Source organism: Salmo salar, chromosome 13, assembly GCF_965601325.2.
Source record: "Salmo salar chromosome 13, fSalSal1, whole genome shotgun sequence".
Classification (NCBI taxonomy): domain Eukaryota; kingdom Metazoa; phylum Chordata; class Actinopteri; order Salmoniformes; family Salmonidae; genus Salmo; species Salmo salar.
In genome coordinates, this window is record NC_138303.1 from 93344654 (window position 1) to 93416742 (window position 72089).

A 72089-nucleotide genomic window follows, 5' to 3' on the forward strand; every position below is an offset into this window, starting at 1 on the left:
ACTTTAGTAAGCTGTGGGTAGACAGAGGCCTTGCTCTTCCACCAGCTCAGAGGATCTGCAGATCTTTGGAGGAGGGGCTCCTCCAAATAGGATCAGACCTCCATTATGGCATCTGCTGAGGAATTCCTTTGTGCTGCATCCCCAGTTGCTCTCTCATCAAACAGCATCCAAACAGCAGACGTATGTGGCACTACTGCTGGTGCTTCTGCTCCGTCTGATCCCTCTTCTTCCTGTTGCCTGAGCCAGCTGACTGCTGGGGCTGTCCCTCCCTGCTGCTGAGGTTATTCTTTGAAGAGCCTCATCAATCGCTCTGGCATCACTGAAAGCTAACTTCTTAAACCTGGGGTCAAGTGCAACGGTTTCTGATAGCACGTGACTATATTCCATTCTGTGGAATTTCTGTCCATCGATGAACATAGGGTGTTTATCAACTCTGTCACATGTCCTGTGGTTACATTTGCTTCTCTCTGGCGGCTGGCTGTGATTCGCTGCAGACCCTTACACAGGAGTATCATTTTTGAGGCTGTCACATAGCTGTAAAGAGAGAACAGTAACGTATTAGTTCAGGTTCATGTTTGGTCTACTGATACTACATTCTAATCTACTGCTCATATACATATATAATATTGGATTAAATAATGATGTAGTAATAACTGCTTACTGTACCTCTCTCCACTGATCTCCACAGTGACCTGCTCAAAGTGTTACAGGACTCTGCACACATCCTCCACCACCTCCCATTCCTCTTGGGTCAGAACCCGTTTAACATATAAAATGTTGAATTCCACCTTGTAGTGCAGTCTTGTTTAGGCCTCAGCTCAGGCATCCCCCATCTGGTGTTGTGTAGACTTTAGTTTTTCAGCACCTACTGTGCTCCTGTAGAAGTATTCCACAGCTGTTTTCACTTTGTCCACAGTGGGCATCATCACCTTCAGAGCATCTCTTACAATCAGGTTGATTGTGTGGGCAAGACATGGATGATGGGTCCATTTAAACATTTTTATGGCTTTGGTTATGTTAGCTGCATTGTCGCTAACACAAAAGACCACTTTTCCATCTACGTGCCATTCTCTGGCCGCTCTCAACAGTTCCTCTGCCAAGTTCTCTGAAGTGTGTCTGTCGCTGAACTCAAAGCAGTCCAGAAGACAGCTAGACATCGAAAATCATCAATGAAGTGACATGTAACCGACATGTAAGAAGTGGTTACCCTTGATGTCCAGCAGTCAGTGGTAAGTCAAACTGCAGTAGCTTTTTGGACTCTTTCCCACACTGAAGCCTGTGTGCTCTCATACAGTTGTGGAATAAGTGATTTTGAAAGGGTTTTCCTGCTTGTAATTGTGTACATTGGATTTAGACTATTGCTATAATTTCTAAAACCTCTGTCATCCACGACCGAAAATGGCTGGAAATCGGTGGCAATCATTTTAGCAAATGCAATATCAATTTGGCCTTCTTTTGCTACAGACATAGACTTTGGCATAAACTGGTCCATAGAAGACTGCGTTGCTGTGGGTCGCGGAGAAGGCCTACTTGAGCTGGCTCCACCACTATCACTAGCAGGCCCGCAAGTTTCTTGAAGCTCCGCTACAGCTAGCTTCACAGTTGGGTGCACAGTTCGCATATGCCGGTGTAGGTTGTGCGTAGAACCGACTTTATATGAGATTTTGTTTTGGCAAATTCTACACTGTGCTCTAACATTGTCTACATTATTAAAATGCATCCAAATGCTACTGTGCTTCCGACTCATTTTCCAGCTGTTGTTTTCACAGCTGTCCTTCCCTCCCTCATGCATCTTTGGTTCATTGGTTGACACTGTGTGTCTGATCAACAGGAACAACAGGTGAGGCTGTTAGTCTGAGCAGACAGTCAGAACGAATGTGTGCGCTTGAGCATTTAGGCCTATATTATTATTATTATTTTTTTTGTTCTTTGAATTAGTTAATTCTATTCATTTAAATCTTTTGATTATTCAGATCTTAATTTATTTTTATTTTTATAAATAGATTTGGCTCTTCTGATATGCGAGCCGGCTCCCAACATTCACCTACAAGAGCCAGCTCTCAGAGCCGACTCATTCACGAATGACCCATCACTACATTCAATGCTATGGGCGGCAACAATGTCATACTCATTTGGACCAGACAGCATCAGATAGATGGCCTACATGTAGAGAGACAGAAGGGCGCCGTTTCACCTGCTCGGATGCTTTCTCCAGTTAGATACATTCAGCCTCTTGCGAATTGAAAGAAATTATGAAACACAGAGAGACGAAAGATACATTATTACATAAAAAAAAATACTTGCTCCAATTTTGGGGGAAGCCGGGCTTCGCATGGCCTCCATGAATACACGCCACTGCACTACTGTGAATGTCCTGAATGAATGCCATTCAGGACATTAATCTTCACCAACTTTGCTCGACACACTGCTTGATTCGAACTAAGTATCCACTTCCACCATCTCTACGATTTCTGGTCTTAGCAGATTACTTTCTTAGAAAAATAATGAGGTACTTGGGCTGTGTTCAGTTCGCAACGCTCACCTTCCCACAATCCCCAGTGCATTGCTCCGCATGCTCCCGTTCTAATTGAATGGGGGCGGGACTTCGTCTGGTGAATTCGGAAGTGGTGGAAACCCTACATAATGAGCGGGCTGGCCGTGGCAGTTTTGCATGGAAAGTCCCAGAACTAACCAGATGTTGATGGAATTACTTCAGAATTTTACAAATTATTTTCTGAACAAGTAGCTCCCTTCCTATTTGAAGTCTTTTTTAGAGAGTATTAAAAACAATGTTCTCCCTCCTACAATGATTCAGGGGTTAATAACACTGATACCTAAGCCTAAAAAAGAAAGGCTGCTCATTGATAACTGGTGCCCAATTTGTCTTCTTAATAATGACTATAAGATATTAGCCTTACTACTTTTGACACAGTAGAGCATCAGTTCCTCTTCCACTCCCTTGAGAAATTTGGCTTTGGGGATTTTTTCTGTAAGGCTATTAAGACTCTCTATACAAATGGTAACAGCTCTATTAAATTTAAATATGGCACCTCACCTAGATTTGAGTTAAAGAGGAATTAGGCAAGGCTGTCCTATCTCTCCATATCTGTTTTTATTAATCACCCAACTTCTTACAAATTCTTTAAATAATAGTCCTGCACAAGGTATTTCCATAGCTGGTAAATAAATTATTATAAGCCAGCTAGCTGACGATACTACACTTTTTCTGAAAGACGCTAACCAAATTCCCATATTGATCAATGTGATACAATCCTTTTCCAAAGTGTCTGGTCTATATTTTAACATTAATAAATGTGAACTCATGCCTGTCAAAGATTGTGTGACACCTGTTACGGATACAAGTGTGTGTTTCTTTTCTCTCCTTCTCCTCCTCACAGGTGACAATCATCACTCCCCAATCAGTCATCAATCAGTCCCCAATCAGAAGACACCTGTTCCTTTTCCCTCAACCTATCACAGCCCCTTTCCCTTGGTTTAAAAACCCAGTCAGTTGTTTTCTCCCCAGATCAATCTTTGTGTTCATTCTCTCAATCGCTCTCTGTGTCCCCCTCGCTATCGCTGTATTGATCTCTTTTGCTTTTTCAACTACATGTCACATTTGTCCGGTAATCCTGTGAGTATTGTTTTGTTGTTTGACTGTTTGTTTGTTTGATGGGAAAAGGGGGTACCAAGACAAGTCGCCCATGGGCATACATTACCCGTAGGAATACTGTGTCTAAGTACCCTAGTTAGAACTGGGCGGACCACCCTCTGTATTTTTGGTTAGTTAGCTAACTGTTCTTGAAATGGGCTAGTCTAGCTTAGGGGTGTTTTTGGCTTATTGTTTCTTTGCTTGGGTCCAGCTCAGCCCCTTTTCTCTCACCCCTTTACCGTGTGTTTAAAATAAACCTTTTGAGTTTGACGGTAGATTTCAGTTGTCTGTGGTTTTTGGTTCTCACTGTTCTTTATCACTATTATAATTTGCATGATTTATGTTACGGGTCTCGTATCCATCCCCCCCTAGACCGCTGGGCCAAAGGGATTCGTAACACACCTTCATATTATGGTATTCCAGTGAAAGAATAACTTACATAAATTTGGCATAACCATTACTAAGGATCAGAAGTCTAGAGGCTTACTAAATTTTAACCCTGTCACATCCTGACCAGTAAAAGAGGTTATTGTAGTTTGGTCAGGATGTGGCAGGGGTGTGTGTGTTGTTGGGGTTTTTGGGTTGTGTTCTATGTTTTGTATTTCTATGATATAGAAAAACTAGAAAATATGTCTAGTTTATTGTTTTGACCTTCAATTGGAGGCAGCTGTTCCTCATTGCCTCTAATTTAAGGTCCTATTTAGTAGGGGTGTTTTCCCTGGGTTTTTTTGTGGGTAGTTGTTCTTGTATAGCCTAGTAGCCTTACAGGACTGTTTTGTCATTGTTTTTGTATATGTGTTCATTTTTGTTTTCCTTCAATAAAAAAGATGAGTATACATATTCCCGCTGCGTTTTGGTCCAATCCCTACGACACCCGTGACAAACCCTCTTATTAAAAAAAAAATAAACCCCAGATGAAGCTAAATCAATGTCTACAGAGGGACGTATCTTTAAAAGGAAGAGACCTTCAGCCTTGGTTATTTGGAATCTCTAGGCTAACATATGGTGCTCTATCTTTATGGTAAAATAAGCAAGGAGATAGACCAGATGCTTCAACTTTCTGTGGAGAAACCGTACCCATTACATTAGGAAAACTGTTGTAATGAACACTTACGAGTATGGTGGGCAGAATTTTCTGGACTTTACTACCTTAAATAATACTTTTAAGATCAATTGGATAAAACAATTCCTAGGAAGACCCACTTCTATGTGGAATTTTATTCCTCGTCATGTCTTCTCTACTTTTGATGGCCTTAACTTCATGTTGCTTTGCAATTATAATATTGACAAAGTTCCAGTGACACTTCCTGCTTTTCATCGGCAGGTTCTCTTGTCATAGATATTATGTGGAATATTCAGGATATATTGTATATTAAAAAAAAAATACTACTTTGTTTTTAGAATATTGGTTCCGAAATAATATCCTATTGGTGAGACAACTTGTAAATGCAGAAGTTTCTTTTTTAACTTAGTTATAAGGAATTCTTATCACTTTACAAGGTCCCTGTAACACCTAAAAATTTTGCAATTGTTTTAGATGCCATTCCCTCAGGTATTGCTTTATTATTCAGGAATGTGCCAAGACCTGACCCTCAGAGCCTAACTTCCATTCACCCTGTTGACTCATCAGTAGGAAAGATTTGTTTATCTTTTGGTCCATTCAACAACAGAACGATATGAACCTTGCTTCAGCAGGATGTCATGCCTTATTGGACTGGTTTGATTGATAATATTTTTTTGAAAAAAGTTTGGATGTTATCACACAAATACCTACTTATTAACAAAATGAAGGAAGTTTCCTTTAAAATTGTTCATCAATATTATCCTGCCAACCACTATATAAAGAAGTTTAAGGAAAACAAACTCAAATTGTACCTTTTGTAATGACCACCCAGAAACGGTGTTGCATCTTTTTTGGCATTGTATTCATGTAAGGAAACTGTGGCAAGACAGTAGATTTATAATTGAACACATTTATGAAGATTTTACACTATTGTGGAGAGATGTACTGCTTGGATTCTTTACCTCCGATAAAAATAAGCTGACACAATTTTATGTAATTCATTTAATTATTATTTTGGCCAACATTTCCAGTATTTACAAACAAAACACCACATTTTCTTACCTTACAAAAAGAAATTGAACTATATTTTAAGACAATTAAATACTCTACTAACAAAAAAGCTGTTAGAATTATACGTGTATGTATGTCCCTTAAGGTCCTTGTGTAATGTGATATTGTACCCCCTAGCCCAATTGTCCTTTGTATATTATTTATATATACTTGTGTTCCCACATGTACTTCACGTATTGATTTGTTCTTAGTAAAATGTTTTAATAAAAATGAAGTCCCAGAACTAGACAGAGGATGGCTTTTTGGGGACCATGGGATGTTCAGCAGTAAACACTTGAGTTAAGGCCCTATCACTGAGTCAATTTATAAGGTCTGCTTCCGGTTTCCTACCCTTCTCCAGAAGTGTGCACTTCCTTAACATTTCGTTCACCTTAATGCATTGTCAATTTTGTATTGCAATGGCTCGCTGCTATGTAGCTGCAACGGCGCCATCTAATGGAGAAGTAGCAACTACACAGCTTGGCAGTGCACCACACAACATGGACTGTCTCAATGATCTTATTGGCCAGAAACAGAATCCATTTATTAGACCTTCTGATTGGCTGCTCACGGGTAACACGTGTTGTGTTGGGTTTTGTAACTCTCTTTCCGATTGATTACAAAATAAATTGTCTTTTCTACTGGTGCAGGCAAGACCGTATAAAAGGTAAGTCTAGTTTTTAAAGCTAGTTTCAAAAGGCACAAAATAGTTATTTGAAAACGGACTGTTGTGCCATTTGTGGCCATTTGTTTACATGAGGAAATTGAAATGTTACAATTTATCAGTTTTATCTCAATTCGTTTACAATAGAAACTATGTAGGCATAATCGAACCCATACAGAGACATTCAGTAGGCTACTTTTGTTAAAATATTTTTAAAGCCTAGATAGGTAACCTATGCTGGACACAGTGTTTACCCTTAAGTCCATTACATCCCATCAAGATATTGAAAGTAACAGAATTAGAGGACTACCAACTGCCATAAATGTCCAGCCAGGCTACACTACTTCCCCTCACTTCAGACCTACTTCTGACAGCCATGTAAGGACTGAGAGGGAACCACTGGAGCAGAGCTTGAACTAACAATCCTGCCTCCTTGATTCGTTTATTCTTAAGGTAGGTCATTAAACAGGCATGGCTCATACCTGCATTCACTGGTTCCGCAAGGGGCTCCGACTGCACGACAATCCAGCACTTGTGGCTGCATTGCGGGACTGCAAGGAGATCTACCCTGTGTTTGTCCTGGACCCCTATTCCCCCAACAACGTCAACATTGGCATCAACCGATGGAAGTTCCTCATAGGAGCCCTTAAAGACTTGGATTGCAGCCTGAGGAAACTCAATTCTAGGTAGGAATAAAAGGACAACTCTAAAGTATGATGTCCAATGCTATTTCAGTTGCTTAGTGGATATGTTGTGTTGATGGGACTGGGTACTGTTGAAGCAAAACAATATTTTCTTTGGTAATGGATCAATAAAGATGCATGTATTGTTTTGGTTAGTTAATGTAAGGGGTGGATAAAGAAATTAGATATGGTGTCTCTTCTTGGCTGTTTGTTGTGTGGCGATCCCAGATGGATGCCTACTGGTATTCTATTGTTGTGTGCTTCTCAAAAATCCACGGTTAGTGAACTAAAAAGTGTTGGTGGGGTCTCCACTCTCCAGGCTGTTTGTGGTGAGAGGTAAGACAGATGAGGTCTTTCCTAAGCTGTTCCAGAAGTGGAAGGTGACGCGGTTGACGTATGAGTATGACACAGAGCCCTTCAGCCTCCGCCGGGACAAGGAGGTGGGCCGGTTAGCTGAAGAGCACGGAGTAGAAATCATCTACAAAGTCTCCCACACACTCTACAACATAGACAGGTGAGCGATCCTTAACGAGTGTATACTCGGTGCAGAGAAAGCTTATTGCTAACTTAGAAATTGATGAAACACAATCAGAATCAAATGAAATGTGATTATTTTTATATGGAGACAGGCATCTTAGAAAAAAAAATGCATGATGACACTGTCTTAATTGAAAAATGTCTGATTACATAAAATGAACACCATCACTCGAGTTGCAAGACTATCTTGGATGCTGCACTAATGATCTGTATCCCTGCCCTGGCATTCTTGTAGGATAATTGAAGAGAACAACGGGAAGGCTCCCCTGACCTACAATCGGCTGCAGACCCTTGTCAGTAGTATCGGTCCCCCCAAAAGGCCTATCCCCGCTCCAACCTGTGATGACATGAAGGGTAAGACCGAAAGGTCTTTTGGAATGGTTCTCCCATGTGAATATATTTGCTGTTTCCCGATTCTCTACCTTTACGACCTAAGCGTGCACTTGTTCACTTCCCTTCGATTTAAAATGTGTAAGAAATATGGTGGAAACTTCCTCTAGCCCATGCTTAGGCCAAAACCAATCCAACGCTTTTAACTTTCTGAGGAAGAGGGTATCAGGGTTGAAAATTGCAGATTTTGGCACTGATAAGCGACAAGAAGTTGCCCCCATCCTTCCCGCTAATTGTGCAACATTTGCAAATTTGTGTTTGTCTGAGGGAAATGCTGTAACTTTAAGAGGACTCTATGTATTTTGAAAGATGACCTTGAGGATTATATTAAATACCGCTTTGATGTCATACAAGCAAGTCCAAATGTGCACTTCACATTTCCATATCATAAAGCTCATGTCATATACAGTGTCAACTTTTATGATCACTGTTTGATGTATAGTTACAAGATGACATGGTGTCATAGCCTAGTGGCTAGAGCGTTGGACTAGTAACCGAAAGGTTGCAAGATCGAATCCCCGAGCTGACAAGGTAAAATCTGTCGTTCTGCTCCTGAACAAGGCAGTTAACCCACTGTTCCTAGGCCGTCATTGAAAATAAGAAGTTGTTCTTAACTGACTTGCCTAGTTAAAGGAAAAAAAAATAAAAAATACCCTGGGTTGTTCTGAACAGAATGAGCCTGTTTGTCTATTGTGAAGAAAATGTGCTGCGGAACATGCACTCGACTCCTTTCAATGCGCACAAATTCTGATCGGTTTCTCTGAATTTCCTTGTAAAAGCCTAACACTAAGATCATATTTTATAACTTAGCTAGTCATGATGGCATTAGAATAAGCTTTCAAATGATGCCCACCTGACTCAGATTGTGATTTATAATGGGCTGTTTCTGGTTTGCGTAAACAACAGTAATTGTGTGATAGCGGGGATACAGGGTTGTGTTAACTACAAGTATACTTGCTCTAGTTACTCAACGGCACAGCTAGGAGAGCTAAAAAACACACACAAAAACACACCTTTATAGTTGAAGACTACTTTGAGTCATAAAAGTGCATTGAAATAACTTAGGAACTGTTTCCACTTTGGAGAGGTGTGTGGCCACTTGGGGACACCAGTTCATCCTCACTCAAACCTGTGTAATTATTTTTGTTATGTTGCACCTACCCCACATTTTCAAGGAATATTTTTATCATGTTACTGAATGTATCCAGAGTATTTCAGATTTCGTTATCAACAAATGTGGCGGAAAGTACATTAAATGTAAAATGCACATAATCAACAGTGTAATGTTTGGATTCAGTCTTGTATTAGTTCAACTGTTGTGATCAACTTTGGTCTAATAATTTCCCCATGATCTCCAAACTCTTCCCTTTTAATTGCTACCATGCTTATTTTCAGATTTCTTCTGTAAGAAACACATTTTTTAGCCCTATACAGGTAACCCTTTACACTTGTGGGAATTGGCCTAACTTTTCTGCCTTTCTTCCTCACATTCAACTAGATGTAAAGACTCCGTGCTCAGAGAAACATGAGGAAAACTATGGCATCTCCACGTTAGAGAAGTTGTATCAGGATCCAGAGTCTTTGACTGAGGAGCTGTTCCCCGGCGGAGAGCAAGAGGCTCTGCGGAGACTGGACCAACACATGGCGAGAAAGGTACTCATGTCTTTTGGCAGCCTTCTTGATTACTGGTACATGAGCAATGATAAGTGGGTGGAAGATGAAAAAACAATTTCCCTTCTAACACACTGGTCAGTATTAAGACTTAAGGTTCACACACTTATCCCAGACTTTCATGTAAATCATTCATTGATGTAAATGAGGGAGTTGGTAAAATGTAATTCCTTGTTCAAATTTTGTGTCGTCATTTGGTGTCACCCAGGAATGGGTGTGTGGCTTTGAGAAACCACAGACGTCCCCAAACTCCCTGAGCCCCAGCACCACCGTCCTCAGCCCTTATATGACATTTGGCTGCCTGTCAGCACGCACCTTCTGGTGGAGTCTAACCGACGTCTACCAAGGGGTGAGTCTCTTCAAGCCTATCAATCAACTTCCATTGATGGGTAAGTGTTTTGCAGAGTTTGGTCATGCACAAGAATGGGAAGTCATATTGTGGAAAATGGAATGTAATGTCTGACGTCTTACCTGTGTGGGATTTGTAGAAGAAGCATTCCCAGCCTCCCGTCTCACTGCATGGCCAGCTGCTGTGGAGAGAGTTCTTCTACACAGCCGGCCTGGGCATCCCCAACTTTGACAAGATGGAGGGAAACCCGGTGTGTACACAGGTGGACTGGGACAGCAACTTTGAGTATCTGGCTGCATGGGCAGAGGTAGGCCTGTAGAGCTCCTAACACATAGGGCCAGTTTTCCAGTCAGAGATTAAGTCTACTCCTGGACTAAAAAGCAAATAATGGAGATTTTCCAGTGATCATGCTTTTTAATCCAGGGGAATAGGTTCAATCTGTGTCTGGGAACCAGACCATAAACCTCTGAAGAATACAATTTCACTTAATCTGATGCTATAGTAAAGCATGACATTGTTGTTTATCAATCCACTCAATGTGTGCGTGTGTTGCTCTGCAGGCCAGGACTGGTTTCCCCTTCATCGATGCCATCATGACCCAGCTGAGGCAAGAGGGCTGGATCCACCACCTGGCCCGGCACGCCGTGGCCTGCTTCCTGACCAGAGGAGACCTGTGGATCAGCTGGGAGGAGGGCCAGAAGGTATGGACTACCATACCTTGTCATTATGGATTATTGTTATTTATTAACCTCTATGGGATATAACCCCAAGTGGGTTTTAGCTGCATTATTCTTTAGCATGGCTTTAGCCATCACAACTGTACTGCAATAATACAATAAATAATAATTGAACCCCCATTATGTATGCTGTAAATACAAGACATCTGATCATTTAAAATGCTTTTCACTGAGGCAAATACAGTACCTCATAAAAAAAATATCTACTCTTATTGCTGTTTGTACATTTACAATGTTCAAGGTGTGCAATGACATTTAAGAAGATTGATCAACAAGTCTGACCCCTTTATTGACAAGGTCCTCACTGCAGAGCAGGATGATCTAGTTGGGTGTCCCAGCCTAGCCCACCAATCATTGCCATTAGTCAAACATGAACATTAAAGCTGGACTCCTTAATGGTGATACCACCACATCCATTCCATCTTTAAATAATATTCATGTTCATGGATATAATCATTCACTTCCTATTTGGTGACATGAATATGGCCTGGCACTGCAGTAAGTGTAATACATATCCAGCTACTGTTAATTGAAATGTATCACCAAGGGCAACACATTCTTCATCCATCTTTAATTCATTCATCGTTACTGTAGGCCATATGAAATATTGATCATATTGTCCACTGTGGTTGTTGAAAACACAGTGTAATGCAACTAATTATTCCAATAATGAGTTAATGGTATCATTTGTCAATCTATGAAATACAGCATTTCTCTCTTCTGGAGTCTAATTTGCATAGAAGAAAGAAACCACAGTGAGTAGGCCTATGTACTGTACAGTTTATCTACAGTTAGGGCCTGATGTTCTGCTCAAACAAGAGCTTTTCAACAATCATGTATTGCTTACATCATAATTATAATTCATGAAACCTTGCAGAAGTTATCCTGTCTCACTAAGAGAGACGATTTGTGCCTAGTCTGTTACGTTTTAGTACTACCACTCCAACTTTTCAAGCTGGGGACTTTTTTCTCTCGTACCGAGTTGAATGGTTTAATGGATGATCGATTTTTAAACCTGGCTCCTGCCCCATCCATTAATCTCAGCACAACCATCCAACTCAAGTACTCGCTCTTTGTTATGCTCTGTAAGGACAAGGTTATTACAGTGAAATCTTAATATAGAAAACCTTTTAATTTGTTTTAAAGTTCACACTGCCTTCTGAAAGCTTTAACTGTAGTTTTTACTGGCACTCAAATCAAATGTATTTGTCACATACACATGGTTAGCAGGTGTTAATGCAAGTGTAGCGAAATGCTTGTGCTTCTAGTTCCAACCATGCAGTAATATAACCTAACAATTTCACAACTACTTTATACACACAAGTGTAAAGGAATGAATATGAATATGTACAGAAAAATATATAAATGACTGATGGCCGAACGGCATAGGCAAGATGCAGTAGATGGTATAGAGTACAGTATATACATATGAGATGAGTAATGTTGGGTATGAAAACATTATATAAAGTGGCATTATTTAAAGTGGCTAGTGATACATTACATCAAAATGGCAAGATGCAGTAGATGGTATAGAGTACAGTATATACATATGAGATGAATAATGTAGGTTATGAAAACATTATATAAAGTGGCATTGTTTAAAGTGGCTAGTGATACATTTAATTACATCAAGATGGCAAGATGCAGTTGATGGTATAGCGTACAGTATATACATATGAGATGAGTAATGTAGGGTAAGTAAACGCACACATATATAAAATAAAGTGGATAGTGATAAATTGATTACATCAATTTGTCCATTATTAAAGTGGCTGTAGTTGAGTCAGTATGTTGGCAGCAGCCACTCAATGTTAGTGATGGCTGTTTAACAGTCTGATGGCCTTGAGATAGAAGCTGTTTTTCAGTCTCTCGGTCCCCGCTTTGATACACCTGTACTGACCTCACCTTCTGGATGATACCGGGGTGAACACCAGTGGCTCGGGTGGTTGTTGTCCTTGATGATCTTTTTGGCCTTCCTGTGACATCGGGTGGTGTAGGTGTCCTGGAGGGCAGGTAGTTTGCACCCGGTGATGCGTTGTGCAGACCTCACTACACTCTGGAGAGCCTTACGGTTATGGGTAGAGCAGCAACATGTTGCTAGTGTGCGTCTCAAATGGTTTTAACTTTCAATTGATAATTGTCATTTCAACAGTTCATATCATTCTCTAATGATCAACACCAGACAATAAGAGATTGTGGTTGAAGTATTTGGCAGACTTGTTTTGTAGAGTTTGAAACTTACTGTAGGCTATGTATGTTAGGTGTAATTCAGTGACAGCAGTGGCTGGGTAAGCACGGGCCACAAGCCAGATTTACACAAATAAACCTTGAAATCCAAGTTCACCATACAACAAATACAGTGCCTTCAAAAAGTATTCATACCCCTTTACTTTTTCCACAGCCTGAATTTTAAATGGATTAAATATTCTCACCCATCTACACACACTATGCCATAATGATAAATAAAATGTATTTTTTGTTTTTTTTTAACATTTATTTAAAAATCTATACAGATATTTAATTTACATAAGTATTCACACTCCTGAATCAATGCTTTGCAGAAGCACATTTGGCAGCAATTACAGCTGTGACTTTCTAGGTAAGTCTAATAGCTTTGCACACCTGGAATGTGCAACATTGTCCCATTATTCTTACAAAAATTTCAAGCTCTGTCAAGTTGGTTGTTGATCATTGCTAGACAACCCTTTTCAGGTGTTACCATAAATGAAGTAGTCTCCTATTCCCTTGCCTAGCGGTTAAGAGCATTGGCCCAGTAACAATGGTTGCCGGTTCATATCCCAGAGCTGACTAGGATAAAAATCTGTTGATGTGCCCTTGAGCAAGGCACTTAACCCTAATTGCTTCTGTAAATCGCTATGGATAAGAGCATCTGCTAAATGACTAAAATGTAAATAGTGCACAACTTTTGACCAGGGCCCATAGTGCACTATTGACCAGAGCCTATGTTGGGTATAGGGTTCCATTTGGGGCGTAATCCCTATCCATGCTCAACCTTTCCTCATAAGTCTAATGGAAAGCACAATAACCAAATCAAAATGGTAATGTTTGGTAAGGAGTCACAGAATGAGGCTAAATGCTGAGATTAGAGCAACGCAACTCAATACTTGAAAGTGGAGTCCTTTTCTCTCATCCTCTTTTGAATGCATTGATCTGAAAATGTTGGACTCAATAGGCCTGATACAAGGTTGACACAATTTCAGAATATTTAGATGAACTTCAAATTCTGACCACTGTATTATTGAGTTGATTTTCATTGGACCTTGCTTGCCTCTCTCACAGGTATTTGAGGAACTCTTATTGGATGGAGACTGGTCCCTGAATGCTGGGAACTGGCAGTGGCTCTCTGCTAGTACTTTCTTTCACCAGTTCTTCAGGGTCTACTCGCCCATCGCCTTTGGGAAGAAAACTGACAAAAATGGAGACTACATCAAGTAAGAACATTAACCCTTACCAAAGCCAGAATGTTAGATTTATTACCTTGTAATACCATAGCATCCAATTGTTTTGCTGTCACACAAATAAATGTGTTGATCTGAATCCTAAACTGTTAACATAGATATTTTTAAATTACTAAAGAGGCTATAAGCCCTCAGTTCTATAATTGAGGCAAAAATAGCAGCCATCTTGGTCAGGGACAAATCCAAAACCAGTCTAATTGGAATGAATGGGAGTAGAGGCATAGGTGATGAATTTCCTCCTTTTACTTATGCAGAAACATCACATGCCTTTCATTTATCAGAAAGTGTAATGGAATTAGTCACCCTAAAAGTCATAAATAATTTACAGATTTTATACCAACCATAACCCTAAAATATGTAAACAGACCATACATTTTGATTTTTTTGAAAGCTGATACAATATCTGTTAACCACAACCAATCATTAACCTGTGTATTGAAGGAAGGACACCCACCCCCCCTCCCCCATTCAAGTTCTAACCAGTCACAATCATCTGTGTTTTAGGAAATACCTGCCCCACTTGAAGAAGTACCCAGCACAGTACATCTACGAGCCGTGGAAGGCTCCCCGCAGCGTCCAGGAGGCAGCAGGGTGCATCGTAGGTAAGGACTACCCGCGGCCCATAGTGGAGCACGAGGTGATCAGCAAGAAGAACATCCAGAGGATGAAGGCAGCCTACGCCAAGAGGTCCCCACATTCCAGTGAGGAGTCACCCGGCAAGAAGGAGAAAGGTTTGTTTCCCCTAGGTACAGCTATAGGATCAGCTTCCCCTCCCCTAACCATAGGATAACACAGAGCGCCATATTCTGACTTTGGATCTGCATGCTAAAACTTGAATGCAAGTCTCCCATTGATATCAATAAATTATGGATCAAGTCAGAATATCACCCTGAATGCCTTAAATTACTATTTATCGCTAGTACCGACAACTAACGTTACAGTTGATGAAAGGACTACTTGTCGGTATTTAGGACAGGGACTGCAGATTAGCTGTTCCTTGTCCAAATAAACATAATAAATATGTGCTGCTATATCCTTGATGGAATGATTCATTGGAGCTCATTGTTTGCAATTAGGGATGTGACAAATGTACACATTTTCTTAGCACTTAAACTGCCATTTATCTAAATGCAGTCCTGGCTACCTACCCGACGGCACTCCCCTTACTGCTGTCCCCCATTCACTCAGTAACGATGGTATAAATGTAGTTTTAGGTTCTTAGTGCCACTCCATGTCACACTTCTCATCAATATGATGACTCGTTGCAATGTGTTCACAGACGTCCAACTATGGTGTTTGAGAGCAATCGTTGTACAATTTCTCCATCAGGTTTGTGGTGGTTTTTCGACATGGCATCTTGTAGTCTGGTTCTAGCTATGCCATTAGGGTATTGAAGCAGACATCCTCTACCATTGACAATGTCTGCAATTATAGATTTTTTTCACACCTTATCCCACTGCTGCCAGCAACGGGATGGGTCTCATGGTGCCTCCCTTTCAGCATTGCACCAGTACTGCTACTGTAGATCAATTCCACCTCACAAAGCTTGCATTTAATCACCTTCTCATTTAACTAAAGTATTGCCATACTTAGCTGCTGTCGCTTTCATGTCTCACTGCCATTTTTCCAACTAATAAATGACAATTAGGTGCGGAGCGCTTTATCGGTTGCCAATCATTTAGAAAGATGCATGTCATCTATTTACAGTATTGTTGTAGCATTATTTGCAACAAAAATTCTAAATGTTGACGATCCCAAATTAATTTAAAACATCACACCCCTATTTGCTATGGTTTGAATTTATAATAATGGTCTAACTCTTTCTCTTGCTTTTGAAGGTAGAAAACACAAAGCACCATCGGTTGTGGACATGCTGATGGAAGAGAGCCCCAAAGTGTATAGAGTTAATGATATTGTTTTGGAGAAGTGTTCATCTACTTCAATTAGCGCTTGAGTAGAAGCTGCCATGTTACATTTTGTCTATCAGTTTACATGTCACTTATACATTATGACTTTCCATGTATGGGAATTGGTGGGCTTTTCCCCCGGTATGTGCTGAAAATAAAAACTATTTTGCTAAACATTCACAACACGGCAGTCATTTTACATATGAAGGAAATAAATTGCAGTGAAATTTGGCCTGTAAAATAAGCAAAGCACATCACATAGATCAACACACTGAAGAAAACAACCATACATGGGACACAGACCGTGGGGGATGATGGGATATTTGTCAAATCCATCATGATTGTGGTTACTAAAATCTGATTTGGATATCATGCAGTGAAAACAGCCAAATATATTTAGAAGTTGTCCTTTTCAGGTTTACAAAAATGTCTGCTAAATGCTATTTCCCGTTCATATAAGCTGGTAGAATAACTAGCATATAGAAATTGGGGGTGATAGTCATTTAACTGTAATGCAGTTGATTGGTGACGATAACATGAACTGGGGTTGACATCTATACAAGCATAACAAATTTTTACCCCAACAGTGTGAAATACAAACAATAGCCTAAATGTAGGCTAATTTTGGTGGGCGGCAATGAGGTAAATTGATGTGCCATTGCACATAGATTTTGTAATTGAAGCCATGGGTGTCTAAACTAGTTCATTTTACTCTTGATCACAAGTGCTACATTTTTTTATACAAACACATGCGATGCGGTAAAGACGTCAATAGATTGACATCTTTACGGCATCACATGTACAGTTTAAGTCGGAAGTTTACATACACTTATGTTGGAGTCCAAACTAATTTTTCAACCACTCCACAAATTTCTTGTTAACAAACTATAGTTTTGGCAAGTCGGTTAGGACATCTACTTTGTGCATAACACAAGTAATTTTTCCAACAATTGTTTAGACAGATTATTTCACTTATTCACTGTATTACAATTCCAGTGGGTCAGAAGTTTACATACACTAAGTTGACTGTGCCTTTAAGCAGCTTGGAAAATTCCAGAAAATGTCATGGCGTTAGAAGCTTCCGATAAGCGATTTGACATCATTTGAGTCAATTGGAGGTGTACCTGTGGATGTATTTCGAGGCCTACTGTCAATCTCAGTGCCTCTTTGCTTGACATCATGGGAAAATCAAAAGAAATCAGCCAAGACCTCAGAAAACAAATTGTAGACCTCCACAAGTCTGGTTCATCCTTGGGAGCAATTTCCACGTTCATCTGTACAAACAATAGTACCCAAGTATAAACACCGTGGGACCACGCAGCCGACATATCGCTCAGGAAGGAGATGCGTTGTCTCCTAGAGATTAACGTACTTTGGTGCGAAAAGTGCAAATCAATCCCAGAACAACAGCAAAGGACCTTGTGAAGATGCTGGAGAAAACAGGTACAGAATTATCTATATCCACAGTAAAATGATTCCTATATAGACGTAACCTAAATGGCCGCTCAGCAAGGAAGAAGCCACTGCTCCAAAACTGCCATAAAAAAGCCAGACTACGGTTTGCAACTGCACATGGGGACAAAGATCATACTTTTTGGAGAAATGTCCTCTGGTCTGATAAAACAAAAATAGAACTGTTTAGCCATAATGACCATCGTTATGTTTGGAGGAAAAAGGGGAGGGGGTGGCTTGCAAGCCGAAGAACACCATCCCAACCGTGAAGCACAGGGGTGGCAGTATGTGGGGGTGCTTTGCTACAGGAGGGACTGGTGCACTTCATAAAATAGATGGCATCATGAGGAGGGGAATTATGTGGATATATTGAAGCAATATCTCAAGACATCAATCAGGAAGTTAAAGCTTGGTCGCAAATGGGTCTTCCAAATGGACAATGACCCAAAGCATACTTCCAAAGTTGTGGCAAAATGGCTTAAGGACAACAAAGTCAAGGTATTGGAGTGGCCATCACAAAGCCCTGACCTCAATCCTGTAGAACATTTGTGGGCAGAACTGAAAAAGCATGTGCGAGCAAGGAGGCCTACAAACCTGACTCAGTTACACCAGCCCTGTCAGGAGGAATGGGCCAACATTCACCCAACTTATTGTGGGAAGCTTGTGGAAGGCTACCCGAAATGTTTGACCCAAGTTAAAAGGCAACGCTACCAAATACTAATTGAGTGCATGTAAACTTCTGACCCACTGGGAATGTGATGAAAGAAATAAAAGCTGAAGTTACTCTCCTATTATTCTGACATTTCACCTTCTTAAAATAAAAGTGGTGATCCTAACTGACCTAAGACAGGGAATTTTTACAAGGATTAAAATGTCAGGAATTGTGAAAAACTTGTTTAAATGTATTTGGCTAAGGGGTATGTAAACTTCCGACTTCACTTTTTTTTTTTTATACAAATACAGTTGAATGCTTACGTGATCAAGAGTAAAATGACATGTCTAGTTAAAATGGTAAAAAAGGAAAAAAAATAAGCATAATCAAGCCATTCAATACAGGTTTACCATTGCAGGAATGGAAATTACTCCAATATCCAACAAAGCCTTTCTAATTGCGCTAATGCATTGTATGTCAGTACCTTATTCTTTGTACAGTAGGTTAGATATTGGGCATCCTAAATTCCATGTTTGCTGTCAGGGCTCTTTCTTCTGCCCTCATCCCACAAAGTCCCTCACTCGTTCCTGAGATGCATTTCTGACGCATCCCATTTTTTCATTCTTGCGGTTGGAGTTCTGAGCACTCCCAAGCGATGGGTGACTGTTAAAGTGCGAGGCCGCTCCCATGTGGTCTCACCGGTAGACCACTGAATTGAGCTTGTGAAATGTGCGGTTACTCCTGTTGTAGCATTTTCCAGTCATCTGGTGATTCTCAGTAACTATACTGTTCTCTTTGAAGTAGAAAGAATAATCAATATAAGTTTAAAATATTAGACATGTGTAAGCAGAATGAAGGCTGAAGCCCATGTGAGTGTACAAAGCTAGATCAACATCGAATTGACCATTAGACATGTAAAAAACAGAACCTAAGCAGAATCTGTGTAGATGAGGCATGGTAAACTAACAAGACGTGACTGGTCTGGGCCATATCTGATCTTGTGAAGGCTACTGGACACGCACATGAGTAATCATACATAGACAACCTCAGCCTGAACTTGTAAAGACCTTTGGACAGGAACATTAGCTAAGGGGTATGCATGTCATGCCACCAATAGAATCTATGCCCCAATGTCTAAGCCAATAAGAGAATGGAAATTATTCTAAGTAAGACATGATTCGTAAAATGGAGTGACGATGTTATGTTAGGGTAAGACTGTATAAAAGCCAAGCACTAATAATGAGTCCGTTTTTTTCCATGGAAAGGTTCGGCTTCTGTTACTTTTGTAATAAAGTCTAATTCAATTTACAAGCTCCGGTATCTAAGAAGTATTTTATTTAATATTTTCCACAACTCTCCCTCATGCACTTTAAGTGAAGAAATTAATAGGACACCATTCACCTTACCAGAAACTTGGGCAAACTCTTATTTCGAGACCATATTTCCCGCAAGACTGTAGAATGGAACAAGGCATTCCTCCTTCCACTCTTTTCTCCCTTCGTAAAAATGTCCAACTCTCCCTCTCAGACAATGTTCCTCTCTAACATGGGTTCCTTGGTCATGATGCGTTTGAAGCTGAAGGCGCTCAGGTCCAGGGTCTTGAAGCCCCCGTCCAGGATGAGTTCGGCCATGGCGCGACCCACTGCCGGCGAGTGCTGCAGCCCGTGCCCGCTGAAGCCTGTGGCAAAGAACATGTTGTTGACCAGCGGGTGCATGCCCACGATGCCGTTCTGGTCAAAGGTGTTGTAGTCGTAGAAGCCGGCCCATGCGCTTGTCACCTGAAAGGAGTGAGAGACGAGTGTTAAAATTTGAGGGATAGACGTTATCGGCAAGGATATGGAGCTAATTCGAAAGCAGCACAAAGGACAAAAGCAGAAACAGTAGCAATAGATTTATCCACTGACTTTCCCAATGAAAAGGGAAAGTTAATTAGAGCATATGGTTTGTCCCACCCTGTTTATAACATTTGGTGCCTACTGAACACAACCTAGTTTTCAAAGGTGAGGAAGGTTGCAACCATTATGACCCATATTACTATGTAATTCTATGGTTGCAATGTCACATCAATTTACCTTGAGGCACTCAAAGGCAGGGACCCGGTGGGCCAAATGAGGCCAGATCTTCTGGAAGAACTGGTGGTCCACCTCCAGGTTATTGGTCTCTGGCTCCTCTTCCTGATGGGGTTGCAAATAATGAAGACCGCTTCCCAGACTCTTGGGGCGAGTTCAGTAGAGCAAAGACGGGAGAAAGGAGAAATCCCTCAACCAAAAACTAAATTGGTTGAGTTCCGACTCAAAACATTTTCTCCCATTTGAGCTTACTGAATGCTGTTTATTTAACCATTATTCGAGGTTACCCTAATTTAGAATCTAGATCATTTTTGGAAAAGCGACCTCATCAGGTGACTCAGGGTTCCAAAATTAAGTTAGAGGAATAGGGCAATCCTCTTCCTCACCTCTTCTGGTGACATCCCAGCAATGTAGTTTCCTCCCAGCCCCTCTCGTCTGAAGTACACTCCAGAGTAATCTACAAGGAAGGGAGTGTCCAGCCCTGGCCCGTTTGGACAGTGGACTACATAGATGAACCTAGACGAAGACCCACAAGAAATACACTGATATATTAGACAGTACCACAAACGCATAATATACAGAGACCTAATACAGTTAGCATTTCTACCCGGAGTAGCCTGTGAATATTATATCAGTGTTATGACCGATACCAATAAGGGCTGAAAGAAAGCTAGCTGTCAGCAACATGGTGTAAATGATTTGTTCTGACAAATGCAGTACATCGGGGGGTGGTCCTCTATTCAACGCACCTTTTCCTGGGCTCCACGGGTAGCGGGATTCCAGCGATGGTGTCTTTTAGGCCGAGCCCGATGCCCATCATCTCTGCCACCTTACCGGAGAAGGCCCCTGCAGCGTTCACCACGATGGCACACTCCACAGGCTGGTACTCCAGACTGTTGGGCATCTGGACCTACTCAAGACACCAGGGACAGACAATTAGGAAGGGACCATAACGGTGGAGAGGTCCTAGCTACTGTGAGCTGGGTCGCGTTCAGTAGGGACATTTTGAAACGGTGCGGAATTACTTGAACCTGTCCAAATTACTGTAAAATGCAGATTGTTGTCCCCTATGATGAAATTGGGGAGGGGACTGTGGATCAGTCTCTGTTTGTCCATTAGTCACAAACTTGGGTGAATGATGTGTCTTGCCACAGAGATCCGGCATCATTCGTGGGGGATGATGTTTACTGTTGTAAAATGTTTTGCCCTGCTCAGTTTTTTTCTCTCAACCCTGTGTTGATTAACTGAAGTGAGGATCTGGGTGTTAATTTTGGATGTTGATTCAACAATTCGTTTGCCCTCAAAACACAGGAAATCAAGGGAAACACAGCAACTGAAAAATGTCCTTGCACAAATCAGGAGTCATACCCACATTAGCATATTTGATTCTCCTGAAATCCACCTTGTCTCCTTCTGCAGTAGTCATTGTGTTTGTGGTGTACTTAAAACCTGAAACACAGCATTGCCAAAATCATCAATATACAGCTTGGATAGATTGGTTTAGCTTGGCTCTGTAGTGTGTACATGGCTTGTTTGTTCCACAATGCTGTGATATTGGCACAAGCACAAACCTGTGACTTCTCCAAAGCACTGGTAGACCCCCATGGAGATGGCCTTCCGTCTGAAAGCGTTCAACAGCATCCAGGGGTCGAACCAGCCCTCGTTCTCCAGCCCTGGGTGGAAAAAGGGCAAAGGGAGGAGGTGACATTGTCAAAGTAGAGGTTTATGGGAGAAGAGACAGTTTATGCTTAACCGAGAAAGGAAGTCATTTAATTGGTTCTAGCCAGCAAAATCATGGGGCATGTCTGTGCAAGGTTGCAATTTATTGATGGATTGCTTTTTTCCACGAGCAGTGTGTGAGGACACCAACAGGATTGTCTTGTTTATCGGTCGGCCCCAGCCTCAAACTCCGGCCCTGTGTGTAGCTAACTGACCCTCTCTGCCCATTCATCGCCATTTACCTGTTGTCTTAGCTCTCCCAATCAACACCTGTAATTGCTTTATGCCTCTCTCTAATGTCAATATGCCTTTTATACGGTTGTTTAGGGTAGCTCTCATTGTTTTATTTTACTGCGGAGCCCCTAGTCCTGCTCAACATGCCTAAGACAGCTCCGTTGTCCCACCACCCACACATGCGGAGACCGCACCTAGCTTAACTGGCGCCTCCAGAGATGCAACCTCTCTCATCGTCACTCAATACCAAGGTTTACCTCCACTGTACTCACAACCTACCATACCCTTGTCTGTACATTATGCCCTGAATCTATCCCACCATGCCCAGAAATCTGCTCCTTTTATTCTCTGTTCCCAACGCACTAGACGACCAGTTATAGCCTTTAGCCGCACCCTCATCCTACTCCTCCTCTGGTGATGTAGAGGTTAACCCAGGCCCTGTGTGTCCCCAGGCGCTCTCATTTGTTGACTTCTGTAACCGTAAAAGCCTTGGGTTCATGCATGTTAACATCAGAAGCCTCCTCCCTAAGTTTGCTTTATTCACTGCTTTAGCACACTCCGCCAACCCTGATGTCCTAGCCGTGTCTGAATCCTGGCTTAGGAAGGCCACCAAAAATTCCCATCCCCAATAACAACATTTTCCATCAAGATAGAACTGCTAAAGGGGGCGGAGTTGCAATCTACTGTAGCGATAGCTTGCAGAGTTCTTTCATAATAGCCAGGTCTATGTCCAAACAGTTCGAATTTATACTTTTAAAAATCCATCTTGCCAGAAATAAGTCCCTCACTGCTGCCGGTTGTTATAGACCCCCCTCAGCTCCCAGCTGTGCCCTGGACACCATATGTGAATTGATTTGTACTGATAGGTGACCTAAACTGGGATATGCTTAACACCCCAGCCGTCCTACAATCTAACCCAAATCCGTTAACATGGGCACTCTCATAGATATCATCTTGACCAACTTGCCCTCTAAACACATCTCTGCTGTTTTCAACCAGGATCACAGCGATCACTGCCTGCGTCCGTTATGGGTCCGCGGTCAAACGACCACCCCTCATCACTGTCAAACGCTCCCAAAAACACTTCTGCGAGCAGGCCTTTCTAATCGACCTGGCCCGGGTATCCTGAAAGGATATTGACCTCATCCCATCAGTAGAGGATGCCTGGTTGTCCTTTAAGTGCCTTCCTCACCATCTTAAATAAGCATGCCCCTTTCAAAAAATGTAGAACTAAGAACAGATATAGCCCTTGGTTCACTCCAGACTTGACTGCCCTTGATCAGCACAAAAACATCCTGTGGCGTACTGCACTAGCAACGAATAGTCCCCGCGATATGCAACTTTTCAGGGAAGTCAGGAACCAATATACACAGTCAGATTGAAAAAGCTAGCCTTTGCTTTCCTAAACAGAAATTTGCATCCCGCAGCACTAATTCGAAAAAGTTATGGGACACTGTAAAGTCCATGGAGAATAAGAGCACCTCCTCCCAGCTGCCCACTGCACTGAGGCTAGGAAACACTGTCACCACCGATAAATCCACGATAATCGAGAATTTCAATATGCATCTCTCTACGGCTGGCCATGCTTTCCACCTGACTACCCCAACCCCGGCCAACAGCGCTGCACCCCCCGCAGCAACTGGCCCAAGTCCCCTCACTTCTCCTTCACCCAAATCCAGACAGCTGATATTCTGATAGAGCTGCAAAATCTGGATCCCTACAAATCAGCTGGGCTAGACAATCTGGACCCTCTCTTCCGAAAATTCTCCGCTGCCATTGTTGCAACCCCTATTACTAGTCTGTTCAACCTCTCTTTCGTATTGTCTGAGATTCCTAAAGATTGGAAAGCGCTCTTCAAAAAGGGGAAGACACTCTAGACCCAAACTGTTAGACATATATCCATCCTGCCATGCCTTTCTAAAGTCTTCGAAAGCCAAGTGAACAAACAGATCACCGACCATTTTGAATCCCACCGTACCTTCTCCGCTATGCAATCTGGTTTCCGAGCTGGTCACGGGTGCACCTCAGCCACGCTCAAGGTCCTAAATGATATCATAACCGCCATCGATAAAAGACAGTACTGTGCAGCCGTCTTCATCGACCTGGCCAAGGCTTTCGACTCTGTCAATCACCGCATTCTTATTGGCAGACTCAACAGCCTTGCTTTCTCAAATGACTGCCTCGCCTGGTTCACCAACTACTTCTCAGATAGTGTTCAGTGTGTCAAATCGGAGGGCCTGTTGTCAGGACCTCTGGCAGTCTATGGGGGTGCCACAGGGTTCAATTCTCGGGCCGACTCTTTTCTCTGTATATATCAATGATGTCGCTCTTGCTGTGGGTAATTCTTTGATCCACCTCTACGCAGACGACACTATTCTGTATACATCTGGCCCTTCTTTGGACACTGTTAACAAACCTCCAAACGAGCTTCAATGCCATACAACACTCCTTCTGTGGCCTCTAACTGCTCTTAAATGCTAGTAAAACGAAATGCATGCTCTTTAACCGATCGCTGCCTGCACCCGCCCGTTCAGCATCACTACTCTGGACGGTTCTGACTTAGAATATGTGGACAACTGTAAATACCTAGGTGTCTGGCTAGACTGTAAACTCTCCTTCCAGACTCATATTAAGCATCTCCAATCCAAAATTAAATCTAGAATCTGCTTCCTATTTTGCAACAAAGCCTCCTTCACTCACGCTGCCAAACATACCCTCAAAACTGACCTACCCATCCTTGACTTCGGCAATGTCATTTACAAAATAGCCTCCAACACGCTACTCAGCAAATTGGATGCCTTCTATCACAGTGCCATCCGTTTTGTCACCAAAGCCCCATATTCTACCCACCATTGCGACCTGTATGCTCTCGTTGGCTGGCCCTCGCTACATATTCGTCGCCAAACCCACTGGCTCCAGGTCACCTATAAGTCTTTGCTAGGTAAAGCTCCGCCTTATCTCAGCTCACTGGTCACCATAGCAACACCCACCCGTAGCATGCGCTCCAGCAGGTATATTTCACTGGTCATCCACAAAGCCAACACTACCTTTGGCCACCTTTCCTCCCAGTTCTCTGCTGCCAATGACTGGAACGGATTGCAATAAAAAAAAAAAATAATAATGTAATCACTGAAGTTGGACACATCTTCCTAACTTTAAGCACACAGCCCATCTGTAAATAGCCCAACCAACTACCTACCTCATCCCATATTTGTTTTTCCTGTTCTTTTGCACACCAGCATTTCTACTTGCACATCCTCATCTGCACATCTATCACTGCAGTGTTAATTGCTAAATTGCAATTATTTCGCCACTATGGCCTATTTATTGCATTACCTCCTTACTTAAATCTGTATACAGTGTGTGCAAATTTTCTATTGTGTTAATGACTGTACGTTTGTTTATTCCATGTGTAACTGTGTTGTTGTCGTCGCACTGCTTTACTTCATCTTGGCCAGGTCGCAGTTGTAAATAAGAACTTGTTCTCAACTGGCCTACCTGGTTAAATAAAATGTAAAAAAATTATATTACTCCACTGATAACGTCAACATACTGGAAAAGTTATGCAAGACATACTCCCTAGTGTTCCAGTAGCTTACCCCCTTACACTCGTGGGAATTGACCTATATGGATAGAGATACATTGAAATGTTTCTTGCATTAGAAATATGGAAAGCATATGCATAACCATATTAGCAATTTAAAGGGAACAGTTAGACTAAAAGTGAGGACAACAGTTGACAAGTCTGAATCCAAACATTACACTTGATTTGATGTGCATTTTACATTTACTGTACTTTTCGCAGCAAACTATTAGGTTTTTTTTGTTGGTCTCCTAGCTGTGCCATTGTGGTTGTTTTGTTTGGAACACAGTTCTGCATCCCCGCCTTTACACAATTACGGTTGGTTTTTTTATTTTTTATTACGCAATCCAAAAACAGCCCATTATAAATCCCAATCTGAGTCAGGTGGGCATCATTTGAAAGCTTCTTCTATTGTCAACATGACTAGCTAAATACAATCTTAGTGTTAGGCTTTCACAAGGAAATTCAGTTAATTTTGGTGCGCATAGAAAGGAGTCATGAGTGTATTCCAATACGTGGTCCGCAGCAAATTTTCTTCACAATACAACAGGCTCATTATGTTCAGGATAACGCCATGTCATCTTGTAACTGAACATCAAACATAGTGATCATAAACATTGACACTATATTACATGAGTTTTATGATATGGAAATGTGTCATTTGGGCTGGGGTGTTTGTCTTGCTTGTATGACATCAAACTGGTATTTAATAATCCTCAACGTCTCATCTTTCAAAATACATATAGTCCTCTTAATTTACAGCATTTCCTCACTCAGACAAAACATTTGCATGGGGGAAACTTCTTGTTGCTAGCAGTGCTCAAGTTCAGAATGACTGTCAGTCAAAACCCATACAGAGCTGTGAAGCAGAGACCCTAAGCTCTGCCCACTGCGTTCCAATTTAGGCACAGTGTCCAAATCTGACATTTTCAACACGTATACAGGTATGAGTGTAAAAGGTTAATCAGTGAATTATTTAACAGACATGTGTCTGAACTGCTGCACTGAAAGCATGCTTAACTGGGTAACAGTACTACATTTAGAGATACATTGACGAAGACAGGGCATACAACACACTGGCTATACACTCAGTGGACAGTTTATTAGGTACACCACCCCGTTAACAAATGGTTCGCTCCTACAGACTGAGTCACATGGCCGTGGTTTGCTATATAAAGCAGACGGAGGCATTCAGTTACTGTTTGATTGAACGTTAGAATGGGCAAAACGAGTGACCTAAGCAACTTTGAGCATGGCGTGATCGTCGTGACATGTGCACCTGTTCCAGTATCTCAAACAGCCGGGCCTCCTGGGCTTCTCATGCACGACAGTGTCCAGGGTTTACCAAGAATTCCGCGACAAACAATTAACATCCAGTCAGCGGCAGTCCTGTGGGGGCAAAAACAGCTTGTTGATGAGAGGTCGAAGGAGAATGGCAAGAATCGTGCAGGTTAACAGGGAAATAACAGCTAAGTACAACAGTGGTGTGCAGAACGGCATCTCTGGAACGCACAACTTGTCGGTCCTTGTCACAGATGGGCCACAGCAGCAGACAACCAACACCCAGGATAAACTCCTATCAGCTAAAAACAAGAAGCAGCTCCACCAACACTGGACAATTGAGGAGTGGAAAAACATTGCCTGGTCTGACGAACCCCGGTCCCTGTAGCGTCATGCTGATGGCTGGTGGAGGTGGTATAATGGTGTGGGGAATGTTTTCCTGGCACACGTTAGGTCATTTGATAACAACTGAGCAAAGTTTGAACGTTTCCGACACCTAGAATCCATGCCCCGAAGAATTCCGGCTGTTCTGGAGGCAAAGGGGGATCCGACCTAGTACTAGTTGGGTGTACCTATTAAGCTGGCCACTGCGTGTATATTACAACTGTTCAGAAATGTTGAATATATTGCTTATTGGATCTCAGTCATTGTACAAAGACTGCATATGCTCTATTTACTTTAAAGGAGACAATATTCATTGTCTTATTGTTGCATGGACCCAGATTATGCCACCTTAATCGTTTCAGGTAATACTATCTCGTCTGTCACTCATAATAACGAAGATCTGTACTCACCATATGAAGCCAGCACTACTCCATCAGTGTTGATCCATGGACATTTCTCCTTTAGTTGTGTGGGTGAAAGAAGAGCGACTTTTGCTCCAGCATATCTGATTTGGAATTAAAATGAATAGTGATTGTCAAAAAACGGCATCAGGGTCTATTTAAATATTTGCATGATGGGAGATGTGTGTGTATGGTGCATAAGTGTAGGGTACAGGTGTTTACCTTTGGGTGCTGTAGTTTTCTTCCATGATATGAGCCACTTTTTCACTGGCCAGAAAGAGATATCCGGAGTGGTTAAACTGCAGGTCCACGGGGTCGTCATTCAGCACACTCAAGTGTTCCTGAGAAGGCACAACAAACTGTCAATCACTTTACACTGAAACAATAAAAAAACACTTCAACATGTCTATGGAATGCCATAAACAAATGTATAGTTGTGACTATCATGCCGAGCTGCGAACACAGAAGTACCACAATATCGCCCTAAAACAATGTTTGACTATCCCCTATTCAGGAAGCAGCTAATGGGGATCCAATAATAGATACAAATAGTACATTTTGACTACAGCTTGGCCATATATTCACAGGGAAATGGTCAACTGCATTATGAGTAAATAACCTGACACTAGCTGGTGGTCACAGTGACCCAATGGCTGACACTAGCTGGTGGTCACAGTGACCCAATGGCTGACACTAGCTGGTGGTCACAGTGACCCAATGGCTGACACTAGCTGGTGGTCACAGTGACCCAATGGCTGACACTAGCTGGTGGTCACAGTGACCCAATGGCTGACACTAGCTGGTGGTCACAGTGACCCAATGGCTGACACTAGCTGGTGGTCACAGTGACCCAATGGCTGACACTAGCTGGTGGTCACAGTGACCCAATGGCTGACACTAGCTGGTGGTCACAGTGACCTAATGGCTGATACTAGCTGGCGGTCAGTGTCAGTGACCTACATTGATGTTCCTCATGAAGTCAGCCGAGGCCATAGACAGGTAGATGTTCTCTGGCAAGGAGAACTGCTGTCGAATCCCCCCAGCAGACAGCACCGTGGAGGCCTGGGAGTACTGGAGACAGAAGATACAGATTAACACCTAGATTCAGTCTGTGCACTACTGTGTTGGTGTAGCAGTCCTTTAATGATTTGACTAGCATCTGATCTAAGATGACTTAAGAGTCCAGTCTCTTCATTTATACTTGGTCATCAAGGAAAGGTGATATGGTCTCTGAAACTTTCCTTTCCATTAGGACAGCCCCAAGCCTGAGGGTGCATCCCAATAATGTCATCTTCTACTGAAATGTGCACTTGTTTACTACTTCCCACAAATCTAAAAGCATTGGATTGATAGAGGCATGGGTACAGGGAGTTTCCACTATATTCTTATACCAGTCATTTCCTTTCAAACCAGTGAAGGGAAGTGAACAAGTACACACAGAGACAGGAGAGATTAATGGAACATTGCTTGAGCTTCAAATATGTTCAGTGGACGTGAGTGAGGTCACGTGACACAGCCTAGGCCACTCACAGTGGGGTCCCTCTCAACCACCAGCACCCGCACCCCGTCCCGAATCATCTCTTTCTGCTTCAGCCAATAGGCGATGGACCAGCCCACCACGCCACCTCCTACGATCACGATGTCTGCCCTCTCAGGGGGGAGTGAGCGGTTCTTCTCAAACGGAGTCCAGTCACTGCCAGGCATGGCGTCTGCCGCTTTCTCCCTGAACGCTTTTAACTGGTTCTCCAGATCTGTGTTGAGAAATAGATTGTTATTTCTATTAGGAAATAAGGCACTCTAAATGTGTCATTCTAGTTATCTGGTTGTAACTACGAAAGTGACTTAATTCTCATATCTGGCCGCAGAGGTACTTTATGATAATACATGACATTCACACCAACTACAAGAAGAATTTCAACATTTTACAGACAGTTATTTTTACCTTTCAGATATAATTTCAAATACAGGGTTTACCATACAAAAATGATGTAAGGGAGTCACTTCAACAAAAAGTATATTATTGCAAACGGCACAAAATTTCAACAATCAAAATGCATGTAGTAGTTTATCATCAATTTCTATAGAGGAATATGAAATGTCATAAACTACTTTGGTAAGTTAGCTAACTTGGTAGGACCCGTGGTGAGTCCCACCTGTTTTGAGCCCTATATAAATTGTATTAATTTTTGGGGCCTTGCCTGTTTTGCATTAATACGGGTCACATCAGTTTGAAAACAATGTAAAAAATATATATCATTCAGTTAATAAAGCTGCATACACACATGGTCTCTTTTTTTGTTTTCTTGAGTAAAGCAGCTCCAAAACGCAGGTGTTTCAGCCTAGCTCAGTGATTTCTGTGGTGGTTGGGCAAGCCAGCAGAAAATAGGAGCATTGCGCCGTGATTGGCTCAGTGTCCTGTCACTCATGGGGACTGTACGTCATTGCCAAGTTAAAGTCCTTAGTAAGAGTAGACATCCAAAATGTCAGCCCTTTGGGTCCAGAGTTATATTACAAGTGCCCTTCCAAGAAGGCTCAAGGTCATTGGCCACAGATAAAATGACACCAAATCACATTATATGTACAGTAGTTTTGATTGGACTGATATCAACATCTTACTTTCAAAGTCTTAGCTAACAGTCATCATGAATCAAGTCAACAATCTACTGGCAAATACTTTTCAATCCTTGTCATATGAAGAGAAATTATAGATAAAATGTATCGATGCTCATCGGCCATTGGACATAAAGATTACACAACAAGTTGTAAATCGCAAATTCAACAATGTTAGCCTGCTATTCAATGGAGTGGCTTTTTTCCCCCTCCGAGTTCCCACCATAAATCCAGAGAATGCCAAACTGATGACAAAATTTGCCCACAATGGACCGCCACGCCACCTTCACAAGGTGAGTCCAAAAATGTCTATGCAAGGGAGATATGTATACTGTAGCTAAGAAGGTAATACTAAGTGTATGTTGTGTAGTAAGCTGTGAGTAGCCCATGTGCCTCACTAATAATTTAGTTTATTTTCACCAACGCAGTATTGTAAACATCTTTCATGGCAGGTGTGTGCTTGTTTGGCAACTTTTTTTGTACAGTTTTGACAGTGCTACTGATAGTAGTGCTGGTACTTGGCTTGCACATGCAAATTCATCATACACAACATTCTATAATGGAATAGTGTTATTTGACGTGTCAAATTAAAAGTTTATTTAATGCGTCAAAGTGTTACATGACATCTTTTTTGACACACAAAGACCCAAACTGCGTTCAATGTGCCTTTGGGTCTATTTTCACCTACTGTTCAATCAAATGTATTTATAAAGCCCTTCTTACATCAGCTGATGTCACAAAATGCAGTACAGAAACCCAGCCTAAAACCCTAAACAGCAAGCAATGCAGGTGTTCTAACTTGGTGGTGCACATGGTGGTTCTGACTTATTGTACAGGGAGTACACTAAGAACGGCCCATGTTCTGAATTCTATCGCTGTACAAAGTTATATTGACTACGTCTGTAGTCGCTCACTCATTAATGTCTTAATCGAAATTACGGATTGCCTCTTATGTGTCATATGTCATCGTTTCTACATCTTGATTGTCAGTAGAAACCACATTTGTTTTAGCCAGTCAGCTATGATTTTTTAAAGGCAGTAAATTAGTCTGAATGAACTGTTTCGCTGAAAGCCAGGTGTAGCAGTGGTAAGATGTTGGGACAGCTTTATATAGGCCCAACAGTTTGTGGGCACCGTCTGTCACCGTTATAGTGCAATTCATGTATTGTTTAGTGTTGTGGCTTTGCTGGCATGCATCCAACCAAAAAAAGTTGATTATCTCACCTTTGAAGAAATCATTTTGCACGAGTCTACCAGTGCTGATGTTTCGGAACGAAAGGGTGCAGAGTCGCGTGTGTTTATGGATAAATCGCGAGGAAACATGAATTCCATGAGTGGCATGCGCTGTCATGTGCAGTCCCTTCCACATTGACATTGCTGGAGCTTGATTTCTTCTCTCTAGCAGCACTAATCGCACACTGGAAATGCTAAGGTAAGCTAGCTAGCTAGCTGGCTTCTGAGCACAGATTCAAAATGGTGTGTTGGCTAACCCTGAAATTAATATTCACTGTCTGGTGCAGCACTTCGATTCTACACGTGTCGACGTAACAATACCACGTGATGACGTATGAAGCTTCGGACGTGACACAACCATATAATGCCGCGCTCATGTGCTAGTCGGATTTAGAAAACTTGAAGATGTCTTACTTGCTAACTGCTTGTCGTTATACACGTGCGGCGTTCAATTATTCAGCAATTTGGAAATGTCCGAGTTTCAACTAGCAAGTGGAAGCCTACTGTTCAATCAAATGTATTTATAAAGCCCTTCTTACGTCAGCTGATGTCACAAAACCAGAACCACAGGATATGACCACCGACCTTCATTTTTTTTTAATTCTAGGGTTGAGTTCTTAAATTCGTTGTGGAAATCTACTTCGGTTGCGTTCGTAAATTCACTCTTGCTATCTACTACGATTTCAGACCGCTCGTCTGTGTGCCAGACAGGGGCGGAAATCCCGGGGGGACGGAGGACACACGACCCCCCCCCCCCATCCTGTGAAAAATATGATTTGTCCCCCCCAATATATCACTGAAACATAACTATGTAATTTAAATAATATTAATAATACGCAATGAAAGCAATTGTGCTGATGATAGACACTTAATAGCGCGTTTTTAAGTTTCAAAAGATTGCGACCCCCCCACCCTTTGCTTCACAATGGTTTGATCCACTGCCAGTTCCATAGCTTGCTAGTGTAACCGATGTGAAATGGCTAGTTAGTTAGCGGTGGTGCGCGCTAATAGCATTTCAATCAGTGACGTCACTCGCTCTGAGACTTGAAGTAGGGTTTCCCCTTGCGTTGCAAGGGCCGTGGCTTTTGTGGCGCGATGGGTAACGATGCTTCGTGGGTGTCAGTTGTTGATGTGTGCAAGGGTCCCTGGTTCGAGCCCGGGTTGGGGCGAAGAGAGGGACGGAACCTACACTGTTACATTGATGCTGTTGACCCGGATGATTGGTTGCTGCGGAAAAGGAGGAGGTCAAAAGGGGGGTGAGTGTAACCGATGTGAAATGGCTAGTTAGTTAGCGGTGGTGCGCGCTAATAGCATTTCAATCAGTAACGTCTCTCGCTCTGAGACTTGAAGTAGGGTTTCCCCTTGCGTTGCACGGGCCGCTGCTTTTGTGGCGCGATGGGTAACGATGCTTTGTGGGGTGTCAGTTGTTGATTTGTGCAAGGGTCCCTGGTTCGAGCCCGGGTTGGGGCGAAGAGAGGGACGGAACCTACACTGTTACACTAGGTAACAGAGAGGTCGTATCTACTGTCTGAAAGGCACTCAATGCACGTAACTGACGTGAGGTTAATCCAGTCAATCGCGCACACACACTAGCTGAATATGCAGAGCTAGCGCGCAAATATTAACTATTAAGCTAGCTAGTACCTATTCCATTTATGTGGCGTCGTCAAAGATGGAATCAGCATGCAGATGATGTAAGTTAGTGCTTCAAAGTCCCTGTGATAAGGTTAGCGATAAACTGAAATCCAAACTTAACAGAACTACACTCTCTTCTACCATTGTCTTAAATATATTTAAGGGTCTCGTTGCAAAAGCTAAATTGTCGCAAGTGAACTTTTATTTATTTATTTTATTTCACCTTTATTTAACCCGGGTAGCAAAGATTATAGCAAACACCACTGAAACTGAATTGGTGCTCGCTAGCTTTGCAAATTCAGCTATTGTTGGAAGCCAGCCAATATGAAACAAACTATTAAAATTACAAAAGGTTGCAGCATATGTTGTGTAAATGGTGAACTCATACAGCTGTCAACTCTTGTCATTTTAATCCGTTTCACATTTGCTAGCTACCTTTTAGATCGAAGCCCAAATAGAATGATTGAAGATGATAGAAGCCCATCTCCTACTGTAAATAACCTACACACTGTGTGTGTAGCCAGCCAGCCAGCCAGGTAGAAAAATGGCAGAAAAATAAAAGACGGACATCAGAGTATTTTTCAATACACCAAAACGCATAGTAATAACCCTAGTAGCCTAATATCTCAAAGACTAGTTGATACAATGTTCATAAGAAAGAAATTAAATTCTAATGGAAATGTTTCACAATGATGTCATTAGGCAGAGCAGGCAACAGATGGCACACAGACAGCAGAGTTGGGGACAGATATGCAGGGACAGACTGGCAGAGACAGGGAGTCTCAGGTAAGTTTGTTGAGTCTTTGTTTGGCAACATTATGAAAGGTTCTCCATTTTTTTGACTTGTAAAATAGGAACATAATTGGAAAATGCCATGGATACCCCCACTCTCAACTTAAACTGGTGACTGAACTAAGATTTGTTAAAGGCAATGGTATTGCTGTTGTGATTAGTTGTGTAGTTTTGGGTACCGGTAGTTAGGAGTACGGCAAACACCTTATTTCTTTGGTTCCTCAATATACATTTACCATATTGCAATGTAGGCTATGTGTTACAGCACTACTTTTGGTGTCCCCCTCAGGAATTGCTCTTGAGAACATTTCATGTAATTGTCCCCTCCAAAGTTGATATCAGATTTTCGCCCCTGGTGCCAGAGCGCAGAATAAGGAATTTACGAACGTGCAACACCCGTTGAATATGACGTGTTAGTCACCAACGATCTAGATAATATGAAAACAGCCTAACCAGCTCTGCTAGGGCGAGTAAAATGGTCAGAGTGAAGAGTTCTCTCACTTGTGTCTGGAAGTAGCTAGCAAACTAGCCAACTTTTGCCACTTAGCTTGGGTGCTTGATTGCCTTTGAGAGGTCAGAACGCTCCGAGAGCCGAAACGCTATGAATTTACGAACACCCCGAGCGCACTCCAGCGCTCCAGAGTGAATTTACGAACACACCCCTAGGTATGTCTCCTTAGCAACAAGCGGAAAGATGGCTCGGGGCGTAGAGCCACACGGTAGAGGAATGTGCAGCTCACTAGTATCGATGGTTGAGAGAGCCTAGTTAGTAGTGATGGGGAAACCGAGGCTTTCTGAAGGCTTCGGTCGCTTTCACCAAATTGTGGCAAAAAACGGTTCATTACTAGAACACAGAGTATTAATTAACGACTCAGTACTAAAAAAAAGGTGTGCATTGTTCAATTAAACGGAAACGGTACTGTTCTGAACGACTAGGAATAGCTGCGTTCAGTACGTTTTTTACGTTCTGTGACGACCCCCAATTAAACGTAAACCGTACAGAATGACCTGTTGAGAAACGCTGCTGTCAGCATGGCCACTGCCCTTTAAATACGTCACTGAATCATATTTTATTACAGAGTTTAAGGCATTTTTCTCTATTAACTCTCAATCAACAGATAACCCCTCACTCCTTTGGGAAACCTGTAAAGCGTACGCCAGGGGTCTGATTATGTCATACGCAGCCACTAAGAGGCGGAAAAAGCGTGAAAAGCAAAAAACACTAGAGGGTGAATTAGGAACTAAAGAGAAGGACTACATTGAAACTCCCACTCCTGCCCTATTAAAGGAAATATCAGTCATTAGATCAACGTTGGACTCCCTCCTAACACAGGACGCTGAAAAGAAAATGAGATTTGTCAAGCAAAAGCTATATGAACATGGCGATAAGCCAGGAAAGTACTTGGCGTACCTAGCTAAAAAGAGAGCTGACTCACAGTCAATTGCGGCTATTACTGATTCTGATGGCAATCATTTATATGAAAATAAATTGATAAATGACTCATTTAAGAAATTCTATGCAAATCTTTATGCCTCAGAACTGCCAAATGACGCACCCAAGTTAATGGAGAACTTATTTTCTAAGATTGAGCTCCCTACTATCTCCGAAGAACAAAGGTCTCTCCTTAATGCTCCTATTATTGAGGAAGAGATAATGTCCGCAATTAAGAATCTGCAAAATGGTAAGGCCCCAGGACCGGACGGGTTTTGTAGTGAGTTCTATAAAGAATTCCATGGCCTGATCCTTGAGCCATTGCGTGATATGTTTAACCACTCATTTTCAAATGACCAGCTCCCCCAAACGCTGCGAGAAGCCAACATATCACTTATTCTCAAAAAGGGAAAATGCCCGGAGTCTTGTTCCTCGTACAGACCAATTTCCCTTCTGAATGTGGATAGAAAATTGCTTTCTAAAATTCTAGCCACAAGATTAGAGGACTCACTGCCGCTAATTGTGAAAGGAGACCAAACTGGCTTCATTAAGGGACGTAGGTCATGTAACAATGTCAGACGGCTTCTTAATGTAATTGAAGTCTACCAACGAAGTGCTATGGATGGTCTTGTGCTCTCCCTAGATGCTGAGAAACCATTTGATCGTGTGGAGTGGTCTTACCTATTCTTTGCTCTAAATAAATTCGGACTGGGGGACAACTTTATAAAATGGGTGAAAGTTTTATATGATGACCCTCAGGCTGCTGTCCTTACTAATGGACTACGGTCAAATAGCTTCCCTATACACAGAGGTACCAGACAGGGCTGTCCTTTGTCCCCCCTCCTATTCGCACTTGTTATGGAACCACTGGCCGAGGCCATCAGGGCAACGCCTGCTATACAGGGGCTGCTCATTGGCGATGTTCACCATAAAATAAGCTTGTATGCTGATGATGTCCTGATATTCATTTCTAATCCCGAGACTTCAATCACATCTCTTATTAATATTATTGAGTTATTCAGCGAATTCTCAGGCTACAAGATTAACCTAACTAAATCGGAGGCTATGCCACTTGGTAACCTTCACTCTGTACCTAATACTTCTCCCCCCTTCCCTTTTAAATGGTCTCCCTCAGGTTTTACATATCTGGGTATATCTGTAACTCCTAAATTCCAACAAATGTACAAAGCCAATTTTGTTCCCTTGTTCGACACAATAAGACAGGATCTGGAGCGCTGGAACTCTCTTCCGATTTCATGGTTGGGTAGAATATCCCTCTTGAAAATGAACATTTTACCTAGGCTACTCTACCCAATCCAAATGATCCCAGTATTACTCTCCAATAAGGTAATAAAGGATGTAAATGGATGGCTAAGTTCCTTTTATATGGAGTAAACGCAAGCCAAGACTTCAGATGGCAATATTGCAGCTGCCAAATTCTATGGGTGGCTTGGATCTGCCCAATATCAGGTTCTATCAGTGTTGTGCCCACCTATGTTATATTTCAGACTGGATCACAAACGATGACTCCTCTATTTGGTTAGACATTGAGACTTCTCTTTCAAAATAGCCTTTACAGGATCTTCTGTTTTTCACAAGTTTCAAGTCTGTAAAAGATCATTGTAACAACCCCATTACACTTAACACACTCAAAGTATGGAAGTCAGTTCAACGTTTCCTGGGAAGGTCCAAACTAACCTCTGCTCTTACCCCAATTCTTAACAACCCAGATTTTGCCCCAGGATTGCTGGATGCTGGCTTTAACGTTTGGCTTAATAAGGGCATACGCAGACTAAATGACTTATTTGCGGATAAGATTTTATTGTCATTTGAAAAGATGGTCGAGAAATATCAACTCCCAAAGCAGGACTTTTTCCGTTTCCTACAAGTAAGGCATTATATTCTGAAGAGCACCACCTTAATTGGCAACCCTGATATGTCTGTCATTGAAAGAATGCTTTTTTTCCCACAAAGGAAAATGTCTGTAAGTCTGCTTTATGATGCTTTAAGGTCCTTTTCCGCTGTCGATACACAGAGGGTGAAACAAGTGTGGGAGAAAGAACTGTCTGTTACTATTGATGAAGAGATGTGGGAGGACATTTGGAAATATGCAAAAACAATATCTATATGTAATCGTACTAGAGCAATTCAATTAAGAATAATACACAGATTGCATATATCCCCAAATCGCAGACATGCTTTTAGCCCCTCTTCCTCCTCTCCTCAGTGTCTCAAATGTAAAACTGATACAGGCACCCTAACACATTGTTTATGGTCATGTACCAAAATACAAAGACATTGGTCTGGTGTTCGGCAAGAAATTGAAAAGATCCTAGGGGTCGATCTAGAATTGGACCCAGTCTCTCTACTGTTAGGTCTACCTAGTAGGCATGTAACTTCTGTGGGTAAGAGGAGGCTTTACAACATCCTCACCTTCGCAGCAAGGAAAAACATACTTTTACAGTGGATTAGTGATAAGGTTCCCTCTATTAAAGATTGGCATAAGATACTATTTGAATGGGTACCGCTGGAATATCTGACATGTACATTGCATTCTAAGACAGATCAGTTCTACAAAGTATGGGAACCTTACCTAAATTACCTAGAACCTGAAGTATCAGCTATTATGCTGCAAGGATTCTCTTAGAATGGTGATCTATGCATTTCAGAATTACACTGTACGTTCCATGTGGGGAACTCAACTTCTTGGTTTAAACTGAGCTTTTTATTTTCATTTTTTTTTTTTGTATTCTATTTTATTATTATTATTATTATTATTATTATTTTTCTGTTCATGTTTGATTAAATGTATGTATTGAGAGACGCAATGGGGGGGATGGGGTGAGAGAAGCGCTGAGCGGGGAGAGGAAAATGGTGTGTGTGTGTGTGTGTGTGGGTGGGTGTGTGTGTGTGTGTGTGTGTGGGTGCATGCATACATACGGATATGTGTAAGTGAGTGCGTTTTTTTTTTGCCTTGTCCTTGTTGTTGTATCTCTTAATATCGGTGAAAATTGTGAAACTCCAATAAAAATACTGTTACAAAAAAAAATACGTCACTGATTGCTTCAAGCTACAACCACCAAACGGGAGCAAACGTAATTATACTGTAGTTATAGCACAGCTAGAACAATTGAGCGTTAGTTATACATATATTTTGTTATAGTGTTAAAAAAAACATTTTCTAAATAATTGTTGTTGCATTTAACTGCCAACAATTCTGTTATAATTTCCTTAGAAGGTCATGTCAGAGGTCAGTATGTGTAAACTCAGGATGTTATGCCCAGTTCAAGACAACTGGGAACTCAGAATAAAACTTTGAACGGTCATCCAACTCAGAATTCCAACTCCGGAACTTGGGCCTCTTTCTAGAGCATGCTTCATCAAACCATTTGTCATTGTTGTTCATTTTCTTCGATTTTCCATTTGAGATTTCTAGAGCTCCGACTTTGCGACCTGGAGATCACTGACGTCATTATTTGTCTTCATATTTTTTAGATTTCCCAGTTGTCTTGAACGCACCATTATGCCGTGTTCACATGCTAGTCGGAACTAGGAAACTCCACAATTTCCGACTTGCTAGCTGGTTTTAGTTATACACGTGCCGCATTTAACCATATAACAAGTCGGAAATGTCACATTTTCCTAGTCAAATACTTACGGGCCCTAACAATGCAGAGATACAAAAAAAGATAAATAATAGAACAGTTATAACACGAGGAATAAATACACAATGAGTAACGATATTGTGGCTATATACACAGGGTACCAGTACAAGGTAATTGAGGTAGACATGTATACAGTTCATTCGGGAAAGTATTCAGACCCCTTGACTTTTTCCACATTTTGTTACGTTACACCCTTATTCTAAAATGGATTAAATAAAATATTTTCCTCATCAACCAACACACAATACTGCATAATGACAAAGCGAAAACCGTTTTTTAGAAATTGTTGCAAATGTATTAAACATTCAAAAGAGAAATACCTTATTTATATAAGTATTTAGACACTTTGCTATGAGACTCGAAATTGAACTCCGGTGCATCCTGTTTCCATTGATCATCCTTTAGATGTTTCTACAACTTGATTGGAGTCCACCTGTGGTAAATTTAATTGATTGTAGAATAAAAAACATGGGCTGGTGCACACCCAGAAAAAGTATTTTGTGTGGAGTTGCTGACTAACGGCAAATAAACTATCAAAATAAAGAGAGTCGCACACTCCATATATAAACTCCCAATAATTTATTGGGTATTTACCAACGTTTCGGCATCAAACGTTGGTTTTATTTTAATAAATTCAATTGATTGGACAGGATTTGGAAAGGCACACTCCTGTCTATATAAGATCCCACAGTTGACAGTGCATGTCAGAGCAAAAACCAAGCCATGAGGTCGAAGGACTTGTCCGTAGAGCGCCGAGACCGGATTGTGTCGAGGCACAGATCTGGGGAAGGGTACCAACATATTTCAGCATTGAAGGTCCCCTAGAACACAGTGGCTTCCATCATTCTTAAATGGTAGACGTATGGAACCACCAAGACTCTTCCTAGAGCTGGCTGCCCGGCCAAACTGAACTATCAGGGGAGGAGGGCCTTGGTCAGGGAGGTGACCAAGAACCCGATGGCCACTCTGACAGAGCTCTAGAGTTCCTCTGTGGAGATGGGAGAACCTGCCAGAAGGACAACCATCTCTGCAGAACTCTACCAATCAGGCCTTTATGGTAGAGTGGCCAGATGGAAGCCATTCCTCAGTAAAAGCACATCAGCCCGCTTGGAGTTTTCCAAAAAGTGCCTAAAGGACTCGCAGACCATGAGAAACAAGATTCTCTGGTCTGATGAAACCAAGATTGAACTCTTTGGCCTGAATGCCAAGCGTCACATCTGGAGGAAACATGGCACCATCCCTACGGTGAAGCATGGTGGTGGTAGCATCATGCTGTGGGGATGTTTTTCAGCGGCAAGGACTGGGAGACTCATCAGGATCGAGGGAAAGATGAACGGAGCAAAGTAAAGAGAGATCCTTTGATGAAAACCTGCTCCAGAGCGCTCAGGACCTCAGACTGGAGGCGAAGGATCACCTTACAACCGGACAACGACCCTAAGCACACAGCCAAGACAACACAGGAGTGGCTTCGGGACAAGTCTCTGAATGTCCTTGAGTGGCCCAGCCAGAGCTCTAACATATCTGGAGAAACCTGAAAAAGCTGTGCAGTAACGCTGCCCATCCAACCTGACAGAGCTTGAGAGGATTTGCAGAGAAGAATGGGAGAAACTCCCCAAATACAGGTGTGCCAAGCTTGTCGCGTCATTCCCAAGAAGACTTGGGGCTGTAATCACTGCCAAAGCTGCTTCAACAAAACACTGAGTAAAGGGTCTGAATACTTATGTAAATTTGATATTTCAGTTTTATTTATTTTTATACATTTGCAAAAATGTCTAAACCTGTTTTTGCTTTGTCTTTTTGGGGTATTGTGTGTATCATGGCGCCAGAGAAGATGGCTGACGTTTTACGTGCTCCTAACCTAATGTGTTTTTTTGTTCGTTTTTTTTGCGTTGTTTGTAACTTATTTTTGAACTTATTCTGTACACAATGTTGCTGCTACTGTCTTCTATGACCCAAAATATTTTCTGGACATCAGAACAGCGATTACTCACCACGAACTGGGAGAAGCTTTTTTTTTTCCTTTAACGAGTACGAAGAGCCCGACGTGAAGGGCATACTGCTTTCCCGGGAACAGGCCCAAATCCCTGTCATTTTCGTGAAGAGAAGACAGAGAAAAAGAGGACGGAGGTCGGCCTTCTGAAAATGTGTAGGCGATCGAATAAATACCCACTGCCTTCCATTCTACTAGCTAACATGCAATCATTGGAAAATAAAATCGACGACCTACGAGGAAGATTAAACTATCAACGGGACATTAAAAACATTTATACTTCACGGAGTCGTGGCTGAACGACGACATTATCAACATACAGCTGGCTGGTTATACGCTGTATCGACAGGATAGAACAGTGGCATCTGGTAAGACGAGGGGGTTGGACTATGTATATTTGTAAACAACAGCTGGTGCACGATTCCAGCTGGTGCACTACAGACCCATTCTCATTGATGGGTCTGTAGTGGATACGGTTGAGAGCTTCAAGTTCCTTGGTGTCCACATCTCCAAGAAACTAACATGGTCCAAGCACACCAAGACAGTCGTGAAGAGGGCACAAGAAACCAAAAAGATTTGGCATGGGTCCTCAGATCCTCAAAAGGTTCTACAGCTGCACCATCGAGAGCATCCTGACTGGTTGCATCACTGCCTGGTATGGCAACTGCTTGGCCTCCAACCACAAGGCACTACAGAGGGTAGAGCGTACGGCCCAGTACATCACTGGGGCCATGCTTCCTGCCATCCAGGACCTCTATACCAGGCGGTATCAGAGGAAGGCCCTAATAATTGTCAAAGACTCCACCACCCTAGTCATAGACTGTTCTCTCTGCTACCACACGGCAAGCGGTACCGGAGCGCCAAGTCTAGGTCCAAGAGGCTTCTAAACAGCTTCTACCCCCAAGCCATAAGACTCCTGAACATCTAGTCAAATGGCTACCCAGACTATTTGCATTGCCCCCCCTCCCCACCACTGCCAACTCTCTGTTGTCATCTATGCATAGTCACTTTAATAACTCTACCTACATGTACATATTAATCGGTGCCCCTGCACATTGTCTGTGTACCGATACCCCCTGTATATAGCCTCGTTATTGTTATTTTACTGCTGCTCTTTAATTATTTGTTCCTTTTATTTCTTATTCTTATTCATATTTTTTTTAATGCATTGTTGGTTAGGGGCTTGTAAGTAAGCATTTCACTGTAAGGTCTACACCTGTTGTATTCGGCTCATGTGACTAATCTTATTTAATTTGAGATTGATGAGGGGGAGAAAAACAATTTAATCCATTTTAGAATAAGGCTGTAAGGCAACAAAATGTGGAAAAAGTCAAGGGGTGTGAATACTTTCCGAATGCGCTGTATATAGGTAGGGATAAAGTGAGTAAGAAACATCATATGTGATGAATCAAAGTGCAAAAAGGTTTAATGCAGATAGTCCGGGCAGCTATTGGTTAACTATTTAGCTAACTATTTAGCAGTGTTATGGCTTTGGGGTAGAAGCTGTTCAGGGTCCTGTTGGTTCCAGACTTGGTGCATCGGAACCGCTTGCTGTGCAGTAGCAGAGAGAACAGTCTATGACTTGGGTAGCTGGAGTCTTTTTAGGGCCTTCCTCTGACACTGCCTGGTATAAAGTTCCTGGATGGCAGGAAGCTACTGTATGTACTGTGCGCCATGCACTACCCTCTGTAGCGTCTAGCTGTCGGATGCCAAGCAGTTTCACAGGTGACATGCTGTTAGAAATAAGTTCCTACTAGCACGTGAACGCAGCAATAGACAAGTTTACCACTAGTAATTACCAGTTGGCTGTTCAACTGGATTGTTTCAAGTCGATGTGGTAAATTCCCACTTACAAACACAGCATAAAGGGCACACTCTTGTGCCCAGGCTTTGCTGACGCATGCCAGGTCTTGCAATGCCTGGATAGGTATTTTATGTAACATATGCTGTGGTCCACATCATGTTATAGCAATCTGCCAGTCGATGACGTGGTACAAAACCATTGGCTGATGCATGCAACGTCTGAGCAGGGGAACCTGACAAGTCTGTTCAAGAATGTTTAAGATATTTTGGGGAAACGTGTCGCTCAGTACAAACCTTCATGCAACATACAAATGTTTAATCGAACTGAACACACCTCTGGTCACATACACATACAAGTATTATTATAGACAATAAAAAAAATAACTGACCCCCTTGATAAAGATGAGAAACAATTACTGTAATAAATAAATAATTAAAATACTAGACTATATTGCATGCTTAAACACAATGGAAGTTATATTATTTTATACTAATAAAGTCAGCAAAAAAAGAAACGTCCTCACTGTCAACTGCCTTTATTTTCAGCAAACTTAACATGTGTAAATATTTGTATGAACATAAGATTCAACAACTGAGACAAACTGAACAAGTTCCACAGACATTTGACTAACAGGAATTGAATAATGTGTCCCTGAACAAAGGGGTGTCAAAATCAAAAGTAACAGTCAGTATCTGGTGTGGCCACCAGCTGCATTAAGTACTGCAGTGCATTTCCTCCTCATGGACTGCACCAGATTTGCCAGTTCTTGCTGTGAGATGTTACCGCACTCATCCACCAAGGTACCTGCAACTTCCCGGACATTTCTGGGGGGAATGGGCCTAGCCCTCACCCTCCGATTCAACAGGTCCCAGACGTGCTCAATGGGATTGAGATCCGGGCTCTTCGCGGGCCATGGCAGAACACTAACATTCCTGTCTTGCAGGAAATCACACACAGAACGAGCAGTATGGCTGGTGGCATTGTCATTCTGGAGGGTCATGTCAGGATGAGCCTGCAAGAAGGGTACCACATGAGGGAGGAGGATGTCTTCCCTGTAACGCACAGCATTGAGATTGCCTGCAATGACAACAAGCTCAGTCCAATGATGCTGTGACACACTGCCCCAGACCAAGACAGACCCTCCACCTCCAAATCGATCCCACTCCAGAGTACAGGCCTCGGTGTAATGCTCATTCCTTAGACAATAAACGCAAATCCGACCATCACCCCTGGTGAGACAAAACCGCGACTCGTCAGTGAAGAGCACTTTTTGCCAGTCCTGTCTGGTCCAGCGACGGTGGGTTTGTGCCCATAGGCGACGTTGTTGCCAGTGATGTCTGGTGAGGACCTGCCTTACAACAGGCCTACAAGCCCTCAGTCCAGCCTCTCTCAGCCTATTGCGGACAGTCTGAGCACTGAGGGAGAGATTGTGCGTTCCTGGTGTAACTCGGGCAGTTGTTGTTGCCATTCTGTGTCTGTCCCGCAGGTGTGATGTTCGGATGTACCGATCCTGTGTAGGTGTTGTTACACGTGGTCTGCCACTGCGAGGACAATCAGCTGTCCGTCCTGTCTCCCTGTAGCGCTGTCTTAGGCGTCTCACAGTACGGACATTGCAAGTTATTGCCCTGGCCACATCTGCAGTCCTCATGCCTCCTTGCAGCATCCCTAAGGCACGTTCACGTAGATGAACAGGGACCCTGGGCATCTTTCTTTTGGTGTTTTTCAGTCAGTAGAAAGGCCTCTTTAGTGTCCTAAGTTTAATAACTGGGACCTTAATTGCCTACCATCTGTAAACTGTTAGTGTCTTAACGACTGTTCCACAGGTGCATGTTCATTAATTGTTTATGGTTCATTGAACAAGCATGGGAAACAGTGTTTAAACCCTTTACAATGAAGATCTGTGAAGTTATTTGGATTTTTACGAATTATCTTTGAAAGGCAGGGTCCTGAAAAAGGGACGTTTTTTTTTTGCTGAGTTGATAATTGCTCAGAGAAAGAGATTTTGTTTAACAAGGAATATGTTATTTTCTCAAAAAGGTAGGTCAAAATGATTGACACATGTTTTTAATACCTCACCTTGCGAGGATAATGGCACTGAGCTTTTTTCAGTTTAGAAAAAAAAATTACGAGTTGAGGAACACATTGAGAGGGTTCTTAGACCAATCCTCCATACAGAATCCTTACCGATCCTTGATATCCTTCGTCTGCGCCTATGGACTGCCCATTTTAAGGCCAGGCTAATATGGATTTGTTTTCTTCTTTACTCACATCAGACTGAAACTTTACCAGTTGCAAGTATACATAAATACAATATATTATTGTATTACAAGTTTTATGTATTTTAAAATTAAAATATGCAAATGAGACAAACAGTCCTTAAATATGTGCTAATTTGAATATTACGAGAATCTGCTTTTCAACACATTGCTTCAAGGCAGAACGTTTTTTTTGTTTTATTGTGATAAGACACTTAATGGTCAGCCTTTAACAGATCAGTTTATCAAAAATATTGTAATTTCATGGAATTATTTAAAAAACACTTCACATGTATGACTGATGGATATTTTGCATGTATTTACACATAAAATGCCACATAAAATCAAAACAACACAAGATATTTAAAAAAGCCTCTGTAACAGTCTGACTATAAGATCTAAGACCCTGTGTGTGGAATAATGGGAATGTACATCCTTTGAAGACTGAGAAAATGAATTGGCCCACCGGGAACATGTCATTTTGAGAAAATGGCCGATAAAGATAGGCTAATGCAATTCAAATGTACTTTCCATAAATATGATAATTTATGTCAAATTAATTAAACTCTTAATCATATATCACTTCTAAACTGACAAATAAACATCAAATATACCTTTTACAAATACATTAGCACATGTAATACTTTTGTTTCAAGCAATGAAGCATATGCTTTGAATACTGGTCTGTTGGGCAAATATACAGTTTTGGGAAAATTCTCATCAAATCAAATCAAATTTATTTATATAGCCCTTCTTACATCAGCTGATATCTCAAAGTGCTGTACAGAAACCCAGCCTAAAACCCCAAACAGCAAGCAATGCAGGTGTAGACACGGTGGATAGGAAAAACTCCCTAGAAAGGCCAAAACCTAGGAAGAAACCTAGAGAGGAACCAGGCTATGAGGGGTGGCCAGTCCTCTTCTGGCTGTGCCGGGTGGAGATTATAACAGCACATGGCCAAGATGTTAAAATGTTCATAAATGACCAGCATGGTCAAATAATAATAATCATAGTAGTTGTCGAGGGTGCAACAAGTCAGTAACACAAGAGTAAGTGTCAGTTGGCTTTTTCATAGCCGATCTTTGAGAGTATCTCTACCGCTCCTGCTGTCTCTAGAGAGTTGAAAACAGCAGGTCTGGGACAGGTAGCACGTCCGGTGAACAGGTCAGGGTTCCAGCAGGTCTGGGACAGGTAGAATGTCCGGTGAACAGGTCAGGGTTCCATAGCTGCAGGCAGAACAGTTGGAACTGGAGCAGCAGCACAGCCAGGTGAACTGGGGACAGCAAGGAATCATCAAGCCAGGTAGTCCTGAGGCATGGTCCTAGGGCTCAGGTCCTCCGAGAGAGAGAAAGAAAGAAAGAGAAAGAGAGAATTAGAGAGAGCATATTTAAATTCACACAGGATACCCGAAAAGACAAGAGGAATACTCCAGATGTGACAGACTAACCCTAGCCCCCCGACACATAAACTACTGCAGCATAAATACTGGAGGCTGAGACAGGAGGGGTCTGGAGACACTGTGGCCCCATCCGATGAAACCCCCGGACAGGGCCAAACAGGTAGGATATAACCCCACCCACTTTGCCAAAGCACAGCCCCCACACCACTGGAGGGATATCTCCAACCACCAACATACCATCCCGGGACAAGGCCGAGTATAGCCCACAAAGATCTCCGCCACGGCACAACTCAAGGGGGGGCGCCAACCCAGACAGGAAGACCACGTCAGTGACTCAACCCACTCAAGTGACGCACCCTTCTCAGGGACTGCATGGAAGAACACCAGTAAGCCAGTGACTCAGCCCCTGTAATAGGGGTAGAGGCAGAGAATCCCAGTGGAAAGAGGGGAACCGGCCAGGCAGAGACAGCAAGGGCGGTTCGTTGCTCCAGCCTTTCCGTTCACCTTCACACCCCTGGGCCAGACTACACTTAATCATAGGACCTACTGAAGAGATATGTCTTCAGTAAAGACTTAAAGGTTGAGACTGAGTCTGCGTCTCTCACATAGGTAGGCAGACTATTCCATAAAAATTGAGCTCTATAGGAGAAAGCCCTGCCTCCAGCTGTTTGCTTAGAAATTCTAAGAACAATTAGGAGGCCCGTGTCTTGTGACCGTAGCGTACGTGTAGGTATGTACGGCAGGACCAAATCGGAAAGATAGGTAGGAGCAAGCCCATGTAATGCTTTGTAGGTTAGCAGTAAAACCTTGAAATCAGCCCTTGCCTTAACAGGAAGCCAGTGTAGGGAGGCTAGCACTGGAGTAATATGATCAAATGTTTTGGTTCTAGTCAGGATTCTAGCAGCCGTATTTAGCACTAACTGAAGTTTATTTAGTGCTTTATCCGGGTAGCCAGAAAGTAGAGCATTGCAGTAGTCCAACCTAGAAGTAACAAAGGCATGGATTAATTTTTCTGCGTCATTTTTGGACAGAAAGTTTCTGATTTTTGCAATGTTACGTAGATGGAAAAAAGCTGTCCTTGAAACAGTCTTGATATGTTCTTCATATCACATTGCTCAATTTGTCACATACAAGGATTTTGTATGGCTGTTGAAATGTGCAGAACATTAATCAACTATGCCTGCCACATATGTAAGGCCCTCTTTGAGTTGTTGCTGGTGACGCTTTACTTTCTTGACTGTGTCATGGAACACTGCGCCTACGCTTGGCACACTCCACTGAAGCAGCATCAGCTCTCACAACTCCTCTCTGATTGCTCCAGTGTCACTGAAGTGCTGTCAAGCCAGGGAAAGAAATCCCGGGGGGGACGGGGGACACACGACCCCCCCATCCTGGGAAAAATATGATTTGTCCCCCCCAATATATCACTGAAACATAACTATGTCATTTAAATAATATTAATAATACGCAATGAAAGCAATTGTGCTGATTATAGACACTTAATAGCGCGTTTTTAAGTTTCAAAAGATTGCGACCCCCCCACCCTTTGCCTCACAATGGTTTGATCCACTGCCAGTTCCTTAGCTTGCTAGGTAACAGAGAGGTCGTATCTACTGTCTGAAAGGCACTCAATGCACGTAACTGACGTGAGTTTAATCCAGTCAATCGCGCACACACACTAGCTGAATATGCAGAGCTAGCGCACAAATATTAACTATTAAGCTAGCTAGTACCTATTCCATTTATGTGGCGTCGTCAAAGATGGAATCTTTGCTATCGTCAATTTATTCCAAGATCAGCATGCAGATGATGTAAGTTAGTGCTTCAAAGTCCCTGTGATAAGGTTACCGATAAACTGAAATCCAAACTGAACAGAACTACACTCTCTTCTACCATTGTCTTAAATATATTTAATGGTCTCGTTGCAAAAGCTAAATTGTCGCAAGGGAACTTTTGTTTATTTATATTATTTCACCTTTATTTAACCCGGGTAGCAAAGATTATAGCAAACACCACTGAAACGGAATTGGTGCTCGCTAGCTTTGCAAATTCAGCTATTGTTGGAAGCCAGCCAATATGAAACAAACTATTAAAATTACAAAAGGTTGCAGCATATGTTGTGTAAATGGTGAACTCATACAGCTGTCAACTCTTGTCATTTTAATCTGTTTCACATTTGCTAGCTACCTTTTAGATCGAAGCCCAAATAGAATGATTGAAGATGATAGAAGCCCATCTCCTACTGTAAATAACCTACACACTGTGTGTGTAGCCAGCCAGCCAGGTAGAAAAATGGCAGAAAAATAAAAGACGGACATCAGAGTATTTTTTTAATACACCAAAACGCATAGTAAGAACCCTAGTAGCCTAATATCTCAAAGACTAGTTGATAAAATGTTCATAAGAAAGAAATGAAATTCTAATGGAAATGTTTCACAATGATGTCATTAGGCAGAGCAGGCAACAGATGGCACACAGACAGCAGAGTTGGGGACAGATATGCAGGGACAGACTGGCAGAGACAGGGAGTCTCAGGTAAGTTTGTTGAGTCTTTGTTTGGCAACATTATGAAAGGTTCTCAATTTTTTTGACTTGTAAAATAAGAACATAATTGGAAAATGCCATGGATACCCCCACTCTCAACTTAAACTGGTGACTGAACTAAGATTTGTTAAAGGCAATGGTATTGCTGTTGTGATTAGTTGTGTAGTTTTGGGTACGGCAAACACCTTATTTCTTTGGTTCCTCAATATACATTTACCATATTACAATGTAGGCTATGTGTTACAGCACTACTTTTGGTGTCCCCCTCAGGAATTGCTCTTGAGAAAATTTCATGTAATTGTCCCCTCCAAAGTTGATATTAGATTTTCGCCCCTGTGTCAAGCCATAATTTGTTCATTACATTTGTTATAGCAGTGGCTCCCTCATTGAACGTCGCTACTGCCCTACTGGCTGCTCCGTCAATGCGGCTTTTGCCCACGAAGACGGTTTTGGGGCATCGCGACCATATTACGGAGTTCAGACATTCATTTGCATTCTGGGTTCCTCCGTGCTACATTCTATTGAGGACTTTATCATTTGACATCCTATGATATACAGGTACCATTTTCTGTGCAACCTCTCTATTAAAAAATGTATGGTGTCGAAGGTTTTTGTGACAGGGTGGATCTTCACCATTTTCTATAGCTCACTGGTACCACCACCAATGCACACACCTATTCCGTAGTTGGAAGTGAATCCTCTCTTGTGCCAAGTGCCATCGAAGGATACATTAATGTCTATGATGGCATCCTCATCCTCCTTCCGCAACTCTGCTCTGTCTGGGTCTATATCTGCGTATGCTCTTCTAATAATCTTTTCAGCACTTTCCATTGACTGCAGCCCTCTCTGAATCTCTGCAACTAAAGTGGGGGGGAAAAGTACTTAGGTATGTCTGTTGACATTAAAGCAGACTAAACTGCAGGACTAAATATCAGCATGTTACCCTATGTAAATATTAGCATATAAGCATGTATTTCTTTATGCCAAGCTAATTTCTTACTAATCACATTATGCTACAGCCCTATGACACTGTAGGCCTATGTTACAGTCTCATTGTAGTTATGATTTCCTATCACTCTGTTTTATTCACTTTGAATACATTTGCTGGAGCAAGGAAATAAATATTATTTACACACAGAAAGTCACCTGACAATAATGGGCTACTCTGCCTTTTTATTTACCTGTCATGTCTCTGATATGAGCTGAGAAGCAACGAAGGAATCCCTAGGACTTTGCTTATTTTCTTTAGAGCTGCATAACCAAATCCAAGTTCGTAGGCTAGAAGAATCGTTTATATCAAATGCCACATCTCCCCTGGAGCATTCCTGCAGCCTGGAGGAAGTGTAAACAGTCCCCCTAAATGCATCACGATCACTTTCACAGTCTGCACATTCTTTCATGACATAATTACAGAATCACTGGTTGGTGAAATGGTGATTTTCAGTCCAGTGTTTAGACTCTTAGGGCAAATCAAATCATGTACAAGTTGGTTTATTTGAGACGTGGAATAAAAGCCACTGTTGGCTGGCTGCTGTCTGGTTGATCGCTGCGAGTTGTCTTCATCTCAACCAAATTGCGTCTCAAAGCGCTGCTGCGGGCTACCTCCTTTTCCTCCTCTACCTGTACTGCCACTGCCTCGATCGCGGAACAGGCATTTTTTTTATTTCATTCACTGCTTTTCTCGCATTGGCTAACTGAGATCGCCTATTTTATTCACACACTATTTTATTCTTCGAGATTTTCTCATTTTGTCTCTCTTTACGTTGACTCTTCGCGGGAGATATTTTCAAACGGCACGTGAGGCATTTTAACCAATCAGGTTGCCGGAAAGGGCCTTTAAATGCCAGTAACCAATCGGATGTCAGGAAATTACTGCTATTTTAGCACGAAGCCCTACGTCTACAAAGGATATAGCCATGTATGGACTAGCTAACGATATGCCCCGGAAAACAAGCTTTTGAATGATATATGATTCAACATGGAAAGTTTTAAAAATAGCGGTTGAAGTTCTACATTAAACATGCTATCAAGAACGACATTTACGGTAGGTGTTGACGGAGTTATTTATATACATTATTGCCGATGTATTTGTACATTTTATGAAAGTATGGAAGTTATAGTAGCAAAACATCCCAAAATATGAAAATTGACAGATGGAAGCAAAATCAAAATTTTTGTCTGTGGTGCCTGGCCTTAATTAAAACTATTTTCAATGTGTTTCAAGTCTGGAGATTGAGATGGCCGTCTACTTGTGGCCAAGTTTCAGCCTCCTGGCAGAGGCAACCATGTTTTTGGCTAAAATGTCCAGGTACTGGGTAAAGTTTATGACGCAGTTGGCCTTAACAATGACCCCAGGACAGTGGAAGCAAAAATGCCCCATAAAATCAAAGATCCACCACTTTATTTTGCAGTAGGTATGGGGTTCTTTTCTGTTCATGCATTCTCATTTCGGCGCCAAACCCTCCACTGGTGTGCATGGCCAAAGAGCTCTATTTTCATGTCGCCCAACAAATGTAAATGCCTGGAGTTTGCTAAACGGCATTGGCACTTGGATTGGAACCCGTGTTTTGGTCAGATGCCATGAAAATGGAGCACTTTGGCCACGCACACCATTGGTGAGTTTGGCGTAGAAATTAGAATGCATAAGCAGAAAAGAACTCCATACCTAAATATCAATTAATATTTATTTTATACAGTCATTTTTGCTCATCTTTATCAAGGGTGTCAATAAATTCGAACCCCATTGTACATACAAGCCCATGCTATGATAAATTATACTATAATACAAAAAAATGGAACAATTATGATAATTTAAGATTACAAGGAGTACTGCAAATGCAAGTGAAAATAAGACAATGAATTGTCAAGTAATTACATTTTTGTTTAAATAGACATTCTTTATAGAAACAAATGACAGGTTATGTGAATATTTCCACAAAGGGAAAGTCAAACATTTTCAGGTAAGAAACATAGTTACCTTAACCTAAAAACTATCAATCAAGAGGAGAACATATTTTTTCAGTTTTACCTATCGATAAATAATGTGTAATAAATGTGTATTAACCAAAGGTAATGCATTAATTACACAAATGTACAAATTCATAAAATCTATTTCTGTACAAGAAAGGGAATATAAATCTTACAAAATACTCATATATATTACTATCAAATAACATTATCCAACAATAGTTATCCAACTTATTCAACAGTTTCTATGCAGACTCACTACTTAAACTTTTTATTTATTAACATATAATCTACAATATACTATTTTTACTTAAAGTCGTCAAGTTGAGTGTGTACTGTATAGAGTCTTGTCTCTTATATCTGAGAGACTTCCATGCTACTGTGCCTCCACCTCTTTAGGATTGCAGGATGGGGTTGGGTCCCCAGAGGGTGGGGCACTGGTGGGTGTGGTCTTTCGAGGAGTGGAAGGTATGCCAGGAGATGTGGTGGAGGTGGGCACCAGAGGGGGTGGGGCACTGAGAGTGGCAGTGGGAGGAGTCCTGTTCAGATGGCCACTGTGTGGAGCTGAGGGGCTGAGCCTGGGGTACATCACCCCACCCAGGGAGGACGTAAAGGTGGGTGTGTGGGCTAGGTGGCCCTCCATGGGAGAGCCCTGGAGCTGGTGCAGCCTGGCCCTCTCCTCTGCCTGCCGGTGACTGTCCTGTTGGTGCTGCTGCGGCTGTGGGTGGGGGTGTTGCTCCCGCTGTCTGTGGCCTCTCTCAGGGTCATAGGTCGTATGTACCTGCTGGCTCTGCAGGTACAGCCCTCTGTAGGGGTCTCGTAGTGGATCCCAGGCGCCCGAGAGGTGAAGGGGCACACGGTGGTCTCGACCTGTGGCTAGTGGACTCACCCCCATGAAGGGCTGGACACGGGCTCGCTCCATTGCACTGAGGCTGCTCACTGGGTGCATGGGGCTCATGGAGAGGGGTAGAGAGTGAGGTAGATGGCTGCTCTGAAGCATGCCTGCGGTGGGGAAGTGGCTGCGCCTTGATGAGGGGTGTGGAGCCTGAGAGTGGCCTGGTGGGAGTAAGAGGGTAATTTCCGGTGGCCCAGCCATAACCTCGGGCTCATCTCTGTGCTCCTGCTTTATGTTTAAAGGTCCCTTCAGGGTTTGTGTGCTCTCGCTGGATTGGTGATTCTTCACTGTGTTATAAGGGTTTGAGGATCCCTTATCCTGCACCTCCAGCGCTGGAGAGGAGCTTTGCTTCACCTGGACTCTCCCCAGCGAGGTGCCGTCCCTCTCAGCCTGATGACCCTGATCTGGGCTACTCCTCTTCCTTTCTGGGCTGCTGCTGCCAATCAGATTACTAATCTGAAAGCCTGAGGATGTGTGGGTGGATTGATGGCTTCTTTCCAGAGAATTTCTATGGAGAGGACAGAGGTGGGGAGGTTAACAGCTCGGAAATATTATGATATCTAGCCTCTATGTGGTTAGAAAAATAGGCAATTCTTTGAATATTAGATGTTGTTTCAAAATATAAAATCACAACTTTTGGAGGCCTTTCAGGATGGGAAATGCCATCTCTGCACTAGGGCTGTCACTGACCCGTCTCTCTCTGACTCCTCCTTGGTAGCAGAGTGATCCCTTTTCTTAGCTTCCCTTTCCCTTTCCCTCTCACTGCTCTGGACTGTGGGCTTGCGGGCCACATCAGCAGGCCTGGACTGTGCTGGAGGCGTGGGGAAGGAGGGGGGCATTCGTTGCAGGCGGTTCCAGGCTTCCTGAGGGTGGCTGACAAAACCTGGCAACCCATGGCTCTGCCTGTCACCAAACGGGCTGCCTGGGCCTAAAAGATGAAGGATTTATGTAATTTCAATAAAATCAATCAGTTCACCAATTGAGTTGAAACAGTAGGTTGCATTATGTTGAGGTCAACTATTTGAGAGCGAAAACCTACCAAGAGATGGGGTACCCAGGCCGCCAAATGCATTAGTTGCCAGTTGTCCAAGGTTTCCATAGTGACTGGCTCGACCAAATGGATCTGAGGAGCATCACAAGAGGAGCACCTCTTAATGGCTGTTGTCTTAATGGCTGTTGTCTTGTACTTCAAACATCATTATTTTGACGTTGCACCAGCAGCCTATGGCTCTTACCAGTAAGGTGGCTAGCAGGTAGATAGTGGCTGTGATGCGTGGGGGCACTGAATGGTGATGCAGACAAATGACCTGTAGAGGGAGAAGGTAGAGTAAGTAGTGAGCAAATCAACCACACTAACATGGGCATACAGGGACATAAAGGAGCTAAGGAACCAATAAAAGCCATTGTTACCATGACCGTAACAATATCATCATCACTGTACAATATCACCATAATTGTACAATATAATAACCGTACAATATCACCATAACCGTACAATAGCATCATAACCGTACAATATCATCATAACCGTACAATATCACCATAACCATACAATAGCATCATAACCGTACAATATCACCATAACCGTACAATATCACCATAACCGTACAATAGCATCATAACCGTACAATATCACCATAACCGTACAATATCACCATAACCGTACAATATCACCATAATTGTACAATATAATAACCGTACAATATCATCATAACCGTACAATAGCATCATAACCGTACAATATCACCATAACCGTACAATAGCATCATAACCGTACAATATCATCATAACCGTACAATATCACCATAACCGTACAATAGCATCATAACCGTACAATATCATCATAACCGTACAATATCACCATAACCGTACAATAGCATCATAACCGTACAATATCACCATAACCGTACAATATCACCATAACCGTACAATATCACCATAATTGTACAATATAATAACCGTACAATATCATCATAACCGTACAATATCACCATAACCGTACAATAGCATCATAACCGTACAATATCATCATAACCGTACAATATCACCATAACCGTACAATAGCATCATAACCGTACAATATCACCATAACCGTACAATATCACCATAATTGTACAATATAATAACCGTACAATATCACCATAACCGTACAATATCATCATAACCGTACAATATCACCATAACCGTACAATATCACCATAACCGTACAATAGCATCATAACCGTACAATATCACCATAACCGTACATAGCATCATAACCGTACAATATCACCATAACCGTACAATATCACCATAACCGTACAATATCACCATAACCGTACAATATCACCATAACCGTACAATATCACCATAACCGTACAATATCACCATAACCGCACGTACATCCTCATTTAACATCCACAGTAATGAATAGGACATGGAGTGGGCTGGCTACCTGAGGAGGACAGGAAAGGTCGGGCCAGGTCATGGCCATAGGATAGTCCAGGAGGAAGACCTGGTGCGGCTGGCCGACTAAACAGGTCCAGCTTCACCCTGCTCATATTCAGCTGATGTGAATCAAAGTGCATGTTCTGTTAAAGATAGATAGATAAAGTGGGGAGGAGAGTGATGGACAGAGAGAGGGATTAAAAGCTTAATAGAGATTGAGAGGTGAAGGGGTTGCTGAGACGGGGGGACACAGAAAGCATTACTTCACTGATTACCGGTTTTGGAAATTAATTAATGCATTTTGTAAATTAATGAATGTATCTTGTGCACCTTCATTCTCTGCTGGTGGTGATGAATCTGCCATGCGATCTGGCCATGCATTAGACACCATTTGCCAGCCTTCTGCAAGAATAGAAGGACAATCATTTGATTAGTCTTAAACCCAAGGGCTAGAATTCTGTCGACAAGCTTACAGAATGACGGTGAATGGCATATTCTTACCCTAGCTGATGATCTGAATGGATCAGTTATCTGTGAACAGAGGGAGAACAGAGGAGGGTTAATATCTGAACCTTTACCACTGTGTTTTATTCATAACTTAATGGATAGAGAAGAGGCCTACCCGTGGGTCCTTTGGTAGTAGATTGTGAGGGACTTCTGGCCGTGTCACTACATCCATAGACTAGGGAGGGATGGTAAGTCACATGATTAGATTGACAATTATGTGTGTGGGGTGGTTAACACAAGGTCATAAAGGAGACAGACAGTCAGACAGACACACAGACAGAGGAAGTGATGTGGTATGGACCTTAGGCTGGAAGGCTCCTTGCAGAGAGCTGAAAGGTCCTGGGGGTCCTGAGTGGGGGTGCAGGGCTGGCATGCCTGGCATCGCTGGGGGGTAGGAGGGGTAGAACTGGGCAAGACCACACACAGGTTAAGATGAGAATGAATGAAGTGGAACACCAGGGGAAACAAAAGATTAAACAAGCACTTCGTACGCCCAGAGTAGATCTGTGAGTAAATGGCATATAACTTCATTTCTTTGAGAACCATAATATGATACAGAATAATGCCTTTGATGGTAATCCAAAGGAACATATTGCCATCTTTCTGGAAACAGTACTTTAACTTACATGTTGATGTCTTAGGTAAGGGTTTTCCAGTTTTGCTGAGTACTTTTCCAACTGAAAGACAATTTTGTGAGAACACGTCAGTAATATGACCAATATTAGACAATAATATAAGCATACACAAAGAAGAAACAAATGTAAAAATGCTACAAATGATTATAAAAAATAAAAAAAATTAACCATGACCGTCCTGTTCTACAGCTCACATTACACAAAGTGCCAGGAAGCAATGCATGCCAACGACTATGCACAGCATGGTGCATTCATCTCAGCTCATTGACTGTTTAACAGATGCATGTACACACTTCAGATGGCTATGTTCAGAGTTTCCATATCTCAGCTGCTTAAGCCTTAACTGAAGCCCTGCCAATGCCGGCACAAGCATCCATGAGCAAGTACCCACGATCAAAAGCACTCTAATGACCTCATTCCTTCTGCTGCGGCACAGTCATTTGTCCTGACAGCAGGGCTTTGGTGTGTCAAAACAGCCATGAGATCCATTTACACTGCCTTTACCAACTGCCAGTGGAACAGCCAACCATTTCAGGGATCATACATCTTTTTTTTTTCTATGCTGAAATATTTCAAAATGTTCCCTGGTGGGTGTAAAAAAGTTTAAAACGGCTGAAAGCAAAAATGTATCTCTTGGGGACGGTATCTGATATTTCTGTTTGATATTTGAGATGTGAAACTAACACACACACAGGGTTTTCCCCAGAGTACAGGAGGCAGATGCTGAGCCTGAGGCTACACTATTAAGAAGGTGAGTTTGGAAAACAGCAAAAACAAAGCACTCTGTAAACTCTGGTTTCTGGGTGACCTAAAATGTTCTTTACAATGAATGTGGGATTTGATAATAACATTAACTCATATGAAGCGGTTTGTAGTGGCCATGTGCTGGACTTACATTTAGGGCAGCTGTGCGACCCATATTTGGGGGTGTAGAGACGATGCCTGGTGGAGGAGGCAACCCGTTGGGGTAGGGTGAGAAGGTGAGCTGGTGTTGATGCTGATGTTGGTGCTGGTGTGTGTGCTGGTGGAACTCTGCCCTCAGTAGAGGTGGCTCAGAGCCTGCCCCTCTAACTGCAGTCTGTGCCAGGAAACGGTTGTTGAGTTCCTGGCGAAGCAGGTCGTGCTCTGTTGTGGGGGGAGAGATGCGAGGTTAAAGGTCATACTCTATGATGACTACCGCTCTTTTCTCACCCTCTACACCTGTTGTACATTAAATCTAATTTACTGTTCATGCCTCTTACCTGAGCAGTCTGCTCGAGTGGACCGTCCTACAATACTGCTGGTTGCTAATCCCGAAGGACTAGTGAACATGGTAGGGCGGCGATGCCCGTGACCTGGCAGGAAGAAGTGGGGTGCGGATAGCTCTGAGACGGACAGGGGGAGGGCCGGCAAGGGAGAAGAATGGCGCCCGAAGTGGGGGGATGGGGGGAGGGTTCGCTTGTGGGACCCCTCTATGCTGCTGTGGAGAGGAGAAAGGAATAGTTGTAAATAAATATCAACCTCCTCTAGGATATAGTATTATTAAATGGTTTGAACAAGTTCGGTCAATGCCTTGTCCTACCTGTTGTGGAGACCAATGTACAGGGGATGGCCCTGGTGATGTGACAATGGTTCTCTCTTGACCTGGGATAGGCCTGGCCCTGGCAGAGTTGGCATGGTCGGGTTGTGAGGTGACGTCCTCTCCTTCTTTACACACACAGCAGGAGGTGGGGTGGTGGTGAGAGGGGCTGCAGGGACAGGGCTGGCAGCGGGCAGAGCGCCAGGGGCGGAGCTGGCAGCGGGCAGATCGAGGGGCGTGTCGCTGCTCTGCTCTTGGCTGCGTTGTAGACCTGACACTCTGGCAAAGCTGCACACCTTCGCTTCATCCGTCTGATCAACACCTATGTATATTATCAACCAGAGAACATAGGCTACCAACCACAGTTTGACAGAACTTAGTCATTTAATGTTCTTTCCCACTTCAGATAAATACTGACATTGATGTGTCCATACTTAGCTGAAACAACCTTCAGTCAGAGTGGTGAATAGCTTCTAATCTCTGCTGTACTAGGCCTACATCTAGAAACAACAATGAGGCAACAACGAGCAGCTTCGTATCAGCCAGTGTGTCTTGGAAAAATTAGCATGTTCATACTACAAAGTGCTTAGTCGCACCAATAGATCTTCCATTCACTGCCAGAAAATGATAATTAAATTCAACAAACGGCATATTTTCCCAGCCCCAAACACAACCTTAGTCTCTATTCCCTGCAGTCTTTGAGCTCTGACAAGAGCGGAGGGCCCTGGGGAGAGACTAGTGGTGTGTTTACCATTATTTGTAATCATAACGTTCAATAGGCTGAACTCCAGACGGCTTATTGGGAGACTGAAGAGACCTCCAAAGCAAACAACAAATGCCCTCTCTAAAGCCCACCACAAGCAGCTTGGAGGTAGTGAGAGTTAAATGGGGAGCTCCTAATCGCGTTCACACAAGACATATTAAACCCCTGGCTCAGCTCTAAAAGGTTCTCACCGCCAGCCAGCCAGTGGGATTAGAGCAGGCTTTATGCTGCCTGGCCCTGGATGTGCGTCTCCACTTGGCTTTTACGGGCCAAATGAGTTTTAGTTTGAGAAATCGTGGGTTTTGAAGGGAACACAATCTATCAAGCTGCCTCTATACGGCCAAACACCTCAGTCGGGTAAAGATTGCTGAATGGGAACAATACCATTCAGTGATGTTGCTTTCAGCACCATTCTTTTGGGTGAAAATTGCATTTCATTGTTGAATTTCAGCACAGGAGGCTGCAGAGGGGAGAACGGCTCATAATAATGGCCGGAACGGAGAAAATGGAATGGCATCAAACACCTGGAAACCATGTGTTTGATTTATTTGATACCATTCCACTAATTCCAGTCATTACCACATCCCGTTCTCCCCAATTAAGGTGCCACCAACCTCTTGTGAATTTCAGCTATAGTTAGATCACAATATGGAGTTGATGGCGATGGTAAGGATGATAATAGGGAACATTGCAGTAGATTACAAAAATGCTTTAGCCAATAGTCTCATTGAGCATGAAGTGTGACTAACCCGCTCCTAGCCTCAACAAAGCATCTAAGCCACTGGGAGTAGAGGTTCAATCCAATTCATAGCTAAAATGTTTTGTAGAAAACATTTATCAGCTCTTTCAAATCACTCAACTCAATTGCACAAATATATCTGACAAAACATTGCATCATTATTCGGTTTCACTTTAAATATAATAAATCCCTCTAGCACAGAGACGTTCCACAGGGTGGAAACATTCGATGTCATACCCACATTGTGTAATTAAGAGCAAGTGTGTGAGGATCCTAAAATGACAAAGGCCATAACACTTTGCCAACAACTTGACCACTGTGTGGCTTGAAAGAGGATGTTTTCCTTATTTGAGTGAACAGAAATGGAATGCCATAAAAAGCATGTCAAAATCATGTCACTAAGTGAGAGACATATCTATTCTGTAAATAACAACAGCTAAACGAGGACAGAGAGTCAAAAGCATACATGCTAAATACCCCAAAACCCAGAGGAAATATTCTTACCAGTAGTTTTCCTTAGTGTGAAGAGTTTATCAGACACAATCCCTGAAACCTGAGTTAAAATGAGAAAAGAAAGAAAATAACAAATATGTTAGCCTAGCTAGAGGCTAAATTAGGATTTTGTAGGTGACGGTAGTGGAACTGTCCAGAAAAGTGGTTGCTTTTCCATCTTTATCAGCACTCTATCAACAGGACTGTTCTGTATACTGGTTCTTGTTCCACTCCCAGACTCGATGTGCGCTTTGTCACTCAAGTGGGTGTGTTCAAGTTCCCAATGAATGTAAATGAGATCAGAGGGACAAAAGGTGAGACATAAATCTTGGTGAACCCAGTCCAATGACATGAGGGAAAGTTTCGAAATGAAACTGAATGAGATTCAATCTAAACCATTCTTAAATAATTGAATGTAGTACGTGACAGCTCAATGCAAGTATATTTTTGACAGGATAATAAAAAGCATCTCAACATAGATTACATATTAAGAGGTAATTCATGTAATCAGTCATATCTTCCCTGTAAGAGCACTCACTAGAAATATACATAAATGCCCATGACATTTACCTTGTGAAAAACTAATTAGAAAATGGATGAGACAAATTAAGTTAGTGAGTATCTTATTACAATCAATAAATTACATTACCAACAGTATGTTTCTGATTAAATTGCTGAATATTGGCCAGATTCTTATAACAGGCAGCAAAGGACACACACACATACATACGCGCACAAGCACACACAAACTAGACTAATCAGCCATTTTCATTTAAATAATATATGTGGTGAGATTGATGTTCTGTGTATTTCGCATCTTTAAACTTTATGTTCTTTGTAAAGTCATACGGACGCTGTGAAACCACCTGATTATAAACTAATGGCATCAAATAAAGACAAATCAAACCGAGCAGACTCAATTGCTACATCAAATTGTTGATTTACTGGGTCTGAACTCAGCTGAAATTCAGCTGTGGTAAACCGTTCCTTTGGTGTTGCAAATGTAAGGACCTTATTTACAGATATTCCTGGAATCCTTCAGTCGATTAACAACCTAGAAAAATGCCACAATACTGTAATCTGGTTCATATGACCTCTATCATGAGTTCAATTTCAGTTTTGGAGCCTCCAGATTTAATTTGAGGTTGCTGACAAAGTAAATAGATCATATGGAGGAAATAACAGAGACTAGTTGTTATTATCAGAACATCTTGACTTTCGTAAAAAGGCCTAATGATATTCACAGTGTTAATCTGTAATCTGTAATCAAGTTAACTTCCGCAAATTCCTTAGATCAAATCCAATAATGAAATCAACGAGTGCTGGTATTATTAACATGTATATATATTTATAACAAGTTTAAATTAGTATAATGTCCTCGGACACACAGACTGAACCTAACACTCACAAACCAGTAACAAAACACAAGACTAAAGAGATCACACACACTGTTTACGCTGCCCTGATGTAAATAAAAAGGTCAGCCAAAAGACCTGACTCCCATCACAACCCTGTCTGGCATTTGGAGGACCCCCTTCCTCTCAGTACAATAAAGCCTGGCCAGCTGACAGCGCAGATGGGAATACAGTGTAACCGGTGTGAAATGGCTAGCTAGTAAGCGGTGCGCGCTAGTAGCGTTTCAATCGGGGACGTCGCTCGCTTTGAGACCTTGAAGTAGCTGTATCCATTGCTCTGCAAGGGACGCGGCTTTTGTGGAGCGATAGGTAACGATGCTTCAGGGTGACTGTTGTCGATGTGCAGAGGATTTCTGGTTCAAGCCCAGGTTGGGGTGAGGAAAGGGACAGAAGCTGTTACACATGGCTGAATGACAGAATAGTAGAGCAGTGATACCTTATTATCAGTGATAACAGTTGTGAAAAGTGAGAATGTTTATCTTGCCTTGTCATCGATGTCACTCTCACTGTCACACTGCGAGAGAAAGGATGTAAAACACTGCATTAATTCATGAGAATGTATCAACACCTTCATCAATCACAAACACTCAAACTGGAAGTGAGTTGTTTACATTTCTGCTTTCTGCCTCCACAGTCATATCAATATTACCCACAGGAACAAAAAGTGTTATTATCTGTCTAGAGATTATAAGGAGACCTTGATTCAAGGTCATGACCTGTGTTTTGAGTGACACCTCCGTGTTTACTCCTACTCTATTGGCAGGGAGAGAACAGCAGAGGATACCGCGAGACTAGAGGCAGTAGTCATAAGAGTGACTGATGGGTGTTTACAGTAAGCTTCCACAGCAGTATTTATCTTCATTAACTAAGCTTTCATTACAATATCCTGTTCAATGAAAACAAGATTGTTGATTAAGAAACTTGACTCCAATCATTTAATTTAGTATGTTCAATGAAATCTTGATAAATATATGCTGTATTTACAAATAATGCATAAAGAAACATTGAGATCCATTGAGATCAACTAATAATCCTGGTTAGATTAGGACTAAAAACTGTGATTATGTCTAGTAGTAATATCACAAAAACAGTCTGTTTACAAATCGAGAGAGAGAGAGAGAGGACCTTATTATACATTGTCTGTTACCTCGTTCCTAGTGACAGACATGTGTTTAACTGCTGTGTGAACTGATCTGTCTGCTCTAAGGGATTCATCATGCCAGACGACACAGCAGCACAACTGTGAGCTACTATATCAGCCAGTCAATTTATACTGAAACCACTGATAACACATGTCTCTCTGCCTCACTCCCCTAATGACTCAAGTCCTGCTCACTGTCAACATGTCAAGGTTACTCAGATCCACAAATCACTAATCCATGTTGACATGACACCTGTTTAGCTACATTACTAAATATCAGCCTGTTAGCTTTTGAGAACATTTTGTCACAGACTGTTCTTGTAATCACTGACCTGGTTTTGCCCTCATACTCTGAGAATGACTATAGGCAGATCCTGGACATTAATTCTGTCAGAAAGAATTGAAGTCACTCACCGAATATCCCCGACCAGAGAATGAACTCTGTGGAAAGGAAGGATAATGTTAATGAGCAAGGGCTTATGATAGGTTCTGACAAATGTCCTCTGTAATCACTCAATAGGATGTTGTTGCACACAAACATGTCTTTATCCAGACAACACTGCTCATACCTCTCTATTGTGTCCTTTGGAGTTGCTTCTCTGATGCGTGCCCTGTGTTTTGGTGACTTCAGCTCTGTCTTGCCTTCCTAGAAGCCCCTTCACCTGAGGGACATGATAGACTAATTATCTTCCGTTCTTTGAGTCCAGGGTTTTCTACATTACATTGAATTGGTAGACAGTGAATTTATCAGCCCAGAAGAGAATCTGGACCACCAGAGGGCACTATCGTATTACAGACATCAGTGAGTGATTACACGTCAGTGAGGACATCCATTTCAATGACACATAACCTGATTTAAAACAAGCAGAGTTGATGCCCAGACTCATTGACTGCCCGTGATGGGCAATTAGCACTAGGCCATGCTCTGGCCCATCTGAAAGCCGGCGGCAACATGAGTGCAGGTACACAGCGCATGCATAAATGGGCGCACGCACACATAAACACATGCATACACACACGGATAAACGCACACGCACACACGTACGCACACACACACACGTACGGACACACACACATGCACACACACACACACACACACACACACCATTGTGTTGCAATGGAAACCTTAAATGACAGATCCATGCAGCATAATGCATATTCAAATATTGATTCAGGAAAGAACAAATTGTTTCTGGATAAAACAAGAGAGAAATGATATTGAATGAAAGCTTAGCCCGTAGAGATGATGACACAGGAACAGTATAATAATGTGGTTTGATGGTTTAAAGCAGGGCTGCCCAACCCTCTTCCTGGAGATCTACTGTCCTGTAGGTTTTCAGTCCAACCCTAATTTAGCATATCTGATTCAGCTAGTTAAGGTATTGTTGAGCAGCTAATAAGTAGAACCAGGTGTGTTAAATTAGGGTTGGACTGAAAACCCACAGGACGGTAGATCTCCAGGAAGAGGGTTGGGCAGCCCTGGTTTAAAGCTACTGTCCCATAGCATTCAGCCCGTTCCTGTAGTGTTCTGTTGGCTGCTACACTTCCCTGCTTTGACAGTCCAGCCCAGGACACTGTCTAGTTCTGTGTGTGGGTGTTCGTGTGAAACCGATTTATTTAAATAGCATAGATGGTGTTTCACAGTGGCTGTGAACATGTCAAACTAGCATCCTCCAGCAAAAGTCATTACTTGACACAGCCAGTGTGCTCTTTGAAACAAACATGATCATAGCTCTCTCCTCTATTGCATAGGAGGCTACTATCCAACATACTGTTTTGCATACTGTTCAGTAGAGGAAACATCCACAAGCCAGGGGCCATCTAGGCAATACCTTACAGGGCGATACCTTACAACAAGTAGTATCTGGTCTACACACACAGATAAGGGTAGGGGAATTGGCTAGGCCAGAGACTGATATGTAAGCGAGCCTAAGTGTGTGTGTACCTGGTGTGCTCTCTGTTACAAACACAGACACATCCTGGGCTGAGGAGGAAGCTCTTCACAAAGCACCTTATCTCATCATAGCTCTTTATTGGCCCTCGTTTCCTGTGTGGCTCCCTCCTGACTTCCTGCACAACAGACAGGCTTGTGCGAGGCAATTACTAGACCAAGATGGGAAGCTTTGGGAATAACTGACTGGCTGGTGCCAACAATGAACACCTAATGATGGAGACAGTTTGTTTACAACTGATAGAAACAGGATCACCATTAGAAAAATAGAATTGTGGGATTGAAAATGGATGACTTGAAACAGAAAGAAAGAACTCTAAATAAACAAGCCTAGACTCTAAGCTACACAAACAACCAAAAATAATACCTCAACTGTAAGACCTCATCACTTCACTGGGCAAAACCCCTACACATGTGGACACACACATTACCAGGTAGACAGGTTTTGGTTTGTAGGAGAGCATATTCATTTGAAATATAATGAAGGTTAATACCACAGATCCATAGGCTACCTGCTTGTTCTTCTTTGAGTTGTTTTTCACCTTCCCCCGCTCCTTCTCTCCATCCTGCTCATGTTCAAAGTCAGCTCCATTGTCAGTGAATACATTCACAGGGATCTCAGCCCTTTCAGAAGCCTTTCGTTTCTTCAGCATCTGACTCTCCCACTTCTCCTTACCCTCCTGCAACCTCAGGCTCTTTGAGGTCTTCCTCAGAGCCACCTATGAGATAACAAACACAAAAGAGGCTTAATATCTACAGCACAGAAAGAAAGAGATGTTGGTGTGGATGATGATAATGCTTAGACTGAGTCAATATGACAAGGCGGCAGGGGAATCCTTGCTAAAACCTCTAAAAATTAAATAAAAACCAATCTTAAAGACAAAGAGAAATTAAATAAAACCATACTCATGATGCTTCTGGGCATGGCTCTGTGTATTGAGGTCATATCCAACCTGGTCTCAGAGCATTTCGTATTATGTTGTACTTAAATCCGAGACACTCCATTTAGTATTATATGTTAAGTTTTGTATGGAATGTATTAATTTGTGGATTTCCATCACCCATTTCGTATGACATGTTAAGAATTACAATATGTATTATACATTACGATTCGCAAAACATACAATATGTTACGCATTTGCAAATCATACTATATGTTACGAATTTGCGAAACGTATGATATGTTTGCGAATTCTAGCTACAGTAGGTGGCTAGGTGGCTAATGTTAGCTAGCTGGCTAATGTTACCTAGGCTAGGGGTTAGGGTTAAGTTTAGGAGTTAGGTTAAAGGGTTAAGGTTAGGATAAGGGTTAGCTAAAAGGGTTTAATGTTTGGGGAAGGGTTAGCTAACATGCTAAGTAGTTGCAAAGTAGCTCAAAAGTAGTAGGTAGTTGAAAAGGTAGCTAAAATTATAAAGTTGTCGATGATAAAATTCAAACTCGCAACCTTTAGGTTGCTAGACATACGTGTTATACGCCCACCCCTCCACCCCGACTAACCATCCTATTTTCATTTTTGCTTTAAGTAACCATCTGTCTTATGTAACCATACCAAATGTAACATATCCTACTAATTTGAGTGTCCCAGATTTATGTTTACTATGTTATGTCTACTATGTTATGTCTAGTATATGAGAGCAGGCTTTCATATCCTATGAGGCAGGCCTGTGAGACTAGAATGTGGGCGGCCAGGTGCTGCCCATTGTCAGGCTGTGGATGTGGGGTTTGGCAATCTGAGCTAAATGCCCCGTGCCCGGAATAACACCAGTGACCTGTGGGGGGTTTACCACTGGTGTTGATACACATGCCATCAAGCACAGTGGAGGCAAGCAATAAACACGAACAAAAATCAGTTACAGGCAACCTAAGACACAGATGTCTATTACTCTGTATACATCAATGATGTCGCTCTTGCTGCGGGTGATTCTCTGATCCACCTCTACGCAGACGACACCATTCTGTATACATCTGGCCCTTCTTTGGACACTGTGTTAACTAACCTCCAAACGAGCTTCAACACAATACAACACTCCTTCCGTGGCCTCCAACTGCTTTTAAATGCTAGTAAAACTAAATGCATGCTCTTCAACCAATCTCTGCCCGCACCTGCCCGCCCGTCCAGCATCACTACTCTGGACGGTTCTGACTTAGAATATGTGGATAACTACAAATACCTAGGTGTCTGGTTAGACTGTAAACTCTCCTTCCAGACTCACATTAAGCATCTCCAATCCAAAATTAAATCTAGAATCGGCTTTCTATTTCACAACAAAGCATCCTTCACTCATGCTGCCAAACATACCCTCGTAAAACTGACTATCCTACCGATCCTTGATTTCTGCGATGTCATTTACAAAATAGCCTCCAACACTCTACTCAGCAAATTGGATGCAGTCTATCACAGTGCCATCCGTTTTGTCACCAAAGCCCCATATACTACCCACCACTGCGACCTGTATGCTCTCGTTGGCTAGCCCTCGCTTCATATTCGTCACCAAACCCACTGGCTCCAGGTCATCTATAAGTCTTTGCTAGGTAAAGCCCCGCCTTATCTCAGCTCACTGGTCACCATAGCAGCACCCACCTGTAGCACGCGCTCCAGCAGGTATATTTCACTGGTCACCCCCAAAGCCAATTCCTCCTTTGGCCACCTTTCCTTCCAGTTCTCTGCTGCAAATGACTGGAACTAATTGCAAAAATCACTGAAGCTGGAGACTCATATCTCCCTCACTAACTTTAAGCACAAGCTGTCAGAGCAGCTCACAGATCACTGCACCTGTACATAGCCCATCCAACTACCTCATCCCCATACTGTTATTTATTTATTTGCTCCTTTGCACCCCAGTATCTCTACTTGCACATTAATCTTCTGCATATCTATCACTCCAGTGTTTAATTGATCCATTTTAATTATTTCGCCACAATGGCCTATTTATTGCCTTACCTACCTTATCTTACCTCATTTGCACCCACTGTATATAGACTTTTTCTATTGTGTTACTGACTGTATGTTTGTTTATTCCATGTGTAACTCTGTGTTGTTGTATGTGTCGAACTGCTTTGCTTTATCTTGGCCAGGTCGCAGTTGTAAATAACAACTTGTTCTCAACTTGCCTACCTGGTTAAATAAAGTTGAAATAAAAAAATAAAAAACTTTGAAAGGAGCGATGCAATAAATTAACCCCTAAAATTAACCCCTATGCTGGTGGCTTTTTAGGTATTATTGTTCAATGGAAACTAACTAATCATCAAGTGTGAACTGTGAGCATTCCCTGCTGAGCGTCCCCCCTGCCTGCAGCTTCAGCTATCCATGAAAACAACTGATCTAATGGTACAAGTGTAAAGCCCTACCTTGAGCTAATCTCCAGAACCATTGCCATAGTGATATTAATATTCATGGTGCTGCTGAAAGACTAGCGGCGTGAGGTAAATTATGTCTTATTCTGTTTCGCCACCTCCCTGGACTGTTACCAAGACTCTGATCAAAACAATCACTGCTAGCTTGACTCTGAATTAGCATCAGGTGTACATATCTGTGGAGAGGCATGGGGAAAGGGGGAGAATGGAGGGAGAGAGAAATATCCAAAACCAAATACCAAACAAGGGGAGGATGAGAGAGTGTGGGTGAAAATAATCTGGGGTAGATACGTTTTGCCAGCTACACTGAATACAATAGGGTGAATCCAGCTAAATCCAGGTTAGGGTTTGCGGTGTGAATGGCTTTGAGAATGAACACTGGATCTAAGTCCCAGGTAAAGCCCAGTGGCTTACAAAGGATTCATTGGATGGAAGGCTCTCATCAAGTTTCACTATCACAGCTGTTCCTCCATCCAGTCACTCTCACCATGCATGAAGCCACCAGTGAATATAGCAGTAACATGCATGTTATAACACAGTCTATCCTCAATTAACAGAATACATGAGAATCAAGCTGTTAACAGCTCATGTTCCACAGCCTCTGCAGTCAGACCTTACATATGAGCTCTCACTAGGCATCTGAACATACCCTGGGCCTGGCCTGCAAATGTTCTACAGCCTCTGCAGTCAGACCTTACATATGAGCTCTCACTAGGCATCTGAACATACCCTGGGCCTGGCCTGCAAATGTTCCACAAAGGACATGAGATACAAGAGGCCAGAGAAACAAGGGGGGATGTTATGCTATTAAAATCCAATTTGTGTCTGCGGGAAGACAGTGCAAAGGGCATACAATCAGCTAATGCCACAATAAGTGCTGCTTCAGCCTCCATTAACTGCTCTGCAAAGGTGCAACACATGCAGGGGTACAACAGACAGTTAATTGTATAAAGCTAATAGCATCGGCTAACATGCCTTTATCAGAGTAATAGATATGTTATAGTGAAATATATTCCTTCCTATGTTCATTTATTAAAGCACTACAGTGTATGAATGTGGACCCAGCAGATCTGATGTTCATGGGCGTTCCTCCATTAGATACAGTACCTGATCGATTCCTAAGCTGTGTGTAAAGCTACAGGTCAACAGATAACACAGGTGCTGCTTAGCTGTTAAACAGCGTAAGTCCTATAGAGGCCTGAGGAGATACAGTCATGGCTGTAGATAATCTGAATTGATATTCATGATTATTTATGTCTTTATCCTCCTGACCACGACAGAGATAATACTGCAAACAGCCTATCCATAGATCAAGCACTCCATCCATTCCCAGCTAGACCGCTTTCTGTCATTCTGAACTGTTCGATCACAAGCAACTATAGGCCACCATCTTCTGGTCCACGATTCACCTTAAATGGGCCTGACTTCTGTAGAGAGGTTGCAGATAGAATAGGTTCATAATGACTGGATTATTTGAATGCTGAAATGGAGTTGGCGTGTCATTTCCCACAATGTGTGTGACACACAAATAAGTGGTAGAGGTAATTAGACACTTAACACTCTATTCCCATGACAGGTTCTGCCTGTCCAACAGCCTGAAGTCACTTCAGGTCCTGCCACTGAATTACGGGAATCGGGCAATCTATTTACCGGTAATGGACTTAAGTCATGAATAAATTCACACTGCCATGGCTCTGCCGTACAAGTCTAAATGTGTACTTTGTCACATAAATGTCAAACATATTTAAAGGACGTATTGGTTGCCAAAAATATAAACATTATGAAATTGTAATAGAACATCAATGTCACTTTTCTTGTCTCAACCTACAGTAATGATAAAGACGAGGGGGCTGAAAATGGATCCAGTTCATTATCACCTAGATTCATTTGTAAACACTAGAGTACATTATGTCCACATAGCACAGTATTTAGACTATCTGGACAGCTGTTGGGTTCCATTCTCGGAGGAAGAAATTCCCCACATACCTGTGTGAAACGATTAGTGATTTCATCGTGGAGCTTCTCTTTCTCTGTGCAGTACAGCACAGCTACAACTCTTCAACCCAGTATAGACCCATTCAAGGACATTCACTGATTTTTATAGACTGATGTTGCCATTCATAACAGTGAGGTACGTTAAATCGGTCAATATCATCTGTCATCAAAATCCTGTCTGACTTACTGTTCATCAACTCAATATGTTATTTGCACTGGCAGCCCAGGAAAATCAGATGGAGACAGTCTGACAAGTGATTATGATCAGAAGCGTGACTAGATGTTCAGCTGACAAAAGCTGATCTAGACAACGACATAACATCAGCAATTCTTGAGAGCCTCATTACACTCACTCTTCAGACAAGATTATTGAGAAAAATGTATTTTCATATCTTACCTCAAAGTACTTATCACATGCTACTGTGGTAGAGGGTAAATCTTGGCAACAACATACACAGAGTGTACAAAACATTAGGAACAGATCTTTCCATGACATACTGTAGATTGACCAGGTGAATCCAGGTGAAACCTTTTGATGTCACAAATCCACTTCAATCAGTGTAGATGAAGGGGAGGAGACAGGTTAAATAAGAATTGTTAAGCCTTGAGACAACTGAGACATGGATTGTGTATGTGTGCCATTCAGAGGGTGAGTGGGCAAGACAAAATATCTAAGTGCCTTTGAATGGGGCATAGTAGTAGGTGCAAGGGGCACTGGTTTGAGTGTGCCAAGAACTGTAACACTGCTGGGTTTTTCCAGTGTGTATTAAGAAGGGTCCATCACCCAAAGGACATCCAGCCAACTTGACACAAATGTGGGATGCATTGGCGTCAACGTTGGCCAACCTTCCTGTAGAACGCTTTTGACACCTTGTAGTCCATGCCCCGACGAACTGAGGCTGTTCTTAGGGCAAAAGGGGTGAAACTCAATATTAGGAAGGTGTTCCTAATGTTTTGTACACTCAGTGTATATTTGGGTAAAAACAACATGTAATAAAACATGACTGTACTATCCTTGACAGCTGTATATAGTAGCTTGATTAATGCCTCTGCTCTCCTCGCCTGCCAGGTACTAAGACAATTAGATTACACACCATCAGTAACTAATCAGGCCTTTTCCTCAGAGAGCCTATTCACAGTGGCCTCCAGACATTATACTGGGATAATCTCCTCAGCTATGGGCATTGTAGTGGAACCCTAACGTAACTACAAAGCAGTAGAGCTCAACATCCAACAGACACAAAGGGGAGGCCAAAAACAGAGGGACAGAGATAGAAAGACAGTGTAAAACAAAAGAGTGTTGTTTGTACTGCCCCTGAATTAGAACTAAACTACATTGGGAACTGTACCATATTCAGCAGATAGCCCTACTTATCAGGGCTAAATAGTATCTATCCACAAAATGGGGCCAACAGTCATTATTTAGCCAGTGGATTGAGGTCATGCAGTAGCAGCACATTCTACATCAGGGCCGGCCCTAGCCTTTTGGGGACCCTAAGTGAGATTTGGTTCGGGTGCCCCCCACCTCGCGGCAAAACATTTTAGTGGCCCCCCTTTTGACAGCGGTGCGAACATTTTTAAGTTAATTTCCTGCAATTCTACACATTTTGCCATGGGGTGGAGAGAAAATGTAAAAATTGTATAACAAATTTCATACAATTCGACTCATTTTGCCATATGGTGGAGACATTTTGCTGTTTTAAAGCTAATTCATGCACTTCTACATATTTTGCCATGGGGCATAGAGAAAATGTTGCAGTTTTTTTTAAAGCATGTTTTCTGCAATTCTACACATTTTGCCATGAGGCGGAGAGAAAATGTAGCAATTTATAACAAACAATTCTACAAAGTTTGCCATGACTTCTACCATGTTAATATAATATCTGAGTGAGAATGACTAACAAAATTAATTGGGTGCCCCTGGGAGGTCAGG

At 42.2% G+C, this 72089-nt stretch overlaps 3 protein-coding genes across 4 annotated transcripts in view; 1 reads left to right on the top strand and 2 right to left on the bottom strand.

Moving 5' to 3' along the window:
* Positions 1–6328: 6328 nt before the first annotated feature.
* Positions 6329–16365, top strand: cry5 (cryptochrome circadian regulator 5). The gene is made up of 11 exons (XM_014138346.3): positions 6329–6432; positions 6883–7115; positions 7432–7626; positions 7885–8003; positions 9538–9692; positions 9919–10059; positions 10199–10366; positions 10620–10760; positions 14097–14248; positions 14780–15006; positions 16114–16365. The coding sequence occupies exons 2-11, from the start codon at positions 6901–6903 to the stop codon at positions 16227–16229; spliced, it is 1629 nt and encodes a 542-aa protein (XP_013993821.3). The 5' UTR covers positions 6329–6432; positions 6883–6900; the 3' UTR covers positions 16230–16365.
* A 3234-nt stretch (positions 16366–19599) lies between these two features.
* Positions 19600–32253, bottom strand: foxred1 (FAD-dependent oxidoreductase domain containing 1). Of its 2 annotated transcripts, none has more exons than XM_014138348.3 (11): positions 31792–32253; positions 29488–29708; positions 28918–29028; positions 28180–28298; positions 27967–28061; positions 21927–22028; positions 21728–21804; positions 21105–21265; positions 20742–20871; positions 20359–20499; positions 19600–20064 (listed from the first exon to the last, which is right to left on the bottom strand). In XM_014138348.3, the coding sequence occupies exons 1-11, from the start codon at positions 31940–31942 to the stop codon at positions 19810–19812; spliced, it is 1563 nt and encodes a 520-aa protein (XP_013993823.1). In that variant the 5' UTR covers positions 31943–32253; the 3' UTR covers positions 19600–19809. The 2 variants fall into 2 exon arrangements, with proteins under 2 accessions (XP_013993823.1, XP_013993824.1); XM_014138349.3 differs by having other exon boundaries at positions 20359–20460; positions 31792–32222.
* Positions 32254–52109: 19856 nt separating this feature from the next.
* The window catches only part of LOC106568202 (fibrosin-1-like protein), a 25525-nt gene continuing 5545 nt past the window's right edge, over positions 52110–72089 (bottom strand). Inside the window, exons 2-19 of the mRNA XM_014138332.3 lie at positions 65319–65525; positions 63425–63517; positions 63270–63296; positions 62199–62228; positions 60312–60360; positions 58309–58627; positions 57989–58206; positions 57643–57872; positions 56739–56789; positions 56414–56518; positions 56228–56287; positions 56107–56136; positions 55936–56007; positions 55613–55748; positions 54414–54485; positions 54218–54301; positions 53869–54106; positions 52110–53686 (exon numbers count right to left, since the gene is read on the bottom strand). Of these exons, the coding sequence (XP_013993807.2) occupies positions 52660–53686; positions 53869–54106; positions 54218–54301; positions 54414–54485; positions 55613–55748; positions 55936–56007; positions 56107–56136; positions 56228–56287; positions 56414–56518; positions 56739–56789; positions 57643–57872; positions 57989–58206; positions 58309–58627; positions 60312–60360; positions 62199–62228; positions 63270–63296; positions 63425–63517; positions 65319–65525 (3048 nt within the window). The 3' untranslated portion in view covers positions 52110–52659. The remainder of the gene's footprint in view (positions 53687–53868; positions 54107–54217; positions 54302–54413; positions 54486–55612; positions 55749–55935; positions 56008–56106; positions 56137–56227; positions 56288–56413; positions 56519–56738; positions 56790–57642; positions 57873–57988; positions 58207–58308; positions 58628–60311; positions 60361–62198; positions 62229–63269; positions 63297–63424; positions 63518–65318; positions 65526–72089) is intronic.

What these genes read in the sequence shown, in the direction of transcription:
- cry5 (XM_014138346.3), top strand. Translation starts at nt 6,901, where the DNA reads ATGGCTCATACCTGCATTCACTGGTTCCGCAAGGGGCTCCGACTGCAC. An exon ending in GCTGGGAGGAGGGCCAGAAG is followed by an intron (nt 10,761 to 14,096) that starts GTATGGACTACC and finishes CCTCTCTCACAG; the next exon opens with GTATTTGAGGAACTCTTATT. An exon ending in ACCCGGCAAGAAGGAGAAAG is followed by an intron (nt 15,007 to 16,113) that starts GTTTGTTTCCCC and finishes TTGCTTTTGAAG; the next exon opens with GTAGAAAACACAAAGCACCA.
- foxred1 (XM_014138348.3), bottom strand. Translation starts at nt 31,942, where the DNA reads ATGTCAATGTGGAAGGGACTGCACATGACAGCGCATGCCACTCATGGA. An exon ending in GCAAAATGATTTCTTCAAAG is followed by an intron (nt 29,709 to 31,791) that starts GTGAGATAATCA and finishes TTCTCAACACAG; the next exon opens with ATCTGGAGAACCAGTTAAAA. An exon ending in CTGCCTTTGAGTGCCTCAAG is followed by an intron (nt 20,065 to 20,358) that starts GTAAATTGATGT and finishes CACTCCTTTCAG; the next exon opens with GTGACAAGCGCATGGGCCGG.